The sequence below is a fragment of the Ixodes scapularis genome, unplaced genomic scaffold, assembly GCF_016920785.2.
Source record: "Ixodes scapularis isolate PalLabHiFi unplaced genomic scaffold, ASM1692078v2 PGA_scaffold2__306_contigs__length_199485367, whole genome shotgun sequence".
Taxonomy (NCBI): Eukaryota; Metazoa; Arthropoda; class Arachnida; order Ixodida; family Ixodidae; genus Ixodes; species Ixodes scapularis.
Window position 1 is genome coordinate 119,587,096 of NW_024609857.1, and position 64,030 is coordinate 119,651,125.

Consider the following 64,030-nt stretch of genomic DNA (forward strand, 5'->3'; position numbering starts at 1 on the left):
ACATTCTCGCCAAGTGATAAAACAACATGCTCTCCCAGGGTCCTCTCGGCAGGCCGGCTTCCGTCTTTTCCTTTGTAGATCTGAAACTGCACGAGGTATTTGGTGTCAGAATCAGCCAGGCACCATACTTTGTAGCAACATTTTATGGGCTTCATTGGTAAGTACTGCTTCAGAGCAAATCTTCCCTTGAAAAGTATCCTACTTTCACCCACTGACTAGTGGGAGGAAGCTGTGTGGTTCTGTGTGAAGCGCTCATCCAGGGCTGTGACCAAAGGGCGAATTTTTCCCAAGCAATAGCCATCCTCTCCCTTCTTCTTCTGTTCCAATTTGTCACTGAGGTGAATGTAGTTCAAGACTGCCTGAAACCACTTGAAGCTCATTACATTGGATATCTTGGGTACATTAAAGAATGAGTCGCTGCTCCAGTACAGGTAGAAATGGTGACTCGGATTGACAATCATCAAGAGAAGCATTCCAAGGAAGACTTTCAATTCATCTTTGGAAAGATTGTACCACCCTGGCTTGTTTGTCTGGTAAACGTCCCTGTTCGTCTCCGTAACCATGTTCAGTACGGCATCGTCAAAGTAGAGACCAAAAGCTTCACTTGTTGTTTTGGGAGGGTCAGTTGAGTGCTGTGCATTCCAATTTTTTGGTTGCCCAACAATGTTGGTCGGAAGGTTTGTGGGCCAGGCTTCTGAGGAAATGCCTTCCTCATCATTCTTATCAGTCAGCAATGCTAGCTAGTCCTTTTTTTTCTTTCTTTCTTTTTTTTTTTTCTTCATTGGTACTATGCTTTGCGTTTCGAATTAGTGCTACATGAAGGTGTCAAAGGTTCGGGCTCTAGCTCCTCCTCGGCCGCCAAATCCGAATGGAAATCATCATTGCTTGAACTGTCACCATCGTCTTCACTCGAGCATGGATTCTCAGGCAGGCTGAAAAGCAGATCAACAGCTTCTTGTGTGAGCCTCCGGCCTGAAAAATGTATGGTGCAAACCAGGCTCCCGGACGAACCATGCCGCAGTGGCGTTGGGCTTCGTAGACAGAGCCCTTATCTAGCTAGAGCTCATGCTTTTTTTCTTTTACGGCAGCAATTACAAAGTATTTAACAATATACTCCATCGAAAACAAATCATAGGTCCCTCTTTTAGAAAGCAGTAACCGCACAGACTTACCTGGCATCACGAAAAAAACATGAAGCGAATCTATTTTCCCGTTCAAACGTTGTCACAATCCTGTACACGTCAGTTGTGAAAATATCATACAATTCCCTCCATCTGTCGGAAAAAAAAATCAAAACATTGCGGACTGTTTCCCAAGCAATCCGGCAGATGGCAGCACACCAGAAAGTGGTGCAATGATGGACCGCTGCTTTTTTACGGTCATTTGGAGCCTGGTCTAAATGTAGTACATATGTGTACCATTGTCCCACAAAGGGTCAACAGCACATTATTCTTCAGCTTCACAGGGAAAATAGTGCCATTTATCTGCATGGACAGATAAATAACAGATTTTGGGACAAAAATTACCTGTAAACAAATCTTGAGGTCTTTGTTGGGGACAGAAGTAGGCTTCCCGCTCTGGTTGCCCCACTGCTGAGACCGACTGGTGCACGAGGAATCTTTGGCGTTGTTAATAAAAAAATAAACTGCGTCACAATGCCATTGCACAATGCACAATGCGCAATGGTCATGACCATTCGCGGGGACCTTGATAAATAAAAGAAAACAAAAAGATAGACTTTATGAACAGATTTTCTTTCGAAATGATCATGGGCGAAAACATTATATCCTTGTAACTGTCAAACTATGCCAGCGTCGTCCGCAAATCGCAAATATATCTTCAGCGTGAAAGAACCTTTTGCAGCACCGCTTCTGCTGGAGGTTCAGCAACGGAAAAATACCTGGTTGCATTCTCAATGTCTACGAGAACGCACACCAACAGTGGTTCATTGCAATTACTAATCTCGAGAAGGCACACCAACAGTGGTTTATTGCATTTACTAATCTTAGGATGAGTGGAAACAATGTTATTTCGGTATGGAATTGAAACAAGCACCACTCACTTGCAGAAAGATGTCGTACACGACTTTCGGTCGCACCTGTGACATGCATTTCGCCCTCACCTTGTTCGTCAGGCCGTCGATTATTTCCTCTACGGAAAATATATGCTTATGCAGCTTCTCACACTTTTTTAAATTGGCCTCGTGAAAGAATTCTCCGTAGCTTTCTACTTTTTGGGGGCCGCACCGTAAACGAAGCATAAGCACGCCGTACTAAACAATACAGTTATGGTGCTGAGACGCTACCGACGCGACCAGGTGTTGAGGTGGCGGTGCCACCTTCACAAATTTAAAGCGCCCCTGGTCGGCTGCTTCGATCCTATGTTGACGTTCCCATTGTCTTGCCACCTCACAAGCATTACGTCACCTTCTCTCATACCTTATGGTCTAAGCCTTCTCTGCCTTCACGCCTCAAGTCTTTCTCGGGCTTCAGGACATAGCCCTGCAGTCTGTTGGTACGGATAGTCCCAATCACCCAAATACCAGCTTCCTTCAACTGTCGAAGAAGAGGCACTGACGTGAAGTAGTTGTTAAAATAACACTTGAAGTTAACAAACTTCGGTATGCACTCGGTTAACCTCAATACGATAGAGCCACCCAGGTCGAGGTGCTTGTGTTCCTGAGAAGTGCCAGTGCCCCTTCCCTAATACAACTCTAAGTCAAAAACCATGCCTTCCAAGATACAATGGATAAACGCCTAAACTCCTTTTGGGTTAGGTTTGTTTCTTACAAACTGTTTGGTAGCCACTCTGCCTGTAAAGGGCACCATTTGCTCATCGATGCTGTTTCTTCCAAACGGTGGCAGCGTCAGACACCACACTCTGGTTGCATCGAGCAGAGGCCTCACCTTCCAGAACTTGTCACTCGGCGAGTGCAGTGATGACGACTCTGTGATGTGGAGGTCTGACTTGGGTAAAAAAATAGGTTTACGCTCATTGCCTCTGAGGCAACAGGAATTTGGGTCGCTGGTTGCCAGTACATTCTGATTCGTGGAAACTTCAGCGTTCCCATTATCATCGGCATCCCAAGAAATGTCTTAATCTCTTCTGGAGGGGTCCCAAGAATGATACCGGTCGCCTCTAGTATGTTGGTACACCGCGCCACCTCCCAGAAATGGAGCTACTGCTCCAATTGCGCCATTGTGCGCCTAATGACTTCTCATATGCCGTACTGATGCAAAAATATAGAGAAGAACGATATTGCGCCAAGGTGCACCCAAACTGAAATTGTAAACGAACCTCATCGAAATTAGCCGTCTCGCAGTTTCTGTTGGCAACATTGACACCGGAACTTTCGGTCCAGAGGGAACGCCGGTGGATTTGAATTCGAAGCTCTGTATCCGAAGGTCGCTGCCATGGCTATGCTTCGTTTCAGCTTAAAACAGTTGTTACAGCATCCCTCATTGCAATGCTCCTGCTGCCAGACCTCTTTGAAGCCATTCGCTATTGCTCTGCTTTATCTAAGTCCATACACAGATGATGCTACAAGCGCAAGCTCTGGACATTTACTCTCAAACCAATGTTTCCTCAAAAGGTCCATTTGAAGAAAAAAGAACTCACAGTTCCAAAATATCGGTATCTACAGGTTTGCTTAGCTGAGCGAAACACTTAATGAAGGAAGTTTGGCACTGCACAGCAGTTTTCCGCGTCAAAACTTAGAAAAAACACGGAGCTTATGTGGGGCACGTCTCTGTTTCCGTGGTGGTTTCACTGTTCCAGTTGGAAAATACTACTCATCCAAGTCGCATCAAAGTAATCAAGCACTTTATTGAGCTCCGGAATACTGAGCAATATAATCTGCCGATGTAGAAGCCACTAGATGGAAGAAAGGAAGATGCCACAAGCTTAAGAATGAGCGCTCTTAGCTGACTGTCACTTGAATATGGACTTTGGAGTCCAGCCCTCTGAACGGAAGTCCACACTCTGCAAAATGAAAGTGGCATTAGGCCATAAAATATAGACCCAGAACGAGTATTTGCCGCCTCCTCCCTTTAGTTTTTTATTTTTTTTGCTCGAGTATTATTTACCTAGCTACATCGCAAAAGTTAGGCCTTATTTTCATATGTGCCAACTCTTAGACGGCCTTTTCACATAACCTCTCATTCCAGCTTTTAGAAATTATCATTTATTGGAAGCTAGAGATGTTCCCCTGAAACCACAGAAAAGGAAAAACCCGCTGGGCCTCTTAAATAATCTCTTTGAGCGATCACATGTAGGCAAAATACACGAGACATTCCCACGAGAAAGAAAATTTTCAACTTTTTATACCCATCGCGCCATCTGGTGCACGACTGCAAACTCATTGCCAGGTGAAATGTTGGAAGCTCTGGAAGATGGCAGCGCCAAAGAAAATGGGATGTATGCATTCTTTGCCGTTTGCAAGCACTTTTGCGTATATCACGAAGTGGGACGTATATGCCTCACTGTCTTACAAAGGGTTAAATTTTACCTGATCCTGTGTGAATTAAGTCCCAATGGGAAATAGATTGCACATGTCACAGCCAGAAAACTAAGAAATGTACATTCTTACAACATATTTTTTTGATCAACAACAGCCTATTGATCCTAAAAAGTAAACTAGCTTCTTTTAATTCACACAGTTGTTTGCTCGGGTCTCACGAGGATATACTGTCCAACAAGAAAACTGTTTCATTAAAAAACATGACGATGCCCGATTAAGCCGCATCAAACAGAAGAAAAGGATGAACGCAAGCATGTATACATGAACATTTCACAGAAAGTCACTTCAGGCGTCCTGCCACACATAGAGACACTAATGATTCAGCACTGTCAGAAAAAAACAAAAACATAATGACCAGAAAAGGTGCCACAAGAGCTCCATCTGTGCGCAAAATAATTATATACACAAAGCGCAACACAAAATAAACGAGGGAAAATTCATAAATGGCAAGTTTCAACAAGGGTGTGTTCTCTCCTATAAAACTAAATACGTAGTACTTGTGTGCATCTTGTACCAAGTACGAATCAACCATGCAAATGATAAACTTTATCACGCGTGTATATTTAATAATGTTTAACGAATAAATGTGAGGCAACAAACCAACATTCAACACATTCAGGTTGAGGAAAGAGGCAAAAATATACACTGGCAGGGAATGCAGAGTGTCGGTGCATGGCCACTCAATCTGCTGCGCGCGCTTGAGCGAGATGCATTAAATTACAAACATGAAACTTCTCGTTTCAAACACTTTTTCGAAAGGGGAAAAAAGAGACTATCCACCTAAAATGAGCCAAATGTAGCTAAGCGTTGGGCTGTTTTGGCAATAAATTCAGTCAAGACATTAAGGCACAGCTTTCCAGTTCTTTGTCGGTGGGCATGCAGGAGAAGGAGATGCGTGAGGCGGGTCTGCATGCAATGCACTGAAAGAACACTCTCCTGATGCTGCCGATGCTGGCACCGTTAGTAAAAGCTGCACAAGCCTGACTACCTGTTCCAAGAGATTCAGAACAGTTCGAGACTGTGCCTTCGGTGCTTTTGCAACATCATCGACTATGGTCACCGCTATGCCAGAAAGAACCGTTGGGAGGAGTACATGCTGTGCATTTAGCCTATCTAAAAGTCGCTGCCATGAATGACGGGCCGTTCTTTTAACTCCTCCGCATTGAATCGCTGTCCCTGTGCACCGCTGACTTTGCATTCTAGCTTTACCAGCAGCTCCATATCAGGTTGGTCGAACCGGCTCTTTATTTCGGACGTTATGCAATCAACTGCCGCCAAAAACTAATTTCAAAAGTTGGTCTTTGCATCCGACAGCACTGGGGAAGTGGGCGTCTTCGTCTGCTCAATTCTAGTTGGCGGCTTTACGGTTCTGGTGGTTATGGTCTCCTGTTTAAGGTCAAGCTTCACGGTATATTCTTGGTTTCCTCCCAAACTCTCTCAAAACCCTCATCCGTTCTCAGATTCATCATAGTTAAACCCGCCACTTGCATCCTTCTGGTTGCACTGTATTTAGGACTCTGAAGAACCGTGGCAAGTTGTCCACATTGGCCGAAGAGTTAATTGGACGTGTTCAGTCCGAAAAGTGTTTTAAACTTGTTGATCAGTTTTTCATACCCTTTCATGATTGCTCTTCGATCATCTCCAATTGATCCTGGCATTTGCATAACATTGTGGATCGTAGCTTGAACCCTCTCGTAGTTCTGCAGTAATCGTTTCATGGACTTCAATCGCACTGTCCACCTCTTTGGACAGAGTGGCAGAAGGCTGCTTGCCTTTACGGGCCTTTCCTGTGAAGTGGCTACGCACGGAGGGAGGACTATGCCTATGTATGTGTTCTTCCGTTTTGAGGATGTTAGATGATGTTGGACACGTCTTTTACTGTATTTCACGCTTCTGCGACTACTCTGCTGCTTCTGCCAACCTCCTGCAGAGCCAAATCTAAAGATTGGCTGGCACAATGCATGTAAACAGACTTTGACTGAATGTCGCTTATCTTCTTCTGAACACCAGAGAAACGCCCAGACATGTTTGCTGCACCATCAGTGATGTGATTGCTGTGCCAATTGCGCCAAACTGTGCCAAGGGGCTGACCCTGCTACATCCTGCTACGTTTTGCCAAAATATAAGTAATCTGCGCCAAGCCTGCGCCAAGCCTGCGCCAATACACCAATTTCGATCGCCTTTCAAAGCCGAAACTAAACTGAGTACCGTAATTGAGCATGCGTGTGTTATGCGGCAAAAGTGGCCGCCCGACACAAAGTGGCCCTTCATCAATTATCCATCCGGTCTTGCATAGTTTTCCCGCCGTCTCGCGTTTCGCGCTCACATCGTCTCGTGGGTCTCGTCTCGCATCTTTTTTTAAATATTTTCAACGATAGACGCGGGTGTGTGCAGACGCTCCGACGCTAGCGTGCCGGGTACCAGCCATGCCGTCATGCTATGAAACGAAACCACGTTTTTGGGCAGCGGGAGTTACTTTGTGAGCTGAAGCACTCGCTCCTGAAAGCAACGACTGTGGGAAAACTATATTTGGTCCCTGCCTTCCAGTCACCGTGGTCACGCGATGTCGGGTTTTGCCGTCCCCACGTCGCTGCAGATATGGCGCTTTCTAAAATGAAACTAAGTACCGCCGAATGTTCATCAACATTCCTGTTCTTATTTAAATTACGTTACTACAAAAATCCCTCTTTAACTAAAAGACTGCTATGTTGAAGTATTGATTACCCTAGATTTTTCTCGGCGGGCTTTCTTTTGAGAGGGACCCCTGTACATGAAAAATGTGCTGCGAAAGAAAGTTGGTTGAGAGAAGTGAGGCTAAAGCAAAGAAGGCAATGTCTGCGCAACCCACTTGTTTGTCTCGAGTTCAGTCGTTGCACAAAGCGCTCCAAGAACTTTTGACCCTGGCTCGCTATCTATGCCTTGCATCGATGCGCTCAGGTTCTTTTTGTGTGTGTGTGCGTGTGTGCAGGTGTGTGTGTGTATGTGTGCGTGTGCGCAGGTGTGTGTGTGTGTGTATGTGTGCGTGTACGTGCATGTGCATGTGTGTGTGTGTAGCTTGTACCTTGTTTGCCGGCCTGGCAAGCCTGCGCCGCTGGACTGTTTTTTGTCTTATGTTCCACAGCTACATTTTGCATACAATTATGGGAATCGGTTGACGACGGAGCGGAGTGGCATGGTTTCGGTTTCGATCGAACAGCCGTTGTTTCCGCTCACGTGTTGAAGGACGCAGAGCTGCAAGCCTGCCCATGTTGCCCTCAAGTGCACGTGAACATGATTGCACGACAGAGGCACCAGCTGGTACGCTTGCATGCAATTGATTGTTTTATGTTTGCTTACTTTTGACGAAAATCTGGCACATCAGGAAGCAGTAAAACGGTGGCAAGCGGTTTTTCGGAATTGCTCGGCAATGCCTACAGCACCGTACACTTGTCTCAGCAGTAAAAAGAAAGGCAGCGAGTTCCGTCACAATACGTCACATCGGTACGGAACACAGCGCAAGGTGCCCTTCGTTTGTACAGCACTTAAAACAAATATTTTTATTTTTCTAATAATATCTGCTCCAAAAGCCACTTTTGATGCTCCGAAACACTGTCTTGGCTGCTCCAAAAGCCACTTTTGCTGCTCCCAAACACTGTTTCGGTCGCTCCAAACACCACATTTGTTGCTCTAAAACACTGTTTTGGCTGTTCCGAAAGGTGCTTCAAACTGGCTTAGGCGAATGACATCACTGCACCATCGAGGCAGTGTCCTTGCAAACTACTGAAGCCCAGTCCTAGTTGAACGAGCATATCCTTGACTGCATGTTAGCCTTAGAGTCTGGAGGACTATAAACACCAATAAACTCTTCCCTGATCTCCAATGACACATTTTCGACCCAACACAAGCATAGAGTAAACCGCTCGTCTCTGGCAGCATGAATTGTCCCGTCAGCGATGATGAAAAAAAAAAAAAAAAAGGCTCCTTTTCACCTTTTTTACAATGTTGCGTTGTAGTGTGTGAGCCATGATTTTGATTATTTCATTATGGATGTCACTGCTCAGCCACTTGTCTCATCGAGTTAGCCAGGTCTTAAGAGCATGCACATCCTTGGAGCGTTCCTCTAATATATCAAGCGGGTTGCCGTCCTGTAGAGTGTGCCCAAGCAGAGCCTGACCTGTGCAGTAGAGGTACTGAATAGAACTCATAATGACGTGAAGAGCGTCCCTGGACTTTTGCTGCTGCTTTATAGAATTCCTTGTGAGGAGCTCAACAACATGTGCGCCTTATGTTTTCCCAAGTTGGTACTGCACAGCGTCGAAATTATACATCCTCTTTTCACGACAACGAAACTTCTCAAACGTGTTTTCCAGTTTGAGAACCCACTCTACAAAGCTGACCTCTAAGTGCGGGATAGTGACACCTCTTCCCTTAAATGCAACACTGCATTCATGACATGGTGTAGTGGAGCTGAGGAAACATTTGAAACCTTTGCTCTTCTTGAACAGGTAGCTTTTTGCTGGCACAAATTTGCTGGTGGCTGGAGTATCTTCCTCATCCGGTAAACATGATGTTTACCGGATGAGGTAAACATCATGTCCACGCGTTCAAGACCATCCGAAGCATCATTGAAGTCGGGGATAGGGGAAGGTCTGCCGGTGTTGTCTGTATTTATAAGCAAGAAACAATTTTATCAAAATATGCATAAGCAATTTGTGCTACAGGCAGACATGTCAGTCAGATGCCGTTAATAAGAGAGTACCTGACGGTCTGGTGTTGTTTTAGTTTCCTTAGGAATGATTGCCCGGCACGCGCGCAGAAGCGCGTTTATCGCTTATCAGCTGATACCACATTCGAACACAGTTTGATCATAATTATTTTGAATTTGCAAATCCACAGCTTCCTCAAAAATAATGAGGAACGAAAGGAGCTTCTACAATTGAACATCCGAAGTGCTCAAACTGTGCGACGTAATTCGCAGAATAATCTTTCAGCACATTCCTCAGCTCGTTGCCGCATTTTTGCCGAAGTGCAAGCATCTTGAGCCTTACCGACGGTTTGTTTCTTTGAGCAGTCACTGGATAGGGCTGGGCAAGTATTTGGAGTCCCTCGTGCACAATGCTGCCAAAGCTGTTGGCAAGTTCCTATGTCAGGATTTTCGCTTAGCTTTCACGTGCTGTCGTGGAAACGAGTACCTACTTTGTTTCACTTTGTGTGCGAGCCTAGTAGAAGCTGTAGGTGTGACCAAGAGTGCTAGGGGGATATCGGTCGCCGAGTGTGTTAGGGCATCACAGCAAAAAGCGTACCAAGCGACAGCTTGCGCCGTTGAACCCAGGGATTCTGGGCTTAATGGCTCCACCCTTACCCCTGTTCATTTCGATATGGATGAGCATAGCATAGGCATTGCGTATCACTACTGCATGATGCCGTTAAAGACCGCAGGCTAACAGCCTGGGGTGTGTAATGTGCATCACTGGCAAAATTTCTCATCTGCTGCAAAGACACCAGACACCCATTGGGGCTGACTAACTTCTCGCAGTGTAAATGTATGCACATCACAATATGGAGTTCCAGAAAAGCCCCCAGTTTTGGGGCCCCCTGTCTTTTTACAAGAGTGAACTTTGAGTTTTCAACATCTGTGCCTTTTACGCGCTCGCAAGCAGTGCAGGCATCATTTGGAGCAGCATGCAGCTTCGGCTTCGTTTGCTTATATAGTCAAACGGGGATATAGTTTCATACGACTTGATAATGTTTGGTTCGAGAGTGGACATTCTTTAGTATGTGCCATACCTAAGCAAGCAATGTCCGCTCCTCTTGCAGCAGACATCGCTTGCTTAACTTCCTCAGACCTGAGAGAAAAGTGTCGAAGAAAAAAAACATAAAGCTCATTTATTATGTCAGTAATGCTATTCAGATAGTCATGCCCATAAAAAAAAACAAAAAAAAAAAAAACATTCACTTCATTTGCAAGGGAGCAAAATGTTGTACCCAACTGGGTACCACCTCAGGACTTGGGAGTATGAAAGTCGCAAAAGCAATTCCTGTTTCGCAAGTGAAAAAATAGGACCCATTTTGTACATTGGATGCAGCTTTTTCCAGTACAGCCAGGATTTCTGCATCTCATCGGCGACTTACAGAGTATGTGCTCAGGAAAATGCCCATACATGTTGAAGCTGACCTCATCAACCGGAAGTGGAACTACCTTCCGCTGTTTTCTGGCCGGGAGAGCGGACTCGCTTTCTTCATCTGGCTCTAGAGCATCTTCCTCTTCATGAGCTTGATCTTTCGGGCATGAACAAATCAGTGCTTCGGTGATCCTACTCTTGAACTCCAAAAGGTTTAAGGTGCCTTTCCTTGCAACTTTACATCGCTTGCAACCACTTCAATATTCTATCCATGAGTTTGTCGTCACCAGGTCCAGAAAGTGAGCAAAAACCCTAATGGGCCACTTTTTCGTACATATTTTGGTCTTGTAATAGGAGACGTATCTCAGTCAGATCCACATTGCCCATGCTCATGTTATAGGCCACGACCCATACTGGCTGTGGTACTTCAACATTTTTTCCTTCTTTGGACCTCCTCTTGCATTTTCCTTCCGGGGAAATACCGAGAACAGCTGAAAGCAGGATGACTCTTTTTTTGTCCTTCCATTTTGTAATGCAGACTTTACCGTCATTGGGAACAATGCAGCATGAGTCTCCCCGCGCCATTTCTTTGTCGCTCGGCAGCTTTGTTGCTGCTCCTCTGGTTCTCTTGGACATAACTGTGCCGGTCAAGTAGATATTCCTTTTGAGGAGAAAATCTGCTAGCTTCAGACCTGTAAAAAATCTGTCTGTAAACACTTGGTTGGACTGTTTCAAGAAGGCGCTCTATGACTGCGCCCACAAAGTCCAAGTTCCTTCATGTCATGATCGGGAATGGTTCCTTTTTACCGTGTAGATCACAAAGTCAAGTGCAAGCTCCTCAGTTGTGGGCAGGACAAAGTTCTTCAAGCCAACGGGGTTTGGCTTACTGGGGAGATCATGACAAGCAGGACACCACCCACTGAAGGGTATCGTTTGCTCGTCCATGGAAATCTTTTTCGGGCGAGGAAGCTCAACTCAAGCCTTCCGGAAGCACTCAAAAATAGGCTCCGCTCGAAACAACTTGTTTCGCAACTGGGTTTCCGTGATTGAAGTCACATCGACAGAGTCCAACATGCCACGCAGCTCGAAAAATTGGTCGCACACCATGTTCTCAGTGACAAGCGGCACTGCCAACATACTAGACCAATATAGTCTAGCCCTCGGAAGTCCGAAAAGACTCGAGATCACGTGAACCCCGCCGGTTTTCGCAGCTCCAATGAAGTTGTCTTCACAGATCTGTGAGCTTACACTTTGACGGAGTAGAGAGTCCTCCGGTGAGTATGCCGGCAGAGTGGAGTCTCCTGGTTTCGCCAGCCACCTGGTAGGCTTCCTCTTTTTGATCCCTTCCTGATAAAAATCCCTAATGGTTCGATAAAAAATTATGGGACCAATAGGAATGCTAATTGGACCAATAGAAATTCCTATAGGCCCAGTAGGTAGTGATGCAAAACTATCAATAAATCAACTATCGATACTATCGATAGTTTTGGAAAAACTATCGATAGTATCGCAGAACTATCGATAGTGGACTATCGATAGTACCATCGATAGTTTTTCGATAGTCGACTATTGATAGTTTTTCGATAGTCGACTATCGATAGTATTGTCGATAGTTTTTCGATAGTCGACTATCGATAGTACTATCGATAGTTTTTCGATAGTCGACTATCGATAGGACTATCGATAGTTTTTCGATAGTCTACTATCGATAGGACGATCGATAGTTTTTCGATAGTCGACTATCGATAGTTTTTCGATAATCGTCTATCGATAGCAATATCGATAGTTTTTCGATAGTTGACTATCGGTAGTACTTTCGATAGTTTTTTTACTATCGATAGTCAGGTTTCTGGCAACTATTGATAATATCGATAGTACTATCGATAGTGCTAACTTTTCTCAATATGTAGTGCCGATTAAGAAAAATATTTAGAGTCATGTTCTCCGTTAGAAGTTTGTGTTCAAGCAAATATGCTCCAACTTATTAGACAATAAATTGACAAATGAACAAGAAAAGTAACTAGAAAAGGAGGATATATCACTGCTACAAGGCGAGCGGGAAGGAGGCTCATTTTGCGTGGCTTGGGTTCAAAGTTTGAACCCAAGCCACGCAAAATGAGCCTTCTTCCCGCTCGCCTGGAAGCAGTGATATATCCTCCTTTTTTAGTTACCTTTCTTGTTCATTTATCAATTTATTGTCTAATAACGTGGAGCATATTTGCTCGAACACAAACTTCTAACGGAGAACATAACTCTAAATTTTTTTCTTAATCGGCACTACGTTTTGAGGAGGGTTATCATACACATTTTATTTAAAAATGGGGTGGATTATTCGCTCGATTATTATTAGCAATTTTCGCATGTTCAAGGTAACGCCGCGAAAATAACTGATTACTTTGCGTATGTAGCAGCCACTTTTATGGCAGTGTAATTGTAGGGTAATTTAATGCATGGAAACTTATCACGAGTAATTGCAAAATAAATTCCTTTCTTAGTGACGCGTACAAGGCTGGTTTTACGACAAAACAAATAATACTGTCACAACTAGGATTTCGATTGATAATCAAGAGTGCAATCGATAGTCAGATCGATGGTCAACTGTGTGTAGTATGCCATGTTCTTGTTTGATATTTCTAATACCACATGGCAAAGTTTTTTTGTTTTTTTTTCCAATTTCTTGACTCTAAATTGCCGTCGATGAAAATCTTTGATGTGTTATACGGCGTTATTATACAACTTTTGACGTTTTCCTGATGTGCAAGTTTTTTTTTTTTTTTTTTTTCGTTTTGCTAATTGATAAAGAGAGCAAACGCAACCCCAGACATCGCGCCTCTAGTCTCTTCACCCATTGCGGCGAGTTGAAAAACAGATATAGGTGGAAATGATTGAACACAGTTGGAGTTACAACATTACGGTCAACGCTTTGGAATGTTTTTTTAGAGAATATTGTACCGATCAGGTTTAAAGTAATTTCCTATTGACCTAAAATGCTGTCCACAAAATAAAACACCACCAAATTTATCTTTAGAGTATTTATGAGTGAATAAAAAATAACACCGTAGAGATTTCAATGTGGAAACCTAAAATGCGTGCGGCATAACAAGTTTAGACTAAACAAACCGGGTCAGTGAATGATGGCTTATTTTAACCATTCTTCAGACAAAGTAACATTGAGGTACATGAAACACTGTTTAAATATAATTCTTTGCCTCAAGCTCAAAACTTTAAACAGTACGTTGCACGGCATTTAGTTTTGAGACAGCCAACAATTCTGATGGAGGAATACCAGCATGTCGACGTTTTTGCCCTTGAGCCTGCTCCGCCTGTCTGAAACGATTTGACCAGCAGCTGAGAATACCCGTTCTGCTGGCACGGACGTTGCTGGCACGCACAGGTACTTGAGAGCCATTTCGCACAGTGGTGTCATGGTGCTTTGGTTTGAACGCCAGAATTCTAGTGGATTCGTGTTAATCCCCTGTGGCAGCATCTCAAGGTATTGCCGAACCAACCGCTCCGAGTTTGAGGTGGGAGTTACAGGCTCCCGGCCACGCTTGTCTAAGAACCCCAAAATCCGCCTTTCTTGTGTAGTTTGTATAGAAGCTTCCCGGTGTTCCGAGAGTCTCGCTTCGCTAGAAGGACTGTTTTGAGACATTCGCCGGTCTAACTCGTCAATGAAACCAGCTTTGGCACGCTCTGCGTTTATGCTATCCAGGAAAGCTCGTTCTTTCATTCTTGAATCTAGCAGCGTAGCAAATGCTGTCAGGCGTGTTTTCTCGTAAGCATCCATTCTTCTATGCAAAGCAGAAAGGCAGTCTCGAAGCACTTCTTTGGCCACAGCGGTTTTCAGTGCAGGCTCAATGCGCTCATTCAACTCTGTTGCGATGCCGCAGACAGCAGGAACGATTAGAGATACGGTGGTGTACTGATCTCCAGACATCAATTTTGTGGCTTCCTCAAAAGGGTCCAGAATCTGGACAATGTCTTCGATGAGCATGATATCTTCTGCTGACAAAGGACTTGGCGCCCGGGGTAGCTTCGTCAACGTCAGCGCCTCCCCAACTTCTAAGATCCTCTTCAGCATGTATAAAACACTGTTCCATCGCGTCTGAGTTTCTTGCATGAGTTTCAACGGCGGTACTTTACCAGAGCGCTCTTGTTCTTCTCGGAGTTTGGTGGTAGCTGTGGAACTCGACCTCACATGACGCGCAATGTTCTTGCATTTCAACAAAACGTCGTTGAGTTCATCACTGCTTTTTAGTCCATCCTGGACTGCTAAGTTCAACGTGTGAGTGAAGCACGGTAGGTGCTCGATGTTGAGCAGCCGGCACGCGAGAATCATCCTCTTGTCGTTGTCTGTGACAAGCGCAACGATCGCCTCTCGAATACCTCAGTCTTCTGCCACACCTGCGATGGCCTGGGCCACGTTTTCAGCAGTGTGATCTTCGTGAACAACCGCAGTTGATAACACTGCAGACCGCAGAACTGTGTCTTGCACAAAATGGCAGGTGACAGTGACGTAGCTGTCAGTCGTGCATGATGTCCACATGTCTGCTGTTATTGCACATTCCCTTGCTTCTGTCAGCATGTCTCGCAACCTTGTTTTGGCTTCATCATACAAGTTAAGTAGAAGAACCCTCGAAATCTGCGTTCGGCTTGGCAACTTGTACCTGGGGTCTAGCGCATGGCAGAGGCCTTGAAATCCCTTGTCGGTGACTATCGAAAATGGTTGCATGTCTTTAGCTATCATCAGGGCCAATTCCTTGTCAAGTTTATTTTTCTTTTCAGTCTGGTCTCCGTACTGCGTGGCTTTCTCAGCTACAAATAAATGTAACTTGCTTTGCTTCGGCCTTGAGGGGCCAGCCACAGCCATTCGCGAGTCCCCAACTTCCTCGGGCTCTCGCTCTTCCCGATCCTGGTGAAACGATGATCCAGCATGGCATCGTTTCATATGATCTCTTAAATTTGAAGTGTTTCCACTTGTCTTGTATTCCTTTTTGCACAAAGTGCACTTTGCGTATCCACTTGTCGCATCTTTTACGAAGTAATCCCAAATCTCTGCTTTTGACTTCGGCATTCCGCACGTCAATAGCTGTAGATAAAAAAAGAAAAACCTGTTTTTAAGAAACGTGTATTTTCTTGTTTTCTGACGTTGCAAAATAACTTTAAGTCTATCAAAATATTAAAGGACCCATGCAAAGGAGCAAAACGAATTTGTAATAGGCACCCGCGGGAGCCGCTGCGGGCCACGTGGCAGACCTGTGCGCTGTCGCGCGGCGCCGCTGCCACCTCAAAGTCGCGCCGCCGCCGCAAGCTGAGCGTGGTGTGCGTGCGCCGCCGGTTGAACGTGTTTCTTCACGCCGCCGCAGCCACCGCCGCCGCGCAAGTTCGTCTACTCCGGGGCGCCGCCGCCGTCATCTGACCGACGCACAGGTCTATCACGTCTGCTTGCGCCTCTCAGGAGTTTCCTTTGGGCTCTAAAAGTTACTTATTAATCTTTACTTTTTGTTGCACTTCAAACGAAGCTGAATAAGTTACTTTTAGACGCCATAGGAAGCTTCCGAAAGAGCGCAAGCACCACGAGACAAATAGCGGCCAGTCACGTGATAAATAGCGGCCACTTTTCCGCGGCGCCCGCCCGCGGGTGCACACTACAAATACGTATCGCGCAGTAAATATAGCTCTAATTTTTTTTCCTTTCCGTTGTAAATTCGTTTTATAACTTCCTTTTCCTAACCCGGCTGCTTAAAAAATTGTGTATTTATCCTTTGCATCTGTTCTTTAAGGACTTCCTTTAGTGTCTATTCCTGCACCCACAACACATGAACATTCGGATCTTTTCAATTAGCCGAAACACTCACTGCCCCTAAAATATTTGTGCAATGATGGGTCCCTTGAATTGAACAAAAACAATTCATCAGTATCACTTCATTTAAATATAGCACCATTTTGAGGTCCACAAGATTACAAGCAAAAATAGACGCGTGGCCTGTTGAAGTGGATCAGAGAAAGCGCGGTCATAAAAACGAAACTTCAGGTGAACATAACGAGTTGCGGTAAAATGCATGTCTCCTCCTACCAGTACAAATCGTTTTAGGGGCGCGATGGACGTCGATCAGTCGCCAAAATCTGTCAGATGCGTCGACACGATACCACACCAACCACACCGACCACACCAACAGACCGCAAGAACCTCGAATGCGGACAGCGAGTCCCTCTTTGCCTGCTTGACGAGGTCCAGCCAGATTCAGTGGGCTACCGCTTAGTTTAGGTTTGCAACAGTGCGGTACTTTTGTTTTTCTGTTTGTGTTTGTTCCGCGCTAGAAAGGGCGCCGACTCTTACAGAAGGTACCAGCTAGTCCCGCCTACCCCTGGAAAAGTAGCGACATCCTTTGAAGAATGCCGCCTGCTATCTTGGGCCGATCCGGGCGGCGCTACAGTCGACGTGCGAGCGCGAAATAGCAAAATATAACAATTTAGAGCCTGCATGAGGGACGAGCAGAGAAAAGGAATGCTTATGCTGTTGGAGTGCAGCGCATGCTATGAGCTCATGTCGACAATCAAATAACGCCGACTGTGCAACGGCACGGCTTTCATCGTCTTTCTTAGAGCCCATCCTTCGCGGCTGGTATACTTTGACAGTGCGCTTTTAGCCTGTGTCTATGCATTTTGCGTGTCTTTCAGCCTTTGACTGCGCTATGACTCAAGTATAGGAAGACCGTCTGCAATCTTGGGCCGATCCAGGCGGCACTACAGTCGACGCGCGGGTGTAAAAAAGCACAGCATAAAGTTAAAATGTGTGCGCGTCAGAGGAGGAGGGAGATGTCGCTAGATTTCTTATTCAGGGGCATTAGTGCCGCCAAAGCTGGCGCCGTATGCTCCGCAGTCTGAGTGCTCGCCGCGGTTTGGCGCACATTTGTACTAGTATTCGCGCGTGCGGAGCGAACACAGTTGCCGCACCGCCGCTCGCCTCCCTTCCTCGTCTTTTCGCCCAAAATCCCGTCTTCGTCATCACTGAAAGCTGAACCAAAGTTGGCATGGCAAGTGCTTGGGCTGGTTGGTGTCCCATTTGAAAAAAATAAAGCGAAAAAAAGAGAAGGGGGAGCGACGCAAACTACTAGTGTCGCAAAACTATCGATAGTAAACTGTCGACAGTACTATCAATAGGTTTTCGATAGTCGACTATCGATATTTTTTCTATAGTCGACTATCGATAGTACTATCGATAGTTTTTCGATAGTACCATCGATAGTTTTTCGATAGTCGACTATCGAAAAACTATCGATAGTACTATCGATAGTACTATCGACAGTTTTTCTATAGTCGACTATCGATAGCACTATCGATAGTTTTTTTATAGTACTATCGATAGTTTTTCGATAGTCGACTATCGATAGTACTATCGATAGTTTTTTTACTATCGATAGTCAGATTTTTGGCGACTATCGATACTATCGATAGTACAATCGATAGTTTTGGACCACTACCAGTAGGCTTTCCTATGGGACAAATACACAATCCTAAGGGGACCGATACAGATAACTATGGGACAGATAGAAATTTCTATTGGAACAATAAAAATCTCTCTTGGTCAAATCTCTATCACAATTTTTGCTAGGGAGTGCACTAAAACTGAAACAGTGCATGAGACATGTTTTAAACAGTAAAATCTTACTTCCTTTGAATGACCCTAATGGAGTTTGACATCCCGTATAAGGCCATACAGGTTGTGGCTTCCAGTAAGGAATCTTTTAGGACTTCCTGTTTGAGTGTATATGGGAGTTAGTTTGTTTCCTCACAGACCATGCAGGAACTGGTTTCCCATACCAAGAACCCATATAGGAATCAACAGGAAATGCCTTCCTGTAAAATTTCCCATACAAAAGTATACAGGACGCACCTTCTGGTAACACTTCCTGTATAACATTTATATGGGTTCTTTTAATAGGGAAATAAGTTCCTACTTGCATTGCACCTAAAAAAGTATAAAAAAGCACTGAAGCTTTGTGCCCTATTTCACAGAGCACTGTGTCGTGAGGTATTACATTTATTTTGGTACATTTTTAAACTGTGATAAGCTGCATCGCTTTTTTTTTTTTTTTGAGTGATTGCGCCTTGAGCCTTACCAACAATTGACTCCTTTGGGCTGTCCATAAGCATGGTAATGAGGGCTGGGCGAGTTTTTGGAGTCCCGTTGTCAATATCAGGAGCTTCTATCTTCTTGATCAAATATTTCTCTATTGCAATCTGCACTGCTCCAAATATTTAAAGCGAGAAGAGCATCTATCAATAACTTGACTGTGTGGTGTCCCTTGTAATAAGGGTATGTGAACAGCCGGCCTTCCAGTCATTGAGTTGTTTCAGTCTCCACCTCCGTGCAGTCCAACACGACTCGCACCTTAGCATAGTCTTTAAAACAGCGGGGGATGTTTTTTTTTAAAATTTCTTCCCTGGTTGGCCAGTATACTGCACTTTCGAGCGCAGCAGCTACGGAAGGCAATGTACCATAAAAACACCTCTGCACAACGACCTCGCTTACTCGAAACAAAGTGCTGTTGCACTTAAATGAAAATAATGTTTAATGTTTTACTAGCATGAGCACGACACGCTTGTGCACAGATAGTTTGGTATTCGTGCTATGAAACTGCTCTACATTCTTTGATACCCTTTGCAGTAGCTGAATGGATCATGGCTAATTGTCATGAGGGTGGATTCGATAAGATTTTCTAGGCCGAAGCAATAACACTGCTAGGCAAGTTTTAATTTGAAGTTGCACTTGCATTTTATATGGCAGAATTAAAAGTGGGTAACCCTCTTACGAACGCAACAATTTTCAGTGCGAGCAACATACAAAATTTTTACATTAAGCTAGGATGTAAGCTAGCCAGCGGGCTAGCACCTAGAGAACCCCTGGGCTCTCGTAGAAAGGCCCAGTAGAGAGGGAAGCGGCAAAGGTCCTCCTAGGTAGCAAAACCTCAGCACTGTACCTTTTGTCGTCTATAACTGGCCAGTGCGGGTTACAGATTGGGCACGAGTGCTGCGTCAGCATTTGACTGGAACTTTTCTAATCAGTGAGAACACTGTGTCCTGCACTGGCCGCTTGTAGGGCACAGAAAATGCAACGCTGCGCTTCTGCTGTCTGGGTGGTGTTGGTAGTGCCCGCCCCCTTGCTGCTCCCTTCACTACTGTGCTTTTTTACGACTGCCCAGGGGCCCATCAGGTGGTGTTGCAGGCAGTGATTGCCAGACATTCTACTGTTCGCATTTCACATTTATTGCGCGACACTGTTAGCACGCACATGACATCGACACTTTTCGCATTTTACTTGGACAGTTTTTTTACAGACAGTCAGTTTTATGGTCCAGGTTGATGCCCCGGATGAATATATTCCTCCGTATTAGATGGCTTGGCAACAGCATATGATTCGACAGAAAACATTGCAAAAAACGGATATTGTTTTTTTGTGTTAAAGGGATGCTGAACCGAAATTCGGATTTCACAAAACAAGCTTGCAGAAGTGTTCAACAGGGCACCATAAACCACGAAACATTACTCATATAGCCATATCTCGAGCTGATGGCCGTATTTCTGGAAAATAAAGGAGTGAATGAGGGAGAATGTTGATGTCGTCTTATTGCAGAAGAATTGAGAAGGTGGAGAAATGGCCTCGCTCCCTGTCCTCTCCGCCCCCTCGCAGAGTCGAAGCAAAAAGAGGAGGAAATAAGAATCGCGAGGTCGCGCGTCTCCTCGGCCTTGTGCGAGTGTGCTCTTCTTTTACAAAAATACAATGATCCTTTGGAGATACCGCTTTATGAGTGACGTTTTGGGATTTGTAGCGTCCTGCCTATAGGTTCTGCGTTGCATCCTGAAATTCGATTTTCGGTTGCACATCCCTTGAAAGGTTCAATATATGAACCAGAAGGTTTGTGCCATGAATATGTTGGACCTTGGGAATAATAGCCTCTCTATAATGTCATTTGGAGCATTTTTATTTTCATTCATTGTCGATATGAACATGGGCACTAAGATATTAAATAAAATATAACAATGCTATTATTAAAGTAAACACAATGGCCCCTTGAATTTTTTAGGAGATGAACACTTGAAAATTTGGAACCTACCATAATATACTGCAGAAGGGCCCACTCCGTTCAAGCGTCCACTATTAACATGTTCCCAACGTTTCAATTCTGCAAATTATGTTAAACACCCTATTTGCCTGGACAAGTGCCCATTTCTAAATTCACCCAGTTTTTAGTGAAAGTTGGGCGAGTGCTCCAGCGGTATTTTATGGTATACTCAATTTCACCTCGAGAATCATCCTTGAAAAGTGACTTCTCTCAAAGTGTTCCAAATCTCCCGCTTTATGTAGGGAGTTAATGTATGTGCATGTGCATTGAACATCAGTTGTTTCCTATTTTATTGAAATTTACACGTTTTCAACGTAAAAATAATTCATTATTTTCTGACAACCTATATTGTAAGAACAACTTTGTGCAGTGTATCAGCTAAACATGAAACATTTTTTCTTGAGGTGGTAATGAGCATAGCTATCTGGGGTTGCAAACATGTTGACTAAACCTGTCTTGTGCGATGATGGTATAGTGACGTCTCGTTAATATGAATGCCTCTGTTCCCGCAAAAAGTCCATAATATGAGTTGTCCATAATAGAAAGACAAAAATGAAGCATTTACCCATGTCATTCTCGAGAACTTCATCTATAGTGCACATGAGAGTCTAGTGCACACTCATAGTGCACATGAGAGTAACATTATACATGAGAATAACACTATGCCTACCCTGTATTTGTAAAAAAAAAAAAAAAAAAAAAAAAAGATTTAATTAAATTATGCATGTAAAAGTATTATCAGACCGGACATTGAAGTACAATTGAGCTTGCCTCGATTTCGAATACTGTGATGTGTGTGCACCTTTAGTGTACAACTGGGAAATGCAGTGTGGCATGTGTTGGTAAAGCATTTGACATTTTGTATCAACACATTTTGTATCGACTGGAGCATTATAGTGAATTGTTAAAGGGGCCCTCCAGAGCTTTCTGCGATTGTCTGTTTATGTTATATTGCATAGTAGGTGCAAGGTTAATATGTATACAAAGTTTTAGATTACAAAACTGTTTGTTAAGCAGATGGCAGAAGAAATATATCGGGACTATTTTCTCTTCAAAGACAATCCCCCATTCCCTGCCCGTCGCTAAAACTTGACCAATGGAAATGCTGCATTTCGCGGTGAATGCGAACATTATTATTGCAACACATTTTAAGTTTGTTGTAAATTAGAGCTTGAGAAAAACGTAAACTGATTGCGGTGCGGGAAACATAGTCCGCAATTATCGCTCCGAAACCAGCAAACTATGTTTTCTCCCCGCAAGTTTGTTAGGGGGTGATGCGTCGGCGCGTCGGCTCGTCTGCTTCCCGGGGCGTCTGCAGGCGTGCGTTTGTGGGACACGTGTTCCTTCTTCTTGTGGATCCCGACTCTGAAGCCAGCTTTGCGATCCTTCCACGTCAACGAGTCAAACTTTTCCTTGTCATCTGTGGAATGCGACTGCGTATTGCAGTAGCAGCGCGACGGTGCAGTGCGACGAACGGCGACTGCCGAGCACAAAGTCCGGGTAGTCCGGGCTCCTTGACGACGGTCCGCGCGTGTTCAAGAGATTCCTCCTCGGGTCGGCGGTCGGCCGCGTTGGTGACGCGCAGTGACACCGGAATCCTTCGCTTTCTATTGGCTGACGCGTAAAGAGATGCCCCTCCCGTTTTCCGGGGTCATCTCAGAAAGGGGGGCAGGTCGGCGACTTTGATGGCAATTTTAATAGGGAAATCGCCGCGCATGACTGTAATTTTATGATTTTTAGGATCCTTAGGGCCTGTAGATTGAGTTACCGCCATAAATGGACCATCGCAGAACACTTCGGAGGGCCTCTTTAAGAACAATGTTACAATATACGAGATGAACACGGATGGCAAATTTGTTATGTTTGCAGTGTTCGAGTCTTTGTGTGTTTTACCACTGAGAGCTGGTCCCAGTGGTTAGAAAAGACAAAGTTATTTTTTCCACAACAAACAACATGTTGTGATTCGGAGAGCCCAATAAATAAAAAAAAGAAAGGAAAAGAAGCAGCGCCGAGGCGGCCTGCTGAAAGATGTTGTCTCACATGCCGAGGTGGGGCGGCGAGCACCGGCGGGTCCGAGGCGGGAACGACCTGGAAGGAAGGGACGTCTACATCGGCCGAGGTCAGAACACGTACTCGTTTATTTAGAGGGAAACAACCCGGGGGCCAACCGCCCCGGGGGAGATCCACCTGGGCGCACGGCCCAATGGATGAAGTGTAGCGCCGCCTGGCTACAGCGATATGCAGTGACAGTTCGTGGCGCCACCTGGTTAGTGTGGCGAGCGAAACTAAATGAAAAAATTGAACTACTACACTTTCCTTTCCTTAAAAAAAAAATAAACACCTATCCTTCCCTCTCTTAGGAAAAGAAAATACACTGTCTCATAAGGCTAAAACCTTAAGGCAGGATAAAATAAAAATTGAGCAAAAGACACTGGGCAAGTAAAACCTAATAAAAAAAAAAAATAGGCAAGTAGCCAGTTACACTTCTTACTGCACGTGGCAGAGAAGACGAAGACTTCACGTTCAAATGTTCATGGGCATGTAGCATTGAAAATAGTTAAGGTTTCCTAAAATGTCCGTTGTCACTACACACACAAAAAGAAAAATTATTCACTGGGGTTGACTAGAAGAATGTTCAATAGTTGATGTGTGCACTAAACTCATATGTCTTGGATCTCTCCGAGACTTGAACTGCTGTCGTAAAGGTTCACAAAGTAGTCTTTGAGACGTTCGGGCAGCCGCTGGGCTCGATGTGGGCGACTGTCCTGACGGGGGGTGGAGGTGTCGGGACCTCGACCCTGGGTCTCTGGAGGATCCGACCGGAAGGTCGGCTGGCCGCCTGATGCCGACGGCACTCTCACAGGGGACGGCGCTGGTACCGGTTCTGGGGCACCGTCAAAGGAGGTGTCGGAAACTGCACCACCCTCAGTAGCCGTTTCTGTACGACTGGGCGACCAACTGGCAGCTGACCAGCTGCTATCTGGGGACATCCCAGGAGACTGGTAGTGCTCAGGGGGCTGAGCAATCTCCTCAGGCACCGGTTGCACCTCAGCAGGACCCTCGGAAACAGGAGGGGGACTCCCAGTTGGAACAGGACCCTCAGGAGGGGAAGGGGGGGCCTCAGGACTCAGGCCAGGGTCAGGACGTTGACCCGCAGGATCTGGATTGGTGGTGTCCGGGCTAGCCGGACCAAGGACAGGAACAGGCGGCTCTGGGGGAGCTGGCGGGACTGTGGGCAGAACAACTGCGGGGAAAAAAGGGGGGTCCGGGGGGTACAAATCTTCCCGGAACCAAGATGCTCTGGTTGATGAAGGTTGAAGAGTTGTATGCGTCAACTTGGACGCATGCCACGTGGATCCATCGTCCAGCCGGTATGTAGCTGGACCCACTTGATCTTGGATCTTCTGAGGAGAAGCATACTTCATCTGTAACTTTCCTCGGAGACGAGGCTTGTTGACCTTGACGGTCTGTCCAGGAATGAATGTAGGCCGCTTGACAGCACGCCTTCTGTCTGAGTACATCTTCATGCGTTCTTGATATTTCTTGATTGTTTGTGGAAGTCTTTGTTGGACTGTGGACCTTGGAACTTGAGGGTCGGGGACTGGACGCCCCGAAAGATGAAGACGATTGCGATGGTTCCTGCCATGAAGCAGGAACGCGGGAGTTTCTCCCATTGCAGCATGGCGAGTGGCACGGTACACTCCTAAGTACTCCGTGACTGCTTCTCTGAGGTTGCGTTGCTGGACGACAGCCAACTGTATGATGGACTTCAAGACACGGTTGAAACGTTCCACCTGCCCATTCGCTTGGGGGTGGTACAGGGATGACCTGAGATGACGAATACCTTGATTCTTGAGGTACTCTGTAAATAGACCATTTGCAGTCTCTCCCAAGCGCCCCGGCGCGCGCGCGAGGAATCTTGGGATCGGTGTTCTGTCGGCCCCCGTCGTCTGGCTGCTCTCCGTTGGAATCGCATCACCTCGCCCTAGACATACTTTTCATCTTCGTTGTTTATACTTAATAATCCTCTTTTTTATCTACTCCAGTGTATTTTTCTTGTTCATAAGTGTATCTATTTCGTTCAGCGCTTTGTATTTCTTCTGTATATTACGTGTTTTTGTGCATATTCCATCGTTTTCGACGCGGCCGTCGACGGACACCACGCCGCTTCGTTCGCCGCTCCCGGGGTGAGTACTGACTGTTGCCGTTACGCTCTATCCCGCTCCTAGGCCGTTCATTTAACTCGTGTGCGGTCGCGAGAGAGCAGTTTCGAACATCACTACAAATGTCACCGCTGTAAGCAGAGAAATAAAGTAGTCATCACGAAGCGAAGGCCGACATGCCTTCGCTTCGTGATGCGCTCGCCCTGTGAAATGTGAGCGTGGGATATCGAGTACTGCTTGCGTGCTCAACATTCGGGACGGTGCTTTGTCGTTGCGATCTTTTTGCCCTTCGGACGCTTGCGAAGCTGTACCAGCGGTCGGCGTGCCTCGGCAGCGCTCGTCAACAACCGTCCGCGCAGCATCACATCCTTCGCGTTCGGTTCTTCGTCGCGGCGGGAGAAGGGGTTCTGACTGCGTTTTATGCATAGTATGGGGGAGATTCCATTGTTTATCGAAATTACAGTTCAGCTAGCGCGCTCACTGTGGTGAGGCAAGATTGCCCCTGCGAACCGCGCTAACACAGCGTCCCGCGAGTGCATATCTTTATTGATCATCCCGTTTTCACGCAAGCGCGTGCATATGAAATGCTAGACACTTTTTAGTGGCTCTGCGAACTGCTTCTTTTGGACGAACACTGACGCATTGAAAGCTGGAGTGTCTTTGCCACTCCTGTACAACACTTCACGGTCGTGCCAGCAGCTTTATGCTGCTGGCACGAAACGGATTATGGTCAAAACGCGTTCTTCGTATTCAGAGCTGCACTATATCATGGACACTGACAGGGCAGCAGCAACAAGCAGCTCAGTGACACTGGAGATGCTTGTCCCCAATGCCAGTGCGTGGCTTGCTTTCAGAATGCTCCTTCGACTGTGTAATGTTCGAAAGTGCACAAGAAGTTGTAGATTACAAAAGCTGGCATGTTTGCCTAATAGCAAACGCTCTTTTTTTAGCACAAAGTTTACAGCAGGCTTTTTTTGAGGGGTTGTTACCCTAGATGAACTCTTACTTCGCAAGTTTAGGTTAATTCTGTCAAAACAACACCAAACCCATTAAAAAACTGTGTTGGTCAAATTTCCGTCCTCCTTTTAAAACGCTGACTGAGCTGCCTTTTTTTCAGGGAAGGCTATGGCGACACGGGATGTACCAGAGCCGCAAGAGCTACCACTTCCAGCAGGACCTTGGACCAAGCAGCTGAAGGACTTTCCTTCCGCATTCTCGGAAAGCCACATCCAAGGGCATGGCCAAGCAGCTGGAGCACAGAAGCACACAAGTTCTGGCTACAAAATGTTCAAGGCCCACAAAGTGCAGAACATCTTCCTCCACACCACAAGTGCATCAGAGACAATTGTCAAGGCTAACGTGGAGGCTTCCATGACCCTTACGAAGCGATACGCAGTGCATGCTGTGCTCTGCCAAGATGGGCAGGTCAGCAAGGCTTCCTGTTCCTGCAAGGCTGGACAAGGCGGTGTGTGCAAGCATGTGGCAGCACTGCTTTGGCACATGCTAGACCTGATAAGGGAGGGAAGGTCCTACATCCCGGATGCTCTGGCCTGCACTGAGGGAGCAAGGCAGTGGGGCCCATCTTCAAAGAGAGGTGCAAGTACGGTGTCGTTCAACGAACTAGAATTCGTCAAGCACGACTCTAGCAACAAGGCGAAGAGTGCGAGAAAAACCACGGAAGTGCATGTGGACGTGGCGCAGGCAACCGTCAAGAGGCTGCATACAGATTTCATTGAGAAGGGAATATTCCCAATGTTTGCGGACGTGATGGAAGAAGCTGCCTTCACACCCTTGCCAAGGAAGGTTCAGGAGCACTCGAACACGGATGATGGGGCCTCTGCAGCACGGATCAGCTTGCGCATAAAAGAGTGCTGGAATCACCAGATGCCACCAAGCGATCCATGCACCCTGACTCTTACACAAGCTCAGCACCTGGAGGAACAGACACGTGGCCAAAGCAGAAGTATGCTGTGGCACACGGAACGTGAGAAAAGGATCACGGCATCACAGTTCGGAGACATCGTCAAACGACAAGCACCCGTGAACGAAAAGTTTCTCAGGACGATTTTCTCGGGCGGACATGGCACGACACGTCACATGAGGGCGGGACTTCAGAATGAGGCGGCTGCTCTGAAGCGCTACAAGGCCAAGCAAAAGGTCCAAGTCTTCAGTGTTGGCCTTTGCATCAACCCTGGCCTTCCCATGCTGGGGGCATCACCAGACGGGCTGGTCTGGGACGAAGATATACAGGAGTACGGACTAGTCGAAGTGAAGACCGTGTCACGGGCGATAGATGCGAACCTGACGACCTTCGAGGAGGTGATGAGCAGAGGGTTTGTGGAGTTTATCCATGCGGACAAGAGTGTCGACAAAAAGCACAAGCACTACTACCAGGTGACAGGACAACTTGCGCTCACAGGACTGGAGTGGTGTGACCTTGTTGTTGACTGGGCGAAAGACTGCTGGGTCACACGGGTGCCCTTTGATGAGGCACTCTGGGTGAACGTTATGGTGCCACGCCTGACAGACTTTTTTTTTAAATATCGGAAAGACTGAGTGTTGATCATAAAATTGTAGTGTCTGTTGTGGGCGGTTCTAGTGCCAAGTTTGGACACTTTTGGTAATCGGGTTGCAAACACTGCCCGCGTGGGTGGGCGGCTCCGTACGTCAGCCTGCTGGTTTCGACTTCGACAACACCGGTTCTTGGCCTACCCGGTTTACGCAACTCGAGGAGTACGCTTATGCCTCCGTACTTCGCCAAGCACCACCGGACATTCAGGTGCGGACACTTCTCTACTGCATGGGCCCCGAGGCTCGGGTCCTTCTCGACATGTTCGGCTTGAACGCCGCCTCCCTGAACAACTACAACACGGTGGTCAAGCGCTTCTCGGAACACTTCCTGTACCCCGTCAACGAGGTGTAAGAGTCCTCGAGGTTCCACGAGCGGGTTCAGCAGCCGGGAGAGAGCGTCGACAGTTACTACGCCGAGCTCTGCAAGCTTGTCAAGTGGTGCAACTACCCGTCCCCCAAAGTCGAAGAACGCCTGGTTCGCGACCGGTTCGTTGTTGGTCTTTGCGACGAACGCCTGTCCGGCCAGCTCTGCTGGAAAGCCAAGCTCAGCCTCAAGGACGCGTGGACGCAGGTGAGGCAGATCGAAGACGCCGAAAAAGAAAAAAACTGCTCGCGGGAGTCGAGAGTGTCCAGGTCACCGTCAACGTTGACGCCACCAAGTCTTGTCATGGTCCGACGCACCAACGCAAGACAACAAAACGGTCAGACGACGCATCAGCAGTGTCTTCACTTGGCGATAACGACCCAGGTTCCTGCAGCTACTGCAGTCGGGCCCCCCACACACGCTCAGACTGTCCTGCTCGGCAGTCTCTGTGCAATTATTGCAAGAAGAAGGGCCACTTCGCGGACGTCTGTTGCGCTCGGAAACGAAAGCAGAGCAAGGTGGCGTTCCTTACCGCTCCACGCAATCCTCGAGACTGAGAAGGCCAAGGCCAAGTACGTTGAGGTCAATGTCGACAACTACACGGCGATATTCAAGGTAGATTCCGGCGCGGAGGCGTCTGCTGTTTCGGAAGCCTTCCCGAACTTACCTCATCATCTGGACAAGGTCGACGACCTGCTGACAGCACCAGGAGACCAGTCGCTAAAAGTCATTGGGTACTTCATGGCTACCCTCCTGTGGCGAGGCAAGACCGGTCATCAGCGTCTGTACGTGATCAAGTCCCTCTCTATGCCCCTGCTCGGGTTCCCAGCCATCCAGGCTCTGGGTGTGGTAAAGTTCTTGGACGACATGAAAGTGCCGGCACCGCAGGGACTTTTCAGAGGTCTCGGCACGCTCAAGGAGGAGTACAAGATTCGGCTACGCCCGGATGCGGTTCCGTTTTCACTTAGTGTTCCATGCCGCATACCGATACCCCTGCGCGAGGTGGTGCAAACAGAACTGGCCAAACTGGAGCAAGACGGAGCCATTCGGCGTGTCACCAACCCCACACCTCGGGACGCTGGACTGTTCATGGTTCCAAAGTCGTCGGGAGGTTACCGTGTCTGTATCGACTTTACAAAATTAAATCAAGTTGTCCCGAGAGAACGTCATGTGCTCCCCACCGTCGATCAAGTCCTGGGACTTCTGGGCGATGCGGCAGTCTTCTCGAAGCTCAAAGTTACCTCAAGCTTCCATCAGGTCAAGCTTTCCAAGGACTCTCAAGAGCTTACGATGTTCATTACGCCGTATGGGCGTTATTGCTTTTGCCGACTCCCATTTGGCATCACGTCGGCCCCTGAGTTTTTCCAGCGACAGGTGGCGTGGATCTTGGAAGTCCTAGACGGATTGGTCAACATGGTCGACGACATCCTAGTCTTCGGCAGAACGAAAAAGGAACATGACCAACGCCTGCGGCAGGTGCTGTTGTGTCTCTCCGAGGCCGGCGTCACCCCTAGCTTCCGTCGACGGTTCGGCCTCAGGTGGACCTGTCTACTCGCGTCATCGTGATGTGCCTCGTCCAGCATCACCACCACGTGTTCGTGGTGATGGTACGGGCCGACACTACTCAACCCATTCTGGAAGACAAGTGGTCGCTCCCAAGAGACTCAATCTGTAAAACTTTGTTTTTTTTCACAGCCAAGGTGTCCGATACTCTCCTTGAACATTCTAAAGGGGGGATTTTGCGGGCGGTGCTAGTGCCAAGTTTGGACACTTTCGGTAATCGGGTTGCAAACACTGTGCCCACGTCTTGTGTAAAAAGCCATTGCCTCGTGTGATAAAGGTGCCTTTTGGTTCCTAGCTCTGGACGCTCAGTTGGTTGCTTGCCGTCGCTGGTGGGCTGTGCAGTTTCACCGCCGGCCACAGCCCGGCACGGCAGTGTCACAAAGGAATCAACCTCATTTTTAATGCCAAAGACTTGGAGAACATATAATAAATCAACTTTTGTGAACTGAAAGTGGCTGTCATGACAAGTAGTTGGAATGCCTCAGACTGCTCATGTCGGCACAAGAATTTGTTGCAAACTGTAGCGCGTACCTCTGTCCGATATAGTAGTCGCAATATTTGTGTACTGAAAATAGAGTTTGTGCACTGTGCATGCTAAATTTCATACACTTTTCCATTGTTTACAAACCCACGCCCCAGCGTGTAATCTTCACAGCCTAGCATGCGCGTGGTCGTCAGTTGTGAAACCGTCCAAAGCACGCGCCATACACACAAACACTAAAGATGGTATGAGAGCGTGTGACACCTAAAGAGGGCATGATCCTCTTCTGCATTATGCGCGAAAGTTCCAACAACGACCATGTGCTGTGGCTACCAACGCCGCTTCCGGCGGCCCACCTGGGAGCAAAATTGGTTTACGGTAGTGTCGTTACTGATTTCAGCGCTATTGATGGTGAAATTTTGGTTGCACGTCAAGGTCCCCACATGTTCTTCCTCTGGGGTGACAGACATCTTCCTTTGGTTTAATCTGTAAACCCTCTAATCTTCATTTGCTGGGGCATATTGACGGAGAATTTTAGTAATTCGCACAATTTACAATGCAACAGCTTGTTTTCAACATCTTGAATTTTTGCCTGTGGCACACGCAATGGCATCTCAGTTAAAGCCCCTTCATGTTTTAAAAGTAGCGCAAAGTGCGTCGATGCACGAGGCACGTGCAACATGCAGCCCTTGGGAAGATCATGGCGACACAGCGCAGCACTGAGCTAGATTTCAGACGCCATGTCCTTCCCAGAAGTGGCACACGGTACGTGTCTCGAGAATTTCCACAACAATGAATGGCGCCACTTTTCCCAGGATAGAGGGGCTTTAATCTCAGTCTGCCTGTTGCCCCACCAAACAGTTCTGCTAGGAGTCGACTGTGGCCCCACCATTACGTCTATTTTTCTTTATTAACCACTACATTTCCGCCCTTTTTAGAGGATATGTGTGTATTAAAATAAAACATCCAAAAGTATTGAAATTAATTTAATCAGTCCTAGTTAAAAATTAAGAATAATCAAATGCTCGCTACTCTGTCGTGTAGTGTGCAACCAATCTAAAATTAAAACCTGGCAAGTTTGGACAACATTTTATTGCGTTGAGTACTTCTGACAGGAATCCTAACGTCCTTGATTTCTTTCATCATGACCATCTACCTTTGCTTTGAAACATTTATTTAACGACCAAAGAAGTGGCCACCATATCTGCCCTGCTGTTTGGGCATAAAAAGAGGAAAAGCTTTTAATCTTCTCGGGAGCTTCCAGGGCGAATGAGACAAGTGGCAGCGATCAGGGACTCCTGGGGCTTCAGTAGTCTGGAGTCACCTGGTTGATCTCGGCGAGTATGGTTTCCTTGAGTGCCGTAGGGAGGTTCTGAAGTTGCCCGACTGTGACGTTGTTGGGGGCCAGGTGCACTGCGAGTGGAGGGTGAACGGGCAATCCATCCCAAGAGCTTGGTGACAGGGTGAACACAAGTGTAGCATCCAGAGTCATGTTGCGCTGGTTGCGGAAAAAAGACGTCCGAGGCCCGTTCAGCTAGCTCCTCGGGAGAGACACCTTTGCGAAGGGCAACAGTGGCAGCAAATTGCCTAGGTTTGTGGTCCCCGAGGAGAGAACGGAGGAGCCTTCAAACTTTCGAAAGATGGCTATTGCCGGAGATGGATCTGCACAGGGAAGTCCAGCAGTTGGAAGCGAGTTCCGAAGTGTAGCACGAGATAGTCTTTTGGAGTTTATGTGAAGGTTTGAGGAGTCGTCGTGGTCTGCGAGAACGGCGGTAACAGGCCAACAGGTGAATGCGGCGGTCCAGTAAGTAAATGCTCGTCAAAGCGGCATCGTCCGGTACGGTTAGCCGCTTTGTGGCAGACTTGTGGGCGGACTGGATAGCTTGTATAATGTCGGAAAAGCCAGCAAGTTCCATGACAGAAGAAAGAGCTGCTCGGAAGTTGTCCCACTTAGTGAAGAATGTGTCGCAGCAGGCGCGACAGTGAGATAGGGTTGCGGATAGGAAGTCGTAGCGTAAAATAATGGGGAGGTGATCACCGCCGAGGCGGTCGCCGGCGACATGCCATCTCCAGCGTCGAGGGTAACGAGCACAGGTAAAGTCGGGGCAGGTGTCCTGCTGTTGGGAGGATTGTTTGATACGTGTGGGGGTGTCTGGGATGTTGAGGAACGAAAGTTTCAGCCCTGTGAGGTCTGCAAGAAGCCGCGTGCCGTGGGGAAGGTCAATGTCGTAGCCCCATGCGTGTGTTTGGCATTAAGATCACCGCAAACGGGAACGTCGTCTTTTGGATAAAGACGGGCGAAGTGCTTAAAAAAAGGGATGTTTAGCGGCTGCCTTGTCCAGCGGTTTAGCGATGTGTCTGGAGCCACATAGACAGAGAAGAGAAAAACGGGCCGTTGAGGAATTGGCGGCAACCCGTAACGCTGGTCATTGCAGAGCACCTCTGTGAGGTGTCGAGAAGAGTGAAGCACACTGATCGATGAACGTACAGGGCGGAACGAATCCAAGGCAAGGGGGCACTAGTCTCAATGTTCGGAGCAAGTCCATCGTACTGTGGCAAAGAAGGGAGGGGGCCGTTGATTTCTTGTAGAGCAAACGCAGCGGCCATGTCGGATGACGAGTGAAGATAAAATTTTTCGATGAAGTCTGCCTTCTTCTGTTTAAGCGAGCAACAGTTCCACTGAACAATCCTGGGGGCGCTAACCATGTTTGCGTGGTGATAGTGGGGGGCCGCCGAACGGAATGATGCCCTGCATCGCGAGGCGCCCGATTACTGCACGGGTGCAGGTATCCACGAGAGTAAACAGCGAGTTTTGCATCGTCGGAATTCGCTGCGTGGCTGCCAGCATTTGTTTTGTGAAAAGGGTGATTTGTTGTTGCAAGCCAGTAAAGTCTGACCCTGACGGAAGTAGGGCAGGCGTCTCACTAGTGCTGTTGACAGCTCTCGCTGATTCTGCGAAGGTGGTCCGAGGCGGTTCTGATGTTGGGACTTGTGTGAGGTCGGCGGTGATGTTGTGTGCCGGCGTTAGGAGTTTTGTGGCGAGCACCGGGCGGGAGTCAGTCTTCTGCTTCGCAGACCTCGGTGCTGCGATGAGGGCTTTGGGCGCAGATAACAGCACAGCTTGCTGAGCAGGAGCTAGTTTCAGGCGTCACTGGTGGTGACGCCGGCTTCTCTTTGGATGTTGATGAAGGCAACTGACGACGCTGTGTTGTGCCGTTGGCTTGGGTGCTGTTGGGGCACTGGGCAACGCGAGGCTGGTGCCGTCGAATGTAATGAGTGCCGACCCAGAGTTTGTGAGAGGACCGGCCTGGAGGATAGCAGATTTCCGGCAATGAAGGTTTTTTAGGACGCAGAATCCAGGTCGCCAGACTTTTTTTATGAATCCGCGAACCTGGCCACGGCGAATGGCCTCGTAGCCTTGCACGGAGACCTGCAGAGTGCCGATCGGGATGTATGTTACATTGAGGAATGCATCGCACACTTGAGACAAAGCAGCATCAACTGCAAGTTGATTACTGCAGTCGAGGTACCTCACTTGGTAGGGGGCTGCAATGGTGTAGGAGACCTGAGGTCTATCTGTGCAGCAACTGCAGAGTCAATGGCAAGAAAGACCCCGTCCATGATGCGGCATGGTTTGGCCGGCCGTAGAATGACAGTGTGGGAGAACTCACTGCAGAACGATGCTGCTGGAGGCGCCGCGGGCGGGGCCGCCTTACGTCGGCGAGAGACAGGATGCCATCCGTCCTCCAGGGGGAACGAGTCAGGGTTCGAGTCACGTTGGATGCACCGGGGTGAGGTGGTAAGCTTAGTCGCAGCGGCGCCGAAGAAAAAAATGCCACGAGCACGCTTCGTTTCATTGGCGGCAGTGCGGATGTGGCAACTGTTGTTGAGGGGCGACAACTTGCTTTCGGGATCATCGTCGCCGAGGATGGAGAATGGATTCTGAGTAAAGACCGCAGGTTGAATTCACGCGGCAACAAGTGGTGCATCAAGAAGCGACGTGACGGCAGGAGTGGTTGCACCGGCTGTGGGTGGTGCATTGAGCGGTAAGCTTCAGACAGCGGGAGAAGCCAGCGTGGCCTCGGTGGGTTGTGAGTCCATTTCGTTGGGTAGAGGAAAGTCCCGAGGGCCGTAGTCGGTGCTAATGGTCGTCATGGGTCATGAGGGCGTGTGGGCACAAAAAGTTGCCGGAGCTGAAGTGAGCTAGATAGAGAGATATGGCCTCTTTTTTCTCCACGACCATCTACGAAGCCACAAGACTGCAGCTCTAGCTTCGACTGAGCAGTGGCTCTCTCGTGAAATTGCACAGCAAAGCACAGACCTTCCAGATAGAGTCCAGGCTCTTGCTCATACTGTTTGGGAAAGTACCCCTCAAGATTCGAAAACACTTCATTTGTCCAATCACTCGTTCCACGTGGATCCGGACCTTCGCAATCGCCCTAGTTTTCGCTTCGTCCTCCAGGGAGAGCTGTAGCCTTCCCCCAAGGAAAGGTGGAATGTTCAGGTTAGCCCCTGCAGCTTCGACCTCTTCAGTGATCAAAAAGCCTCTGTCCGCCATGACAGAGTCTCCGGGCTCAAGAAGGTTGCATAGCCCGGAACATGCGGTCAGGGCTTTGTCAGAGACGCGGCCAGGGGCAAGGTCGCTCACGAACGACACGAACCCATTGGGGGTGATGCCCAGCAGTCCCTTGGCAGTGTTGTGGCACTTGTAGCTTGAGTAGGTATCACTCTGCACCCTGAAGTCGCTAGGTGTCTCGATGAAGATTTCCGTGCAATCCAGAATGACTCTCGTCGATGGATACGCCTCGATGAAGCACTCCGGCATGTGCTTGTTCACAACCTGTCGCGACGGCCAGTAGTTGAGTTGAGCAAGGTAGTCCGCTAGGTAACCAATCCAGAATGTCCACACCCGGCTGACTGTGCTGATGTGGATACGAAACCGGTATGCAAGGTCCTGCTCCAAAAGTCCCACCCTCAGGCGGGACAACACGAGCAGCAGCTGATCATCCATGGATAGATAAGGTGACCTTCTCTGCGGACCTTGACTTTCCTTGTGAGCTTCATAACCTGCCTGAACAAACTTGTAAAAGGCGAGAAATCTCTCCAGGGAGTCGAATCCCGTGTAGAAGGCCAGTTTCTTTGGGTCCTGTTGCACGGCTGTGAGCGTGAAGTTCTGAAAGGGGATTGTAGCATCGATGACCTCCTCTGCTTTGTCATACATCTCCTCAAGATGGGCTACTTTCTTCCGCAGAGCTTCATTTTCTTTCTGTAGACGGTCGTTGTCCTTGCGCAGTTTCTCGTTTGCAGAAGCGAGCTCCTCTAGCTGCCTGATGCGATCACGCAGGGCTTGATCGATACATCCTGTGATGCTGTACTGGTGGTCTGCCAGATGGGGAGATAGCAAAATAAATATCACATCATTTTTGCAGTCAAATATCAAAACAAAAAACTAGGCTTTCTCCTTGTAATTGCCTTGGCTCTGCCAAATAGCATATCATGTGCCATACAAAAAAAGCATCACATGTTAAAGGGGCCAAGAAACGATATGCATTTGGATGTTCTGCACCTCATACAAGCATACTGACGTCTGTAGCACAAATATAATCTATATAATAATCTATATACCACAAACCAGAGGCTCCCCTGCCAAGGTTATATTCTGAGGAATAGAAGGCTAATTTACAGTCAGAAATCACAATGTTGAGAAAGCCTAGGGTTCACACCAGGGTGACGACACTTGAATACAGACGGCTTATGAACTGGACCCAAGCACTGAGTGAGCACCTGACTATTTGGTTACAATCAATGCCATGGTAACTATTGGGGCTTGGGCTTGTGTCTAATCACTGCGCCAACAGTAGCAGCTAACCCCTAACAGTAATCATGTGATTATTTTACCTGGCTGTGAGGAAGAGCAGAATATTGCTTGTTCTCAAGCTTTATTGTGCGACAGCAGCATTTAGCAGAAGTAACTGAGTCGGTTTATGACCTCTTTAATGCTGCTCTGTTCCACACGAAGGAGCTATAATGGGAATGCTGGCTATTCGCCTTGAGATCCGATCGTCAGGGGTGCTGCGGGGAAATGCGGAACTAAGCTTTGTTCTACACTTACTTGGAGCACGGAGAATGCTGCGGACGCTAACTCGAAGCCCTGAGAGGCTCCGGTGCAGCGTTCGTGCGCATGCATTGGAGTCAACTGCGAATTCTAAGAGCATGCATAGCCTTGCCCGTGCTCCATAACAAAAGTGGGGATGGTTTTTTTGTGGACGCCAGAGAATCGCCGCTTGTCTTGTAGGAAACAATGGATAAACAAAAGCATGTGTCCCCACTTTTCAATCTGGATCTTGAGGCAAATAACATGCAAGCAGGGCTGTGGCAGCATCTCCTTTGTACCTGGCAGACAATGAAGTGAGGGTGTGACCGCAATCTGAAAGAACAACTCCGCGGGTACCTTGCATGTGCGGTATCTTAGAGTGCACCGTGCCATATGGTGCTGCGAGTATGGAACGGCCACAACTTGCGTGCTATAGCCAGCGGTGACTGAGTTAGTACAGTTTGTAAAGTTCGACGTACTGCATGTAAGTGTTCCATGCACCTATCGGGACTGCTGCACAGTTGACAGGGATGCCAAATAAACAGACGAGCAACACTGATGCTCAATGTTAGGAGCTTACCGCTAGCTATTACATCATCAGTGTCAGGGGCACCAGCGGAGGCCAAGGGGCTGCCGGGTTGTGCTGGCTCCTGGCTAGCAGGCAGGGTCACGGTCTGTGCCAGGTCAAGGTCCGACAGAAAGTAGGCCGGCAGCGGCTGCAGCGCATGGCGCTTCCTTGCGCAGATCATGTTTGGGACCTTTGGGCAGGCCGCAACATCTGCAGGCAAGGATAAGGCAATTGTTCACGCAATTATTTTATAAGCATTACATACCGGCTGGAATTCTGTCTAGCACAGGGCACAGCTTACACTGTACGGAGCACATAACATGTCAAACAACCAAGAGCTCAGCTGGATCAATAGCGGTCACTGTTTCTACCCTTTGGTAGCTGGTCTGGAATGTTGTAGCCAAATAGCGATTGTTGCAGTTCTTTCTGAGACGAAGTGCATTCAACAGCCACCGGCGTATAAAAGAAGGGAACAAAGTTTATATCCTTATTCAACATAGTTTGGCACACAACAAAAGGTTTGTCCCAAGCGAGCCAATCAGAGTACACTTCTCTAGTAAAGAGCTGTCACATACATTTGACTTCAACACTTCAATCAGTTCACAGGGGTTATAGAGTCTGCCACCTGCCATGTTACTGTGAAATCGACTATATTCGGTGCCATCTTAGGCTGTCCATACTTGCCTAAAGGGCCCTTTATTAAACATAATTATATTTCCGCATTCATATGTGTTTCCATTTGTGACACGAACGATATGCACAGCTGCAACTTCTTACAAAGCAGTTGGCTCAAGCATATTACGACCGCAAACTCCTGACAAGGCATGTCCAACTCTATCTGCTTGAATGGTCACTAGGAAGCTGCCTAGTCAAGCAAACACGGTGGACAGTAATTATAGAGTCCTTGCACCTGACGTCAGTTTTCGCTCAAAATATTTCTAGAATTCATGTTGGTACATTTTCTCCTATGTTTTTCTATGTGCTAAGAGAGTGTTTTCCAGCTCGCTGAAGTCCTCTTGCATTGTGACCGACTGTGTCAGATAGAGCAGTCGGAAATATAAAGAAGCATCGTCTGGTACCGTTCAAACACACTGCTGTTATTTAGAGTCGAGATGAGCTGGCACTTCAATGTACGACAGGAAACATGCAGAGCCTTCACTACTTTCCACAACGAGAGAGCTGGATTAAAAGCTGTCATTTGGGGCCATCAGAGATGAAGGCAGCAGAGCGACATCCCCTGGTGCCTTGAGCAGCAAGCTAGCTAAGCCAAGCCAAATCCTTGAAAAAGGCAGTCAGTAGGTTTATATGCCACCTATTCCCACTGCAAATTTAATGACGGACGAGAATGTTATACTTTTTCAGTTTCAGTGATATCCTTGATGCTACTTAACCGCACGTCGCAAAACCTCTTTTCGATTGCAGTCCATTTGCGTCGTCTAGCCGTTGAGAGATCTCATGTATTCAGACAAAACATTGTTATTATGTCTGCAGCTCTACAAAATCTGACATTACGATTGCTTGAAGCTCCGTCTTTTTCTATGAGAGCGATGATTGCTTCCGTAGGTCACGTATTTCGCCATGCTCACTGGGTAGCACCGCTGTCCACAAATCACCAGACGCCACCAGCAGTGACGTAGCTCACGTGAGAAACGACCCATGTATACAGTGATCACAAGCAAGAATATAAGCAGGGAAAAACAACTATTGCAGAAAGAAACAAAAATAGGCAAATAACATACACTTCGGAAATGTCCTGGTTGGAAAAAACCGGGGAGCTTTGTCCTCGTACTTCTTTCTCCCAGTTTCGTTAAAATGAGCGCCGCATATTCTGCTGTCAGAGGTTGGCGTCCACAGAGAGAACCGTCCAGTGGTACCTGCATGCAAAAGAAGCAGTTAGCACCATATTAAGATTCACCCATTCAACTTTGGAGCAAGTGCAACTCAATCTCAGTGGTAAGAATGGATGCAGCAGCCGTGGCGTCTGAACAGGGGCGTCAGTAAACTATCCGGGCAAGGGGGTAGAATTCAGTTCTCCTCCTCCCCCATCGTCACCCCACCGCCTTCTAAACACTTCCAGTACCATTGTGCAGCGGGCACTAAGAACAAGCACATAGTTTATGCCTAACAAACCTGGAGTGGATGCACGCTGAAAATGATAGAAGCACTGTGAGAGTATCTTTGCTTTAGCTGTAGGGTAGTGAGATGAAGCGACATTCCTGCGATGCAATCAAATATTGGTATGTCGGTGCAGGTGGAAGTGGCCAAGAGAGTGAAAAGGGCACATGCAACATCTGGGATTCTTTGAGATTGTCTTTTTTGTTTCAGTCGTATGTTGCACTTATAGGTCAAAAATAATGAATGCTATTTTTATTTTTAAAAAAAATGTGTTTCGCAGGTATGTTGTACATATGGGTAAAATGACTTGGGCCACGTCGGACAGTACACACACTGTACCTTCCTGATCATTGTCAGGAAAGTGTAGATAACAAGTAAAAAAATATGGTAAATACCTTTCCTGTTGATTCGCTGTACCCAAATGTTGCGTAGATGGCTGTTCTTCGGAAAGCGATTCCAGGACACATGCTTGGCAGTGAGAGTGGTGTGGGCACAGCCCGGTACACAGCAGGTTGTACCGCCCGTCATGTGGCTTCTGAGGGTGACCTAAGAAGATACTACATTCAGCTGACATCTCGAATAGTGAAATAAATAAGTGAAGTGACCATCAGTTTCAAAGTTGCAGTTGCTGACATAACTCGCTTGCTAAGGGCCCGCTCAACTCACAACCGCTGTTAAGAGCGATTGTGAAGCTATGCGATGTACTACATACGCATACCAGCCGCGACGATGAATCACCGGCGCTCGCGGACGGTCAGCGAACGCGAGAAAAGTGACGCCGCGCGGACGGTTGTTGACGAGCGCTGCCGAGGCACGCCGACCGCTGGTACAGCTTCGCAAGCGTCCGAAGGGCAAAAAGATCGCAACGACAAAGCACCGTCCCGAATGTTGAGCACGCAAGCAGTACTCGATATCCCACGCTCACATTTCACAGGGCGAGCGCATCACGAAGCGAAGGCATGTCGGCCTTCGCTTCGTGATGACTACTTTATTTCTCTGCTTACAGCGGTGACATTTGTAGTGATGTTCGAAACTGCTCTCTCGCGACCGCACACGAGTTAAATGAACGGCCTAGGAGCGGGATAGAGCGTAACGGCAACAGTCAGTACTCACCCCGGGAGCGGCGAACGAAGCGGCGTGGTGTCCGTCGACGGCCGCGTCGAAAACGATGGAATATGCACAAAAACACGTAATATACAGAAGAAATACAAAGCGCTGAACGAAATAGATACACTTATGAACAAGAAAAATACACTGGAGTAGATAAAAAAGAGGATTATTAAGTATAAACAACGAAGATGAAAAGTATGTCTAGAGCGAGGTGATGCGATTCCAACGGAGAGCAGCCAGACGACGGGGGCCGACAGAACACCGATCCCAAGATTCCTCGCGCGCGCGCCGGGGCGCTTGGGAGGACTGCAAATGGTCTATTCCCTGGAGATGAACTGGGGGCCGTTGTCGGTGACGATTTCTTCAGGCAACCCCTCTCGTGCAAAGACAAGCTTCAGGAAGTCTACCACAGACGCAGTCGTGACGTTGTGGACGCTCATGACCTCTGGCCATTTGCTGTGGTACTCCACAAGGGTGATGAAAAAACGTTCGTTGCGCGGAGCGCGTTCGAACGGACCAACGATGTCCATACCGAACTTCGTCCAAGGACGAGATGGAAAATCGACTGGCTGTAAAGGTGCTCGGAATGTCTTTGCTGGTTTGTCCGTAGACTGACATATGGTGCAATGTTGGACGTATTGTTTGATGTGGAGAGATACTTGAGGCCACCAGTAGAGTTCTTTGATAAGTCCTGTGGTCCTCGTGATCCCTTGATGCGTCTCATGCGCTATCTCGATGACTTGGTCGCGTAGACTGGTCGGCACGATGATCTTCTCGGCGTTAAACAGCAGTCTGTCCACCTGCGACAGCTGTTCTCGGACTGCAAAGTAGGGCTTGAACCCTGGAGGCAGCTTGTCTTCAGCTGGCCATGTTGACGAGATGTATTCCATGACTTTCGGTAGAATGGGATCACGGGCTGTTGCATCTTGAAAGTCGCGCTGAGTCAGTGAAGCGCAGACTATGGAAACCACTTCCTCAGGAAACTTGGTGCCGTCTTCTGTGTCCTTGACGGGCAGATGGGACAGTGCATCTGCGACGGTGTTGTGGGTACCCTTGCGGTACTCCATCAGGAAGTTGTAGTTTAACAACCGGGCCGTCCAACGGCTGATGCGTAGCGGTCGGACTCCGGTGCCCTGCGTAGACATGAGGGTGACGAGTGCTCGATGATCAGTGCGGATGGTGAACTGCCTTCCCCAGAGGTAAGTATGCCACTTCTCGCACGACCACAGGATCGCCAGGGCCTCCTTCTCTCCCACGGAGTACCGTCGCTCCGTGTCCGTCAAGGAACGGCTTGCAAAGGCCACGGTCTTGAGCTTCTGCCCGTGCTGTTGTTGCAGAACTGCTCCGAGGCCGTAGTTCGAAGCATCAGTTGATACGATGACCGGCAAAGTCGGGTCAAACATTGTTAAGATGGGTGCTTTCTGGAGAGCTGTCTTGACTTCTTGGAAGGCGCTCTCGACATCAGGAGTCCAAGAAAAAGAGTTGCCCTTGCACAACAAACGACGCATCGGTTCGACTACTGTCGCACAATGTGGAATGAATTTGCTATAATATTCCACTAGACCGAGGAATGCCTTGAGTTGTGTTGGATCGGACGGTGAGGGGAAGTTCAGAACGGCTTCTATCTTGGACGGAAGGGGCGCTACGCCTTCCGCGGATAGACTATGGCCGAGAAAAGACAAGGTTGGAACGCGGAAAACCGCCTTTCTGTTCAGTTTCATGCCAGCGGACTTGATCCGTCGGAGGACTTCGCGCAAGTGCGTGTCGTGTTCTTGAGGTGATGATCCGCAAACGATCACGTCGTCTAAGTAGAACTGTACACCAGGACAGTCCTTAAGGATCTTTGACATGACTTGTTGGAATGCGGCTGGCGCGGAGGCCAAGCCGAAGCAGACTCGCTTGAAGCGAAATAAACCACCGGAAAGAGTTGAGCACGTTGGTTACACATACTTAATAGACACCAGCTGAACAACCCAAGCACACAAATGTAAGAAGGACGAGAGTGACGCATTCAACCGCTGGACTACCAACTGAAATTTAATGAAATGATGAAGATGAAGTGTTTCATTAAATTTCAGTTGGTAGTCCAGCGGTTGAATGCGTCACTCTCGTCCTTCTTACATTTGTGTGCTTGGGTTGTTAGGCTGGTGTCTATTAAGTACGAAATAAACCCTCATGCGTGATGAACGCTGTAAGGTCTCGACTCTTGGGGTCGAGTCGCACTTGATGGTAGGCCGACGCAAGGTCGAGTTTTGAAAAACAAGATGCTCCTCTGAGCGAGTTCAGGAGCTCGTCGATATGCGGTAGTGGGAATGAGTCGATCACGACCGCGCGGTTGGGAGCCCGGAGATCGACGCACATGCGGATACCGCCGTCTCTCTTCTTGACGACCACGATGGGCGAGACCCACTCGGAGGCACTGACGCGCTCAATCACGCCCTGACGTTCGAGTTTCTGGATCTCGGCAGTTACGGACTCGCGCAGCGTGAACGGTAGACGACGGAGCTTTGCCTGAACGGGCGGAACATGACGACGGACAGTGACTGTATGTGTTTGGTTTACAACCAAACCCAACTCGGACGAAAAAAGTTCTTCGAACTCCTCAAAACCGGGAGGAAGCGTGGAATGATCGCTCACCGATGACGGAGAACGGTCACTGGATGAGGTCGATGGACCTTGGGCTGCGGGGACAGCCGACGACAAAGTGCCAAAGGCACCAGAAGAGTGGAGTGGCGAACTTGCGTCCGCCGTGGACGATGGCTGCGGGACCTCAGCCTCGGTTACATGTCCCGGGACGGCTGTTCCGGGAGCAGCTGCGTCAATGTGGAAGCATTTTAGCGGTACGCCAGACAAGATCATTTTGAGGTCATGTACCGCGTCCACTCCAAGTAGTGAACGGCCGTTGCGTACAACGTAGAAGAGAATGGTCGCGAAGCGATCCTTGAAGACGACGTTTGCGTGAAAGCATCCCAAAACGGGAATGGAACCCTTTAGGTAGTGCACTAAAGTGCGCGGCGGCTTTGAAAGCTTGATGCGGCCGCTCCGATTGATGTGGTTGAAAGTCGCATCCGAGAGAAGGGAGACCTCAGCACCGGTGTCGATGAGAATGGAAAGAGGGAAGCCGTTCACCTCTACATCGGCCGTGAAACTCCGGCGCTGGGGACCAGGTCGCTGCTCCCGGCGACCACCGGGTGACCCCACCGTGTAAACGCCAGGCCACATCTCGTCGTCGTCATCCTCCGAGAACGTGCCGACGCCTCGCACGGGTGTGCGTGTCGGACCAGCTTGGCGACGGTCGTAGTAGCCGCGGGCAGAGACCCGCCGGCCAGCAGGAAGGGCCAGTTGTCGATGATCCCGGTCGTCCCTCGGTCGGCTTCGACACATTTGCAAAATGTCCCTCACGGCCACACAAGAAGCATGTGGCTCCCGATGCTGGGCACTCATCCCGCGGGTGGCTCCGTCTTCCGAAAAAAAAACATCCGCCCTCGCGAACGGGAGGACGCGCCCCGGGGGGAGGGTCACGTGGGCGCGCACCGGAGAACGGGCGGGAGGGAGCTCGCGGCTGCCGGCGGTCTTGACGCGGCGGGAGAGGGAAAGTCCGCGCGCGTCCCGACGGAGGAGAGGGAGGCCCACGCCTCGGAAGGGAAGAGTAGGAGGGCTCTCGCTGCGACGGAGACGGGGGAGGAGGAAGGGGACGCTCACGCCTCGGGGGGGAAGATCCGCGGCGGCGGGGAGGCTGCCCGCCATGTTGAGCATCCCGGTCGCGACCGCGTCCATCTTGGATCCGCTCGACCACGTGCGGCGTGTTCGGGGTTGCGTCTAGCGATAAGCGTCGGAAAAGATCGCAATCACTAGACGTCCGCTCGAATTGCTGCGCCAGCTGGACAGCACGCTCGAGGCTCGGTGCGTGAGCTCCACCGGACTCTCTGATAAGACGATCTTGGACTTCCGCGTTACGGATTCCCGAGATAAACATTTCCGCGACGCGGCTTTCCAACGACTCCCCGTAGTCGCAAAACGAGGCTAAGCGCCGAAGCGCCCCAAGATACTCCAGGACCGTCTCCCCTGGGCCCTGCACCCTTGTGACAAACTTCCTGCGTTCGACGACAACGTTCTGAGCGGAAGCTAAGTGAGTGTCCAGAGCGGACAATAACACCTGAAACTCATCTTGGGCCGCGCCAACGGCCGGGCCAGCGAGGCCAAACGCATGCACGACGCGATTCCCTTCTTCTCCCAAAAAGGACAGCAAGATCGCCCTTCTCCGCTTTGACGGAAAACCGTCGGCGTCAGTCGCCTCAAGATAGTTAAGGAAGCCACGCTTCCACGTAAGCCACGACATTACCGGCGTGCCGGGCGTGGGGAGGAAGTCGGCGGGAACGCGACCCTGTGGGGCCGCCATCTTGGACACAACGGACCAAGACTTCCTTTGTTCTCGCGGCCCACCGCTTTAAGACTTTATGGCGACTACCGGCATGCAAAGACCTCGTTTCCTCGCAGGCCCTGTACTCCTTTCGCGATCTTTAACCGCTAAGCAATCCACATTTTGGCGAGGAGCCAACCCTCGTCTAGGCTCAACGCGTGTTCTCAACGCGCATCCTTCGCATCATTTCAACCTGCCGACTCCGCAGCAGAGCGGCTTCTCTCTTCGCCGCGCGCATCCGACGACCGGAGGCATCTAAATTTACGTCACCACTCGCTCACCGGAGCGAACGCGCCTTATGCGCTCCCTTACGCCGCGACAAGCTTCCGCGGTTCTTTCACTCGACAAGGGTTTTACAACGATATTTTACATGTGTGCCTAAGATACTAACAAAAGACAACTATGTATGGTGACATTTGTAATACACGCAACGCCTACGCGGAGTACGGTCCCGACCTCGACGCCCGGGGACGAAGGCAAAATCCCGTGGGGGACAGCATTCACAAGGAGCCAAGCCCACTACCGTCAGACAGACCTTAGTATAGGACGCGAGCCCTCTGAGAGCTCCGCAACGGAACCCAACGGCGCGACGCCGCTCGAAAACGTAAGTGGAAAGAAAAAGAAATTTTCCACGAAATGCGCAAAAAAAAAAAAATTTACGCCCGCCGGGGTTCAATCCGGCGAAACGTATACGGGAAAAGAATTTTGTTGAACGGGAACGAGAGGTTGCCGGGGCCCAATCCGGCACACCTCGCGCGGGAAAACGTGGCGTCACAAGACAAAGGACGTGAAACACCGGCTGCCGGGGCTAAGCCTTATGCAGCGGGCTCCGAATCGGAAAACAAAGAAAATCCCATCCTCCTTCGCCAAAAATGTTGTGATTCGGAGAGCCCAATAAATAAAAAAAAGAAAGGAAAAGAAGCAGCGCCGAGGCGGCCTGCTGAAAGATGTTGTCTCACATGCCGAGGTGGGGCGGCGAGCACCGGCGGGTCCGAGGCGGGAACGACCCGGAAGGAAGGGACGTCTACATCGGCCGAGGTCAGAACACGTACTCGTTTATTTAGAGGGAAACAACCCGGGGGCCAACCGCCCCGGGGGAGATCCACCTGGGCGCACGGCCCAATGGATGAAGTGTAGCGCCGCCTGGCTACAGCGATATGCAGTGACAGTTCGTGGCGCCACCTGGTTAGTGTGGCGAGCGAAACTAAATGAAAAAATTGAACTACTACACAACACACTATATTGAAATAAAAAAAATGAATTTATTCGGTAAGGCACACCATAAATATGCTATAGAAGTTCCGAACAAGAGTTCATGGGTGAAGTGGATTCTGGAGATGAGGTTCTGCGATGATGAGTCCGTGTGAGGAGAAGGCGCCTTCTGATGAGGGAGGTCGATGCTGATGTTAGGAACAAACGTCGTCCTGGACTGGACGTCAGCGACGCGTTGGCACGTCTTCCATCCATCTCGGTAGGGGCAGGCTAGTGGGTTGCCATCGGAGGGTTTGGGGGAAGCCTGGTAATCCCGGGTTTGGGCGCCCAACGAGTTTTCTTCTATGCCCGGGAACCGCTGCCACAACCGTCACCGCAGTGATGGCTGCAGCCTAGGGGACCATTTTTATGTCGCTACTACCACCGTTCCAGAGGTATGACCAGGAGCTTGCTACTTGCCGAAGACACGAGACCTCACTTCCAGTTTGAAGAGGAGGACGAATACAAGGACACTTGAGTCCGATGGAGGTCACATTGACGCTTCTATGGGAGGTACTTTCGCAAGCGCGGTGGAAGGTCAAGGAGAGATCCAGAGGGGTTAGACTTCGAGCAGGAGCCCATGAACGCGCCGGGTTCGTGGCGCAAGCCGAGGCCTAGGCCGACGTTGGCGTCGCCTTCGAGGGCGTCCGCCGGACGTGACCAGGAGTTGAGCAGGGAATGCTCTTCGGCAGAAAGCGTAGGAAGCGCTCCGAAAAAAGACGGGAGAAAGGAAGAGCTCGATGCATCCAGGAAAGGAAGGGCTGATTCTAGGTATTCCTTGGAGAAGAAAGAAATTTGCGTGGAAAGGTCCTCGGCGCAGACTGACAAGTCGGTCAACACTTTGAAGGAAGGGACCTTGCAGCGACAGAATGGTCACTACCACAATTTCGACTTAGGAAGTAAGAACAAACTCATTTCTCTGCTTGTATTTTGGCCCACATTCTGTGCATATTTGGTTTGGCTACCGTTCGTGTCTTGGAGGTGCGAAAAATTGAAAGGAGGTTTTGCTTCAAGTTAAAGTTCTGCGACGAGTGACTCAAGCGCGGTAACTGGTGTCTTGAAATGTCGGGGGGGGGGGGGGGGGGGGGGGGGGAAGGAAGGAAGGTAGGTAAAAGGGAAGGGGAGGGAAGGGAAGAAGAAAGACGTATGCTGGGAAGGATGGTGGAGCCTGGCCTTGCGAGAATATTGCTTTCGTGTTGAACATATGACGGGCTCAGTGAATGTGGGTGCAGACTGCATGAGCCGCATACAGTAGAGGTTATAATAAAAAAACAAAAGTTTATCTTATTCTGTGAATTCTGTGGCATTGTCTGACCGTTAGTTCGACCGACACCCTTCTCATTGATATTAATAACGAAGATGGAATGATTGCTGTAGAAAAATGAACACCTGTCTGTAAAGCCAACTCTGTACAAAAAGCTGCCTTGCGTAGACCTGAGGCAGAAAATAATGAATAGGGGAGTGACAATACCACGGCAATGTGGCACTACAAAAATGGAGTGGAAAATAAAAGTATTTGGGTGGTGGTCATTTTACATTTTGGCATTTGTATAGCTAGAGGATTTGCTTGTAAGAATAGATATTGCATATATTGCAGTACGTTCCTGTGTAACGTGCCACATTCACGTGCATGGACTTGAACCTCGAGACCGGCGGCTCGCGAGAAAAGGATAAACGAATAAAACGTTGATGTTCCGCTGATCCTGTTGCTTGCCCAACTGGAGAGTAGTACCCAGTGGATGGGAAACTGGCAGCAACGTGGATGAAAGACAGTCTTAAAAACATTTGTGTCATTCTCTCGTCAACAATGCTGGATGTGGGAAAAATTATGTTACGACAATTCACTCTGTGGTAGTCCCACTACATAAATGAAAATGCACTTGCAAGCAACTCCACCTAGCCTTCCACGTATGTCATGTGACAACTTGATGTGACTTCAAACACACATGAAAAATGTTGGAAGAAAAAACCTGTTTGATTACATATATAGTATAGAAAAATAGTTTGCATGCTCTCAAAAGTTGGAAAATTACCATGTAGTCCCAAAAAGTCCTTTAGGGAGAGTCCTTTAAAAACGTGTCCACCACATAGTTGCGAAATTTCTCGTGAAGTCGTCTACGCCGCCTTGGTCTTTGGGGAGTGTCCAATGGGGATATCTGGCGGGTGTGGTACGAAGTGGTGGTATCGACACACCACTGTCAGCTGCTGTTGGAGGAAATTCCAACGTCACGGCAGGACTTTCTTCAGAGCCCTCTTATGAAGTACGAGCCACTGGGGGTTCATGCAGTGCAGCAACCTCTGGCTACACGGAGTTAAGGGATTCCACCAAGATCGCTGTCGTTCCTGAACTAGATCATGGCAGCTTGCTACAGTAGCCGGAATGGCTTGCCGAAACGGTGTCCTGCTTTACGATGAGTAGAGGCTTGCATATCAGTGGATTATCCGCAAATATCCACGGATATCCGCTTTAAACTGGCGGATTCGAATAAAAATTAATCAGATTTGGCGGATTGCAGATTGGATGCGAATGCCACTGAGTTCAGATGCGGATCGGATGCAGATATCCGTCGGTCCAGATCCATCTTTACCTGGCGGCCCATGAACATGTGCGACCTCAAAGCCTAGAGTGAACAGGTGAGAAACACCATAAAGGCCATCACCGAATGTATTTCGGGAGCAAACTTAGATAAAAGATGCCGATCGGGAAGAAAAATGTTCTTTACGTCAATTAAGATTTTATTCTCACCAAAGATCGCTTTACAACGTTCTATCTCGCCATAAATTCTGTCTAGAAAAAATAAAGAATGAATTGGAGCATCAGTCGTCCCGGGAAAGCATACTCTGGTTTAGCAGGGAAAGAGCGGAAAATGTCTTTTGGGGGGGGGGGGGGGGGCAAAGAAAATCCAAAACATACAAGCCACAAGAAAGTAGAATAACACTGCAAGTGGCTTTTTCGCCAACAAGTCTATATTCAGTAGACTGAATTAGATCCTCTGGAATGGTGGAACTTGCGCCAGCAGGAATTTCCGCACCTCATTCTTGTTGCGTAGTTTGTGCATGCCATCCCAGCATCAAGTGCACCAGTGGAGAGAGACTTCTCATTCGGAGCCTAAACAAAATTAAAAGAAAGGAGAAGAAGCATTGCCGAGGCCACCTGTTTAAAAGAGATGCAGTCTCACATGCGGAAGCGGGACGAGCACCGGCGAGCCCAAGGTGGGAACGCCCCGGAAGAAGGACGTCGTTCACAGTCAGGGTCCAAAGACGTACTCATTTATTCAGGGGGAACAAAACAGGGGCGAACTGCCCCGGGGAACATCCACCTGGGCGCATGGGCCCAATGGGTTAACAGTAGCGCTGCCTGGCTACGGGGGTTGCTGTGGCAGAACGTGATGCCATCTAGTTAGTGTGGCGAGCAAGGCTGAAATGAAAAAATTGAAATACTACACTTTCCTTTCTTTAAAAAAAATAAACACCTATCCTTCCCTCTCTTAGGAAAGAAAAAACGGAAAGACTGTCTTATACAAAGGCAAACGGCTATGGTCTCTTGAAAGAGACAAGGAACACATTGCACATAGAAAAAAAAAAGACTGAACTGACTGACAGTATCAGTTAAGTATTAAATGGACAGGAAAAAAATGCAAAGCATCGAGCGATAATGTCGGCTAAGCGACGCGACAAGATGCAGTTGAAGACATGACATGTCGTAAGGCTAAAAACCTTAAGACGGAATAAAATGAAAATTGAGCAAAAGACACTTGGGCAAAATACTGGGCGAGTAGCTGGTTATACACTCGTTACTGCATGTAGCAGGAGAGAAAATAAACACTTCACTTTAAAAAAATGTTCATGGGCAGGTTAATAGCATTGAAAATAGTTGTTTCCTAAAATGTCCTTTGTCACCACACACACAAAAAAAAATTCACTGTCGTTGACTAGAAGTAATGTTCTGTAGTTCATGTAGGCACTAAACTCATATGTCCTGGATATCCCCGAAACGTGAACTGCTGTCGTAAAGGTTCACAAAGTAGTCTTTTAGATGTTCAGGCAGCCGCCGGGCTCGATTCGGGCGACTGTCCTGTCGAGGGGTGGATGTATCTTGACCCTGGCCTTCGGTCGCTGGAGGATCCAAGTGGGGCGTTGGCTGGCTGCCTGATGCTGACGGCACTCTCACAGGAGATGGCGCTGGCACCGGTTCTGGTACACCTTCGAAGGAGGTGCCGGAAGCTGCACCCTCAGTAGCCGTCTCCGTACGGCTGGACGCCCAGCTGGCAGCTGACCAGCCGCTATCTGGAGATGTCCCAGGAGACAAGTTGTGCTCAGGGGGCTGAGCATTCTCCTCGGGCACCGGTTCCACCTCTGCAGGACCCTCGGGGAGGGGAAGGGGACTCCCCGCTGGAACAGGACCCTTAGGAAGAAGACGAGGGGCCTCGGGACTCAGGCCAGTCTGGATTGGTGGTGTCCGGGCTGGCCGGACCAAGAACAGGAACGGGAACAGGCGGCTTTGGGGGAGCCGGCAGGACTGCAAGCGGAATAACTGCAGGAGAAAGGGGGGGTTTGGGGGGTACAAATCTTCCCAGAACCAAGATGTTCTGGTTGATGAAGGTTGAAGAGTTGTATGCGTCAACTTGGATGCATGCCAGCTGGATCCATCGTCCAGCCAATACACAAACTCATCTCTGTTACGTCACGCGGCGGTGGTGGCGCGTCGGACGCACTTCCAGTCCGGGGCTGTGGGCGGAAGTGCCCATGTGAGACATGTATTCCTGCGTTGTTTTGAAAGGAACCAGACAAAAACCTGCCTTCTCGTCAAAATGCTGCGACTGGGGCTATACCAAAAGTGTCGAGAAAGATTTAAAGGTCAGTTTTCACGCGCTCGGTTCGCCCGAGAATGCGGATATGTGCCGTGAAAAGGGAAAACCAGACGCCGTCGGACCACGATTGCTTGGGCGGGAAGCATTTTGGGTTGAATTCACGGATACTTCTGGTCATCAAATTTATTTGTTTTGTTCCAAAATGAGCGCCGCGAAATCGTCAAGTTGTACGGACCACCTGCGGACTACGTTCAGTGCGTCTTCAAGGTCAAACGGCCGCCTGATCGTTCGAACTGTCGTCTGCTCTTTCAAACGTTTCTGCTTGTCGTCTGCTCTTCTAGAGGACACCGGCCCGTAGACCAAACGTGGGCCTGGTACTTGCGATAAGAAGTTAGTGCAGGCCTCAAAAGACTTAAGTTTGAAGGTTGGTAAGCAGGCTGGGACGTAAACAGTAGATACAAGGAGAGTTTGATCATTGTTACCAGAGGTCATCACTGACTTGTTATGCCTGATTCACTTGGTTAGATTCTGCTTGCGATTTTCAGTATCGAACATCTCAGCTACGGTTCACGCTTTTGCAGTACGAGCGACGTCGCTACTGAAAATTGCGAGTGAAATCTCATCATGTGAATCAGGCTTTAGCGTACATTCTGCAGCGTCCACGCGGAATGAATCGCCGCATGTCAGATGATTCACGCGAAGTTTTGCGGTGTAACGAGCCTCGGTAATTTCGCTGACGCCGCTCAAGTAGTCAGATATCATTAGGAGGACGTATAATCAACAATTTCAACGTCAAAAAGAGCGCAGGGACTCACACCGACGCCGACAACATCGCATTTGAATGATTTGTTTATGGGCGACGGCGAGCTTCTTACCCACACCCCCATCGTGCATGCGCGGCGCCGGTGGCGTCCGCTAGGGGCGCTTCGGGCGCTCCGGTTTCTTTGTAAACATGAGTTGGTGTATATGTAGCTGACCCCCCTGGTCTTGGATCTTTTGAGGAGAAGCATACTTCATTTGTAACTTTTCTCGGTGATGAGGCTTGTTGACCTTGACGGTCTGTCCAGGAATGAATGTAGGGCACTTGACAGCACGCCTTCTGTCTGAGTACATCTTCATTTGCTCTTGATATTTCTTGACTGTCTGTGGAAGCCTTTCTTGGACTATGGACCTTGGAACTTGTGGGTCAGGGACTGGACGCCTCGAAAGATGAAGACGATTGCGATGGTTCCTGCCGTGAAGCAAGAACGCAGGAGTCTCTCCCGTCACAGCATGACGAGTGGCACGGTACACTCCCAAGTATTCCGTGACTGCTTCTCGGAGGTTGCGTTGCTGGACAACAGCCAACTGAATGGTGGACTTCAAGACGCGGTTGAAGCGTTCCACTTGTCCATTCGCTTGAGGATGGTGCAGGGATGACCTGAGATGATGAATACCCCGATTCTTGAGGAATTCTGTAATAAATTCCCTGGAGATGAACTGGGGGCCGTTGTCGGGGACTATTTCTTCCGGCAACCCCTCTCGTGCAAAGACGAACTTCAGAAAGTCTATCACTGATGCAGTCGTGACATTGTGGACACTCATGACCTCCGGCCATTTGCTGTGGTAGTCCACAAGGGTTATGAAGAAGCGTTCGTTGCACGGAGCACGTTCGAACGGAGCAACGATGTCCATACCTAACTTCGTCCAAGGACGAGATGGAAAGTTGACTGACTATAAAGGTGTTCGGAAGGTCTTCGCAGGTGCAATGTTGTACATATTGCTTGATGTGTAGAGATACTTGAGGCCACCAGTAGAGTTCTTTGATGAGGCCTGTGGTCCTCGTGATCCCTTGATGCGTTTCGTGCGCTATCTCGATGACCTGGTCACGTAGACTGGCCGGTACGACAATCTTTTCGGCATTAAACAGCAGTCTGTCCACCTGTGACAGCCGTTCTCGGACTGTGAAGTAGGGCTTGAACCCTGGAGGCAGCTTCTCTTCAGCTGGCCATGTTGAAGAGATGTACTTCATGACCTTCGGTAGGATGAGGTCACGAGCTGTTGCATCTTTGAACTTGCGCTGGCTCAGTGAGGCGCAGACTATGGAAACCACTTCTTCAGGAAACATTGTGCCATTTTCGGTGTCCTTGACGGGCAGACGGGGCAGTGCGTCTGCGACGGTGTTGTCGGCTCCCTTGCGGTACTCCATCAAGAAGTTGTAGTTGAACAAACGAGCTGTCCACGGCTGATACGTAGCGGTCGGACTCCGGTGCCCTGCGTAGACATGAGGGTGACGAGTGCGCGATGGTCGGTGCGGATGGTGAACTGTCTTCCCCAGAGATAGGTATGCCCTTTCTCACATGACTACAAGATCGCCAGGGCCTCCTTTTCTCCCACAGAGTACCTTCGCTCAATGTCCGTCAAGGAACGGCTTGCAAAGGCCACGGTCTTGAGCTTCTGTCCATGCTGTTGTTGCAGAACTGCTCCGAGGCCGTAGTTCGAAGCATCGGTAGACACAATGACCGGTAACGTCGGGTCAAACATCGTTAAGCTGGATGCTTTCTGGAGAGCACTCTTGACTTCCTGGAAGGTGCTCTCGACGTCGGAAGTTCAAGAAAAAGAGTTGCCTTTGCGCAAGAAACGACGCATCGGTTCGACCACTGTCGCGCAGTGTTGAATGAATTTGCTGTAATATTCCACTAGATCAAGGAATGCCTTGAGTTGGGTTGGATCGGACGGTGTAGGAAAGTCCAGAACGGCTCCTATCTTGAACGGAAGGGTCGCTACGCCTTCCGCGGATAGACTATGGCTGAGAAAAGACAACGTTGGGACGCGTAAAACCGCCTTTCGGTTCAACTTCATGCCAGCGGACTTGATCCGTCGGAGGACTTCACGCAGGTGTGCGTCATGCTCTTGAGGTGTCGATCCGTAAACGATCACGTCATCTAAGTAGAACTGTACGCTGGGGCAGTCCTTAAGGATCTTTGACATGACTTGTTGGAACGCGGCTGGCACGGAGGCCAGGCCGAAGCGGACTCGCTTGAAGCGAAATAAACCCTCATTCGTGATAAACGCTGTGAGGTCTTGACACTCTTGGGGTCGAGTCGCACTTGATGGTAAGCTGACGCGAGGTCGAGTTTGAAAAAACAAGGTGCTCCTTTGAGCGAGTTTAGGAGCTCGTCATATGCGGTAGCGGGAATGAGTCGACCACGACCGCGCGGTTGGGAGCCCGTAGATCAACGCACATGTGGATATTGCCGTCTTTCTTCTTTACGACCACGATCAGTGAGACCCACTCGGAGGCACTGACGCGCTCGATCACGCCCTGACGTTCGAGTTTCTGGATCTCGGTCGTTACGGACTAGCGCAGCGTGAGCGGTAAACGACGGAGCTTCGCCTGAACGGGTGGAACATGATGACGGACCGTGACGGTATGTGTCTGGTTTACAACCAGACCCAACTCGGACGAAAAAAGTTCTTCGAACTCCTCAAAACCGGGAGGAAGCGTGGAACAATCACTCACTGACGACGGGGAGCGGCCACTGACGAGGTCGACGGATCTTGAGCTGTGGGAGCAGCTGACGACAAAGTGCCGAAGGCACCAGAAAAGTGGGTGGACGGACTGGAGTCCGTCGTGGACGATGGCTGCGGGGCCTCAGCCTTGTTTACATGTCCCGGGAGCAGCTGCGTCGATGTGGAAACATTTTAGTGGTACGCCAGACAAGATCATTTTGAGGTCATGCACCGCGTCAACTCCAAGTAGGGAACGGCCGTTGCGTACAACGTAGAAGAGGATCGTCGCGAAGCGATCCTTGAACACGACGTTCGCGTGGAAGCAGCCCAAAACTGGAATTGAACCCTTTAGGTAGTGCACCAAAGTGCGCGGCGGCTTTGACAACCTGATGCGGCCGCTCCGATTAATGCTGTTAAAAGTGGCGTCCGACTGGAGGGAAACCTCAGCACTGGCGTCGATGAGAATGGAGAGAGGAAAACTGTTCACCTCCACATCGGCCGTGAAGCTCCGGCGCTGGAGACGGGTTCGTTGCTCCTGACGACCACCGGGCGACAACACCGTGTAGGCGCTGGGCCGCAGCTCGTCGTCATCGTCGTCCGAGAACGTGGTGACGCCTCGCACGGAGGTGCCTGTCGGACCAGCCTGGCGACGGTCGTAGTAGCCGCGTGCAGATTCCCCGCGGCTACTACAGCAGGAAGAGCCAGTTGACGATGATCCCGGTCGCCCCTCGGACAGCTTCAACACACATTGACAAAGTGTCCCAGACGGCCACACGAGAAACGTGTGGCCCCAGATGCTGGGCACTCATCCCTCGGGTGGCTTCGTCTTCCACAAAAAAAAACAAACATCCGTCCTCGTGAACGAGAGGACGCGCCCCCGGGGGGAGGGTCACGTGGGTGCGCACCGACCGATGGTCGAGAGGACGCTTGCGGTTGCCGGCGGTCTGGCCCTGGCCAGCCTCGACGTGGCGGGGAAGGAGGAAATGGCCGCCCGCGTCCCGACAAAGGAGGGGGAGGCTCGCGCCTCGGAGGGGAGCAGTGAAAGGGCTCTTGGTCGACGGAGAAGGGGGGAGAGGGTGACGCTCACGCCCCAAAGGGAAAGACCCGCGGCGGGGAGGCCGCCCTCCATGCTGACCATCCCAGTCGGAACCGCGTCCATCTTGAACCCGATCGACCACGTGCGGCGCGTTCGAAGTCGCGTCCAACGACAGGCGTCGGAAGAGATCGCAATCACGAGACGTCTGCTCGAACTGCTGCGCTAACTGGACGGCATGCTCGAGGCTAGGTGCATTAGCTCCGCCGGACTTTCTGATAAGACGATCTTGAACTTCCGTGTTACGGATTCCCGAAATGAATATTTCCGCGACGCGGCTCTCCAAGGACTCTCCGTAGTCGCAAAACGAGGCTAGGCGCCTAAGCGCCCCAAGATAATCGAGGACCGTCTCCCCTGGGCCTTGTACCCTTTTGACAAACTTTCTTCCCTCAATGTTACGATGGGACTTCGTCGTCTTCATTTTGCAATAGGCAAGACGCGCGGCCTCAGCACGGGCCACGCCTCACGCACTGTTCCTGATTGAGCTAGCGACATGTTCGCAGGGCTCGTAGCTCACCTCCGATCTCGGCAGTCTTCTCCTGTAAATAATATGTAAATAGACCACCACTGAATACTGGCGACGAGGATGGGATCTGAATGGTTCAGCGAGGATGGCGCAAGCTCGAATTCCGGACTACACTCCCGGTACGAGTTGGACGTCCTGGAAGACGGCTCAGGGCATCCGCATTTTGATGGAGTGCACCGGGTCGGTAAACCAGGTTATAGTCATAGGTGGTTGCTCTCGGATCCAGGTTTTCATGAGAAACCTGGATCCGAGAGCAACACGGAGGTCCCAACCTCTCTCAGTCAACCAACTGGCAGAGAGAGGAAGGCATTTGCTTTTATAGTGGATGCCTCCTCTCCCCCCTCCGACATGCCCTCAGCCAATCCCGGAAGGGAATGGGCGGAAAAGAAGTGCGGAAGGCGTGAGGGCATGTCGGCGGGGTTCTGCTCTGTTGGGAGCCATTTTGCTCGCAAATCCTTCTTTATTGCAAGCGCCGTTATGGCTACAGTCAGGTGCCAAGGGAGGGCACGGAGGTGTCCGTTGGTGATGGCGCATCTGAGGGCGCGGTTGTCGGTGAAGATCATTGATGAGATCGGTGCCAGGAGTGCCGCGATGGTCCATGCCATTGCCTCTCGAAGGTAGATGCGTGGGTCAGTTCTCGTCAGGATGGCGAGCGCAGAGGTCGACGTCACCACACCGAGTCCATTGTTCGACGCATCCGCAAAAGAAAAATTCACAGGCGGAGTGGGAACGAGCGGTAGGGTGTGCGGGAGGCTTTGCCACAGTTCTCTGAACACGAGAAGCCACTGGAGGGGAGGGGGATGGTTGGTAAGAGTACTGTCAAAAAGGGGGCGGAGGGCACTATACCCGGACCTATATAAAGAAAAGTAGAAGGCCCAGAGGCCGGCAAGGCGACGGTACTGTGCTGGGGTACATGGGTTTTCCAGCATCGGAAGAGTGTCCGCGAGGGACTGAACGCGCTGCTTGGTGTGACCAATAGTGGACGCGGTAGCATCAAGCTGAAAACCGAGGAACTTAATGTTCGTGGAGGGGGAAAGACACGTGTCTTTTGGATTTATACGAAATCCGCAGACAGTTAGTTGTTGAACGAAAAGTTGGGTTTGTTGCGCAAGGAACGAGGGATCTGGGTGTGCGAGAAGAAAATTGTCGATGTACGCCCACGCCCAGATCCCGCGTGAACGAAGGGTTCTAGCAAAAGCGGTCGCGAGGGACTGCATGATGAAAGGAGCGGGGCGAAGCCCAAAAGGTAGTCTGGTAAAAGAAAAATAAACACCATCGAGACGAAAAGTCGTGAGTCTCTGGGCAGAGGGGTGAAGGGATACGTGGTAAAAGGCCTCCGCCAGGTCCACCTTCATAAAATAAGCATTTGAGGGAAGGGGGACCTGGAGGAGGACTTTAGGGAGGGGGTCAAGACGAAAGGAGGGGGCACTGAGGTGCGGGGTTAGGTGGCTAGCGTCAAGGATAAACCTTGACTCCGTAGTGGATTTGGGTGCTAGCTGGATGGGGCTCAGGTAGGGACCCCGACGGGTACGCTGTATGATGCCGGAAGCGGCCATTGACGCGACTGCAGCGCGCAGAATGGGCAACTGGTCGGCCGGGGGAGGCCGATTATTGACGACGGAGGGAGCGGCACAACGAACTCGCAAGTTGCCATAGTCTGCAGGGGGGTAGAATCCGAAAGTGTCGGCGGTAAGGTCCCAGTTAACTTCTGGGGGTGGAGCACTGGCTCGCACGGGTTGCCATGGCAGGCCTGGTAGGATGGGAAGACGGGAGTCTTCCTCTGGAGACTCATCGTCCCCTTGTGAGGGCTCATCAGAGTCTTGGTCTCGTAGCCACCGCAGAATGCGATCGGCCGCGAGGACCCAGGTGTCCTCCTCCTCCGTTTCCGATGAGGAGAGGGAGGAGGAGGACAAGGAGGGTTCCGAGGAGAACGGTGCGGGAGAAGGAGACACAGGTTGCACAGGCAACGGGAGTGGGATGTCTGCAGCCTTAAGGGCCTGGAGAAGAAGATCAGGGGGGTCTATGACATCCTGAACTACGGCCACTATAGGTTGGCCGGCTATAGACACTAGTACTGGTTGAGGGTCATGCAGCACTATGTCTAAAGGTTCTATCAGTTCTTGGACAAGAGGGGGAGGCAGGTCTGAACTCACCACTGTGGGTGGCGGTGTGTGGGGAAGAGGCGCGTAATCCACTGTGTCCCAGAGGGGCAGACGGTGGAGCAGGTGGTCAGGAAGGGTTGCGGTGGTCCGTCGTAACGGGGGGAAAAGTTCACCGTGCGGCGTCGGGGACGTCGCGGCTTCACTCTGCGGCGTCGGGGACGTCGCGGGTTCGGGTGGCGGGCTGTCGTGGTCGGCCACCGCGGTTGGCCGCACCTCGTCCTCGGTTGGGTGGCCTGGAGGGTCTATCAGATGCTGGAGGGGGGGCCTGTGGAGTGGGGAGCGGGGCTTCCAGAAGGTAGGAGGCCGTAGGGTCGGCGTACCCCTGGAGGGCGGCCTGCCATCCGGTGAGCGCAACGTGATAAAGGAGGCGCACTCTGTCGAAGACACGGAGCTTGGCAGAGGGTCGGAGAGGGGGATCGGAATCCCAGACTTGGAGGAACAACTCGAGGGTCTGTAGCTCGACGACGTCCCAGGTCCCAAAGAAGCGGGACTGTCGGCTGGCTCGGTCGACATACAGCAAGGCGTTTCGGAAGTCCCGACGGGTCGGGGGGTCACGGGTCGTGAAGAGTCTTTGGCCTCTATTGCCGGTAGGGGCACGGGAAGGGTTGATGTGGCGGGGGTAGTGGGGGTCCCGGCGGGGCGGGGAGTCGCCACTGCTGCTGGAACTGGGGTCCGAGTCATCTGGGATGCGGGCTCGGTACCGGCCGGCTGGGTCCTGACTGGAAGGATACCCTCGGAAGATGAGATCTTCCTCGTCGTCGTCTGTCGTGGCGCTGGGGATGGGCTGCGCCATCTCGGTGACACGAGCACGTCGGGCAGGCGGGGGGTCCGGGAAGGCAGCCCTAAGGGCGAGAGTGAGTGCGGAGACGAGCTCCTGGGTCGCCGGCGCCGGGGTGCCGGAGGGTCTGGAGGCCATCGGGTTGGACGGCGGGGCGGGTACGGAGCTCAAGGGGACGCGACTCGTAGGGCCAGGCGGCGTAACTGCTGGCATAGGGCTTCCATCCTCGGGTGCGCCTGTACGAGATGTGGGTGGGCGGGCGGACTGAGATCGAAGGGATCTCTCGTTCTTGCGGGGGGGCATCGGCTACTTCCGCACGTAGTCTTGAGGTCTCGAGCCCCACTGAAACCTGGATCCGAGAGCAACACGGAGGTCCCAACCTCTCTCAGTCAACCAACTGGCAGAGAGAGGAAGGCATTTGCTTTTATAGTGGATGCCTCCTCTCCCCCCTCCGACATGCCCTCAGCAAATGTGGCACTTTCGGGTGCCACATTTGGCATCCCGAAAGTCGTCTGCAGCGACAATGGCACGCCATTTTTAGCCAAGGAAACCAATCAATTCCTGCAAGCCAATAACATCCGGCACATCACAAGTGCCCCCTATCACCCAGCAACCAACGGCCAAGCCGAACGAATGGTTCGGGAAACGAAGGAGTCGCTCCGCAAACTTTCAGAAGGAAGTCTGAACTGCCGACTGGCACGGTTCTTGTATAAGCAACATACAACACCAAGCTCAACAACTGGGAAAACACCAGCAGAGTTGATGTTCGGACGACAATTGCTTTGCCCATTGGATTATATTCATCCGCGGGGTAAGGAAGGTGAAGAAGGCTACAAAGACGCTAAGTTCAGCAATTCACAAGCCGTCTTTATTAAGGGATTCGCGGGACAACCGAAATGGATAGAAGCTAAGGTGCTCCGTCAGGTTGGTTCCCGATCATTTGAAGTAACGACTTTAGATGGAAGAATACAAAGAAGACACATTGACGACATGCGAAGTCGGTTAGCCCAACATTCGGAACAATGCAGTTCAACATCGTCTCTAATTTCAAGTTATCCACTTTTCGACTCGGATCCCGATGAACACAAAGATGTATGTGCCTCAGGCCAGGCATCTTCAGAGACGGAATTCTCAACAGCGAACACATCTGGTGCGTTTTCACTTCCAGAGCCTACACCGATCATCAAGGGACAGGGCTCTGTTATGCCGAATACTGAACCGACATCAGAAAGTTCTCCTGGACCATCCTCCTCGTCTGTTCCGGTTCCTCTACCCAGAACACGCCCCAAGCGCGTTACAAACAAACCAGTGCGTTTTCGAGAAACTGATTAGTTTTATCGAGAAGGGGGAAGTGTTACGATGGGACTTCATCGTCTTCATTTTGCAATAGGCAAGACGTGCGGCCTCAGCACGGGCCACGCCTCACGCACTGTTCCTGATTGAGCTAGCGACATGTTCGCAGGGCTCGTAGCTCACCTCCGATCTCGGCAGTCTTCTCCTGTAAATAATATGTAAATAGACCACCACTGAATACTCAACTACGACATTTTGAGCGGAAGCGAAGTGCGTGTCCAGAGCGGACAACAACACCTGAAACTCATCTTGAGCCGCATCAACGGCTGGACCCGCGAGGTTAAACGCATCCACGACGCGATTCCCTTTTTCCCCCAAGAAGGACAACAAAATTGCCCTCTTCCACTTCAACGGAAAACCTACGGCGTCGGTCGCCTCAAGATAGTTAAGGAAACCCCGCTTCCAAGTAAGCCACGGCATTACCGGCGTTCCAGGCGTGGGGAGGACGTCGGCGGGAATGAGACCCTGCGCAGCCGCCATCTTGGACACAACTGACGAAGGCGTCCTTTGTTCTCGCAGCCCGCCGCTTTACGACCTTTTGGCGACGGGGAATTATAGCACTTTGTCGAGGAGCCAACCCTCGTCTAAGCTCAACGCGCGTCCTCAACGTGCAGCCTTCGCGTGCGTTCAACCTGTTAGACTTCGCAGCAGTGCTGCTTTGAATCCCTCGGCGGGAGTCTTCCGTTCTGCATAACGGCCGGCAGTCGCTCTACCCTAACCACGTCGGGGTTGTACGAGCGTTTCATGGGGCTCTTACCCTACAAAAGGTTTACAAAAATTGTATGTCTGCGCACCTAAACATACGCGTTGCAAAAGATATGACTACAGTGATGGAAGTGCTGCGCCAATTGCGCCAAATTGCGCCAAGGACGCAATCCTGCTACATGTAGCGCCAAATTGTGAATTTACCGAAGAATTGCGTCATGCCTGCGCCGAGATGAGATGAAGCAATAAAAAATAAAAATTAAAGTCTTATCAGAGCGCGTGGCGGTACCGCGGTATTTTCCGCGCCGCAACTGTTACGCAAACCGAAACTGCGAGAACGCATTATCATCACCATCACTGAAAGGAACAACGTTAGCAACATCTGAGACCAAACCCGCAGAGGCTAAGCGAAGAACCTAGAAGAACCATCCCACTGAGCAGCCTATTTAAAAAAAAAAAAAAAGGCCGAGCTTGTGGATGTTTTCAATGTTGGCCCGTCCTGTTCCCGTCCATTAGCTACCAGCGAAATCAAAGCTAGCGCGAGCCCAATGCTCTGTGCATTTCTGACTCGCGCTTGGGCTCGTGCAGTGTAGGCACCGTTACGGGCTCCATGCGCGCGCTTGCAGCTTCGGCTGCGTTCGCACCGAAGCTGAAATGAAGTATAGTTGAGTTGCACCAAACTCTGGATGTACTGCTGGCAAAGCCTCACCGTCCTTTTCGGAGTACAAAGCACTGCGCGACTCGCGCGACTGCGGTGTCTGCTTTGCGGGTTTCGCTTCTCTACAGCGCGTCGGTACATGCCAAGGAGCGCACTCAACGGGTTAACTCGCCGTGATCCGATCGTGATTTCGCCAGCACATCGAAAATGAATCGGAATCTTTGAAGCGAATATTAGATACCGCAATATTTGAAGCGGCTGCCCGAAAGACAACTCTAATCTGAACTAAAACATTCCACAACAGTGAGGGTCGTTACATGCTGCTGCAGATACCTTAACAGAGGTGCAGGCTGATAAAACTAAATGTCCTGTACCATCAGAACTCCGTGTGACATATTTAATTGTATTTTTTTTTATCTGGCGAGCAAATAAACTTTATTTAAGAAATGTCTTTTTTTGCTTACTTTGTTGAATATTATATATCCTCTTAAAAAGGCGACAGGCGCTGTGTTCCAATAATAGAGATGTGCTTTATATAGCAATGCAGCATTATTTCATTTTCAAGTAATATGCCAAGATATGCCGGACCCTGCTCCAAAAGGGCCACTACCTGCTCCAAAACAACATTTTGCCTGCTACAAGGCCTGCTCCAAAAGGTCAAATGGCACTTCCATGACTGTGACTATGTACATGCATAAAAGCATTTGTTATATGCGCAATCTGCAAGCGCAGAGTACGGTCCGGACCCCGACGCCCGAGAACAAAGTCGAAAATCCCGCTGGGGATTCCATCCACAAGGAGCCCAGTCCACTTCCTTCAGACCGAACCTCATCGAAATCTTGTTAGGGGCAGTATACACAAAGAACCGAGTCCGCTGCCTTGAGATCGAACCTCGAGTAGGACGCGAGCGCTCTCAAGGCTCCACCACGGAACCCAACGGCACGACGCTGCTCGAAAGCGTAAGTAAAAAAATTCTCCACAAAAAATGTGAAAAAATGACGCCCGCCGGGGCCCAATCCGGCGAAGCGTAACTTTGGGGAAAGAATTGAATGGAACGAGAGGTTGCCGGGGCCCAATCCGGCACACCTCGCGCGGGAGAAAAAAACGTGGCGTCACGAAGACAAAGGAAGTGAAACACCGGCTGCAGAGTTAGGCCTTACGCAGCGGGCTTCGAATCGGAAACCAAAAAGAAAATCCCATCCTCGTTCGCCAAAAATGTAGTAATTCGGAGCCTACACAAAATTAAAAGAAAGGAGAAGAAGCAGGGCCGAGGCGGCCTGCTGAAATGATGTAGCCTCACATGCCGAAGCGGGGCGAGCACCGGCAACCCCAAGGCGGGAACGCCCCGGAAGGAGGACGTCGTTCACAGTCAGGGTCCAAACACATACTCATTTATTCAGGGGAAACAACACGGGGGCCAACTGCCCCGGGGAACATCCACCTGGGCGCACAACCCAATGGGTTAACAGTAGCACCGCCTGGCTACGGGGGTTGTTGTGGCAGAGCGGGGCGCCATCTAGTTAGTGTGGCGAGCAAGACTTAAATGAAAAAATTGAAATACTACAAGGCGAACCAGTCTGAATATGTTATCGATATTCCGTTTCTTCTACAGAGCCACCTCGACATGTGGAACGTTTCGTGTGTGTGCATTTTCTTTTTCTTGACAGCTTAAACTAAGTTGCTTTTGAGTACCTGGTTCCGAGCATGCAGCTGAGGGTTCGTGTTTAAATCTGAAACCGATAGGGAGGTGTCGCCATTACTCGGTACTGTAATATTTTCCCAGTGGTGTACTCGCGCCTTATCACATATACAGTGAAACCCGTTTAGAACGAATTACTGTCGTTATCGAACTCACGGAAAGTTTAAATTAAAATGCATGTAAAAAGTACTTTTTATAACGAACAACATATTGGCTATATCAAACTTTTCGCCCCCGGAAAGGCTTCCAAAAACGCGCAAACAGTCTTCTTCTAGCCTCTCCCTTCCCCCAAAAAAAAAGTAGGAAAGAAAGAAAATTCCACAAGCTCAAGTTGCAAACAAAATTGAGCGAAGAGAAGTGATTCAGAAGGGGGAGAAAGCTAAGAAATACACTGCACTCACGCACAGAAAAAAAAAAAAAAAACTTTTCATCCCAAAACGTTTACCCACGAAGAGAAGCGATTCAGAAGGGGAGATAAGCTAAAAATACAATAGTTTAGCGGGGTACGTTGCTGGGCTTGTTGGTTCATCTTAGTTAAACATATAAAATAATGGAAAAAAGACAATGACGAGAAGTATACAGGACAAGCGCTATATTTTTTACTGATAATGCATGCTCCCGTGCTCGTTCATTGATGCACTGCCCCGTCTGGCCGATGTATACCTTGCCACAACTTAGTGGGATTTCGTAGGCCACATCCATTGTGCAGTCCACGTAAGGGGTGACGTGTTTCTTATCGCATGATATTTTTGCCTTCTCATCAGAAATGCGGTAGCACAACCCAGCCAATTTCGTTGGGACAGAGAACACAAGGGGAGCATCATACTTGTTTGCAACTTTCTTCAGATTGTGGGCAACCTTTTGAAAGTATGGAATAACTTGTGGTCTTTTTACCACAATATACTTTTTACCACAGTATACAGGATAGCGCTTGTCCTGTATACTTCTTGTCTTTGTCTTTTTTGCACTATTTTATATGTTTAACTAAAAAAACAAACTGCACGCATGGAAAAAAAGAACAAAGTTTCCAACGCGTTGGCACAAGGCGGAAGTGAAGAGATAAGAAAGAAAGAGAAGATCTCGCCTTACAATGGAATCATTGTGGAAGTTCGTTGTAGATGGTTTTTGCTATATCGAACTACTTACTGTATCGAACCGATCCTAGCGTTTCCTGCTGTTTGTTATAAACGGGTTTGACTGTACTGTATACACGAGTATTTCGCTACGGCGAGTAAGCGTCTTTCCTTTCACAATTTTTAATTGTTTGCATAATAACATGACAGAATATTATTAGTCAAATTTCATG

The 64,030-nt window shown here is 49.5% G+C and overlaps 4 protein-coding genes and 4 pseudogenes across 4 annotated transcripts; 1 reads left to right on the forward strand and 7 right to left on the reverse strand.

Annotated features, from left to right (window-relative positions):
• LOC120844069 overlaps positions 1–155 on the reverse strand; it is a 937-nt pseudogene extending 782 nt beyond the window's left edge.
• Positions 156–215: 60 nt separating this feature from the next.
• LOC120844070 lies at positions 216–563 on the reverse strand. The gene has a single exon (XM_040215671.1). It carries the CDS (start codon positions 561–563, stop codon positions 216–218), a length of 348 nt encoding a protein of 115 aa, XP_040071605.1.
• A 13,304-nt stretch (positions 564–13,867) lies between these two features.
• LOC8042532 (E3 SUMO-protein ligase ZBED1-like) lies at positions 13,868–14,959 on the reverse strand. Its single transcript, XM_002415570.5, has one exon. It carries the CDS (start codon positions 14,957–14,959, stop codon positions 13,868–13,870), a length of 1,092 nt encoding a protein of 363 aa, XP_002415615.3.
• A 48-nt stretch (positions 14,960–15,007) lies between these two features.
• LOC120844071 (E3 SUMO-protein ligase ZBED1-like) lies at positions 15,008–15,694 on the reverse strand. The gene has a single exon (XM_040215673.1). The coding sequence runs from the start codon at positions 15,692–15,694 to the stop codon at positions 15,008–15,010; it is 687 nt and encodes a 228-aa protein (XP_040071607.1).
• Positions 15,695–42,444: 26,750 nt separating this feature from the next.
• Positions 42,445–44,145, reverse strand: LOC115312920 (annotated as a pseudogene).
• A 1,404-nt stretch (positions 44,146–45,549) lies between these two features.
• LOC120844072 lies at positions 45,550–46,465 on the forward strand (annotated as a pseudogene).
• Positions 46,466–49,417: 2,952 nt separating this feature from the next.
• LOC115331062 lies at positions 49,418–54,940 on the reverse strand (annotated as a pseudogene).
• A 2,730-nt stretch (positions 54,941–57,670) lies between these two features.
• Positions 57,671–58,447, reverse strand: LOC115331805. Its single transcript, XM_040215674.1, has one exon. The coding sequence runs from the start codon at positions 58,445–58,447 to the stop codon at positions 57,671–57,673; it is 777 nt and encodes a 258-aa protein (XP_040071608.1).
• Positions 58,448–64,030: the final 5,583 nt, after the last annotated feature.

Excerpts from the sequence above, each read along its gene's own strand:
- LOC120844070 (XM_040215671.1), bottom strand. The coding sequence starts at position 563 with ATGGTTACGGAGACGAACAGGGACGTTTACCAGACAAACAAGCCAGGG.
- LOC8042532 (XM_002415570.5), bottom strand. The coding sequence starts at position 14,959 with ATGATTCTCGCGTGCCGGCTGCTCAACATCGAGCACCTACCGTGCTTC.
- LOC120844071 (XM_040215673.1), bottom strand. The coding sequence starts at position 15,694 with ATGCCGAAGTCAAAAGCAGAGATTTGGGATTACTTCGTAAAAGATGCG.
- LOC115331805 (XM_040215674.1), bottom strand. The coding sequence starts at position 58,447 with ATGGCCTCCAGACCCTCCGGCACCCCGGCGCCGGCGACCCAGGAGCTC.